Below are 72,089 nucleotides of genomic sequence, written 5' to 3' on the forward strand. Positions count from 1 at the left end.
ACGCTCGACGTGGTCAACGCAGTTAATGAATATATGACTGAGTTGCATAATGTCGAAAGCAGGTCATACTATAGTTCAGACGCAGTATGCAAAGCCGATGGTGATAATGGTATACTTAGAGATGTACACACACCGGAATTTCTAAACAGCATTCGGGTGTCAGGTCTACCAAATCATACACTGAATTTGAAAATTAGCTCACCAGTAATGTTAATGAGAAATATTGACCATTCTCTTGGGTTGTGCAATGGAACTCGGTTGATAATCACAAAGTTAGCAGACCATGTTATTGAAGGCGAGCTTCTCACTGGTCCCAACAAAGGTACAAAAGTGCTAATCTCCCGAATGTCAATGTCACCCTCGCATCCAAGATTGCCGTTCAAGTTTCAACGAAGGCAATTCCATTGATGCTTTCATATGCGATGACCATAAACAAAAGTCAAGGCCAAACGTTGACTCATGTAGGTTTAATACTAAAGAAACCGGTTGTTGTACACGGTCAGTTGTACGTAGCTGCATCTCGGGTTAATAATCCAGACAGTCTCAAAATATTGATTGTAAAAGACTCAAGTTCAACTACTACATCAACCACTAATGTTGTATATCATGAAGTTTTCAATAATTTGTAATTTTGTAATGTATTCTTTTTATATTACCAACACCTTGCAACTATTTGTAACATACCATTTTCATACGTTTTTTGTTGTATTCCCAAATATATCACACAAATTTTAACATAAAATACACACAATTAAAAAATTTTAAATAACATCCCGTGCAACGCACGGGTCAAATACTAGTGTGTATATATATATATATATATATATATATATATATATATATATATATATATATATATATAGTTAGTTAGAAGATGGAATATCCATAGGGAAGGTCAATTAAGAACGTGCACCGTAACCACATTTGAATCTATCATATTGAATCAAGATTTATACTGTTGCCAGTACGTACAGTGGTTGATCTCAATTCGAGCAGCTTATATTACACACCAACATACATGTTATTCTGGAATTGAAAGACCAGGCCGGGGCCATCTTTAATATGTGCTTCTTTCAAGTTAAAGACGGAAAATTGGAAAAGATTTTCACGTATCTCAGCGATTCCAACTCCATATATGCCATCCCAGCCGTCATAACGTTACTGTGTGTACTCACTTCCAGTGCCAGAAGAAGTGATCGAACCTGGCCTGATCTGATGACAGGGAAATTAAATTAAGGAGCCTAGATCAGAGTATATGACTTGATATTCATCAATTTTATTATTAATATAATCATATATAATCACGGAATTAATTAATATTATATATATTCCTATTCCTTATCTGATTAGGATTAGGATTAGGAGTATTTGCATCGAACCCTATATATTTAATAGCCCAGCAGCGCCCCTACATCTTTAACAATTCATCCCTGCAACATCATATCGAATCTATATATATATATAAATTCCCTACATACCTGCGCCATTAAATTTCTCTATCTATAATATATACATATGGCTTCTCATATATATACAAACTCTGCCAACTTTCCAGATATACAAAATCAAAGCACCTTGCCTTATTCTGGCATTCAATTTAACAGTAACGGGCAAGCAGCAAATGCGGTGGGTGATGTTCTGAAATCATTGCCACCTGCATTGGCAGCGTTCATCTCAAATTTGTCACCTGTTGAGGGCCCATCTCCAGATGCTGATTTTGTCATATCTCTGTGCCTGCAAACCAACATTCCTTCACTTACAGGGACTGTGTCTCATCCACCACACTCAGGATCGGATTCAAGCAAATTCAAAACAAGACACAGACTAGCTCGAAAGAGAAAAAATATGGATGATGACACGACGACTAGAGGCAGCCTCCACCTAGAGATCTTTTCAAGATTTGACAACTACTTAAGTTGAGGGTTTCCAGTTCACACACACAGGATCGGTATCATATGGGACTGCAATTTCTGGCAGGAGTGGCAGCACCAGTTGATAGCAATTACCAAGTCATACATCTTCCACTCTACATTAAATGGACATTTTCATGTATTATTACTTAGGCTCCCTTTAATTTGTATCATTACCATTTACTTTTCTTCTTGTGTTATGTTGCCCCCTATTCTGGGTTCTGAGACAGTAGGAAAAGCATTCTAATATTGTTTTCTATCTTCCTATTCATACAATAATTGTATATTAAAATTCCTATTCTAATATTTCAAAATAGTGTAATACAATTCCTAATAGAATATATTATTTCCTACTTTTCGTACTATAATTATACATTAGAATTCCTATTCTAATATTGTAAAATAGTGTAATACAATTCCTAATAGAATATATTCTTTCCTACTTTTATATTTGTACTATAATATTGTAAAAATATGGTAATACCATTTTTGAAGTACTTATGATTCTTTACAAGGTCTTTTCGTACTATAATTATACATTAGAATTCCTATTCTAATATTGTAAAATAGTGTAATACAATTCCTAATAGAATATATTTTTTCCTACTTTTATATTCGTACTATAATATTGTAAAAATATGGTAATACCATTTTTGAAGTACTTATGATTCTTTACAAGGTAGTATCTGTTCTATACTAGAGCCGCCACCACCGGGGTTCAAACCTTTGACCATCCATTTAGATAGGTAACCACGATGCTATCGCACTATATGGTAGTTGGCAATACAATTATAGATTAAAATTAGAGTGAATTACATTTTTAGTCCTACTGTTATAGGGGCGTTTCCAATTTTAGTTCACCTTAATTTTTTTTGCCACTTTACAACCACTGTTATTGAATGTGTTCCACTTTTAGTCCACCGTTAATATTTCCGTCAAGAGGCCGTGTAATCTAGGGGTATTTTGACCTTTCTTTTCATCCAAGACTATGTTTGACTAAAGAAATGAGAACATTAAACCTAAAACCTAAGAAACCTCGCCGGCCCATGTTGGAACGAACGAAACGATGTAGCTTTGGCTTCCCATTCTCGTTGTTCGAAGAGCCATCTTCGAATATCGGAGGAGGAGGACGAAGCGCCTGGATTAAAAGAGAAGAGACAAACATAAAAAGACTAAAATACCCTTTGATTATACGGCCTCTTGATGGAAATATTAACGGTGGACTAAAAGTGAAAGACATTCAATAACAGTGGTTGTAAAGTGGCAAAAAAAATTAAAGTGGACTGAAATTGGAAACGCCCCTATAACAGTAGGACCAAAAATGGAATCCGTGAACCGACTAGTGCTCACTGCGCACAAGGAACCCCCTCACTTTGAGAGGTTGCTCCCACACTGCCGCTGGTGAGACTTGGGAGGTTGTAAATCACTTTGAGAGGTTGCTCCCAACATAAACCGACTGCGCACAAGGAACCCCCCTCACTTTGAGGGGTTGCTCTCACACTGCCGCTGGTGAGACTTAATCCCTGGTCATTCTTTCAAAGTTTCACCTCTATGACCAGTTGAGCTGCCCATGCGGGTGCTTTCCCACTTTTCTATTCGCACTATAATGTATACTAAAATTTCTATTTGTAATACAATAGGACAATATTAAAACACTATTATAATACTTCGTGACAAATAAATATGGCCCATATTTGTAATACAATAGACAATATTAAAACACTATTATAATACTCCTGCGTGACAAATAAATATGGCAGTACAAATACTAGAAATAGGAACATATGTCAGTCAGAAAGAGATGATTGAGTAGTAAAATAGTTAAACATAATATTCAAATATAATATTAGCAATACAACAATATTAAAATTCATATTTCTATTCAACAATATTATATTATTCCTTTTCCCGTTAAAAATTATATTCTCCATAATTAATTTTATAATTCTCCGTTAATTCTCTGTTAAATTTACTAAATTTCAAACTCCCATTAAAACTCAACTAACTGACTAAATTATTAAGATTTAAATAAAAAAATTCTTAAAACATGCATGTTTAATTTTCACTTAAAATCAAACTCAATCTCCCAACTCCATGTTGTACTCAAACACTCCTAAATCACCTATAAATATAGCTCAAACCCAGCACTCCATCACCAAGACTAAAACAGAAGATTGAGGATGAGAAATTTGGTGCTTGGCTTTTCAATTTGGAGCATCCCATTCTATTAACTTTAGTTTCTATAGGTGAAGTAAGGATTACAAGTTCCTTTTTTATGATTATGCAGTTTATGTTTTTTTAATGTTGCAGTATAAGATGCTATATTCATGTTTTAGTTTCCTTTTATATTTATTTATTAAATGTTTTCTATTATAGTTGTTTCTCTTGAATTTTCACATATTGCATAAAGTATTCCAGACAGGCATTGGTGATCATCATTCTCAATTTTATTGGGTAATAACAAATTAACAATTTCAATTTTTTTAAAAAATCTTATTTTAATATGTAGTTTCTATTGGGTACTAAGTACATTGCCTAACCACGTAAATCTTACATTCTCTACCTTTCTGTCATTATTATTATTTCTTATTCTTGTTAATCTCAATACAAATTGTACATTTGTACGCAAGACAATATAATTTATATGAAAGTGATAAATAGTCTTATGATAGAGGTAATCAAATTTAAAAAAAAAAAACAATACGTTACACATACATTAGAGAGTAAACATTTAAAATTTAGTCTCTAATTCGCATTAGGTAGGATTATATTTTTATATTTTTCTAAGAAACAATTATCATGTTTCTAGTATTTAATTATAAAAATGTTCCTTCAACTTTTGCGATTTTATAATTATGTTCGAGGCCTACCTTTTTATTTGACATTAATTTGTCCTATAAATATTAATTTTTTACTTTTCATTTGCTCCTTCTCCCAAAAGGTTGAATTCACAACCACAAATGTTATTCTTTCATTTTCTATTAAGATAGCTATGTAATTTTGGTTCATAGAATATGTTGAAAATGAAATAACATTCATGTGATATATAATAGATCTATTGTAAGGAAAATAAGTATTCTTAGGATTATCTTGATATTATTATGCTATTCCTTTAGGACAAGTTTTTGTGTGCCCCATCTGAGAGAGAAAAACGAAGGAATAGTAAGGCACATACGTGTTTTGCGCATTTACTGGGTGAGTAAATCTAGTTTTTTTTTCTTGAATTTTTTTTTAAATCTAACAAAACAATGAAGGTATCCGATACCATCATCACTAGCCGATATAACAAAATCACCAAAATAATGGACCAAATTAATTAACTAATTTTTCAATTACAAAAATTTTCTTCATCATACACAAATCAAAGATCAAAGAAGAATGAGTGAAAGTGAGGTGACAAGATCCCAGACGAAAAATTTTTGCAAAGAGCGAAAAGCAATCTTGAAGAGAGCAAACAAGTTATCCACTCTTTGCGCCACAAATGATGTTATCATATGTTTCTCCATTTGCGGTCAAATGTTTATACATGTTTTTGTGGGTCCCATTAGATTGAGAAAAACAAATGAAAAGTAAGACACATGCGCGTTTCGCGCATCTACTGGACGAGTAAATATAATTTTTTTTCTTGTATTTTGTTAAATCAAATCGAACAACTAATGCATCTGATACCATCATCAGTAGCTAACATACCAAAATCACCAAAACAATGGACAAAATTAATTAATTAATTTCCCAATTACAAAAATTTTCTTGATCATACACAAATCAAAGATAAAAAAAAATGATTGAAATTGAAGAGACAAGATCCCTAATGGCCGCCAATTTATGCAAGGAGCGAAATGCAATCGTGGAGAGAGCAAACGAGATTTCACTCTTTGTGTCGCAAATATTGTTATCATATGTTTCTATTTTTTCCAGTCAAATATTAGTACACGTTTTTTGTGGTGCTTGTTAGAGATAGAATAATGAAGGAAAAGTAAGACATGTGCGCAATTCGCGCATCTACGGGGCTAGTTAATACAGTTTTTTCGTGAATTTATTTTAAATCTAACAAAACAATAAATGCATCTGATACCATCATCACTAGCCGACATACAAAAATCACCAAATTAATTAACTTATTTCCCAATTACAAAAATTTTCTTGATCATATACAAATCAAAGATCAAAGAAGAATGAGTGAAAGTAAGGAGGCAAGATCCCAGATCTCCAATTTTTGCAAGGAGCGAAATGCAATCATGAAGAGAATAAACGAGATATCCACTCTGCCTGCAAATCTTTTTATCATATGTTTCTCCATTTGTAGTTAAATGCTTGTACACCTTTTTGTAGGCCCTATCAGAGAGTGAAAAACGAAGGAAAAGTAAGACACGTGCGCATTTCGTGCATCTACTCGAAGAGTAAATCTAGTTTTCTTTTTCTTGAATTTTTTTAAATCTAACAAAATAATGAATGCTTCCAATACCATCATCACTAGCCAACTTACCAAAATCACCAAATTAATTAACTAATTTCCCAATTACAAAAAATTCTTGATCATACACAAATCAAAGATCAAAGAAGAAGGACTGGTGAGGAGACAAGATCTTAGATGGCCAATTTTTGCAAGGAGCGAAATGCAATCGTGAAGAGAGAAAATGAGATATCCACTCTTTGCGTGGCAAATTTTTTATCATATGTTTATCCAATTGCGATCAAATATTTGTACACGTTTTTGTGGGCCCCATTAGAGAGAGGAAAATGAAGGAAAAGTACGACAGGTTCGCGTTTCACGCATCTACTATATTGGGCGAGTACGTAAATCCAATTTTTTTCTTGAACTTCTTTTTAAATCTAACAAAACAATGAATGCATCCGATATCATCATCACTAGACGACATACCAAATTCACCAAAATAATGGACCAAATTAATTAACTAATTTTGCAATTACAAAAATATTCTTGATTATACACAAATCAAAGATCAAAGAAAAATGAGTGAAAGTGATGAGACAAGATCCCAGATGACAATTTTTGCAAGGAGCGAAATGCAATCGTGAAGAGAGCAAACGAGATATTCACTTTTTGCATCACAAATATTGTTATCATATGTTTCTCCATTTGCAGTCAAATATTTGTACATATTTTTGTGGGGCCCGTTAGCGAGAGAAAAACGAAAGAAAAGTAAGACATGTGCGCGTTTCGCCATCTACTGGACGAGTAAATCTAATTTTTTTCTTGAACTTTTTAGAATCTAACAAAACAGTTAATGCATCTGATACCATCATCACTAGCCAACATACAAAAATCACCTAAATAATGGACCATACATGCACAATAAGCGCCTACTTGATTTTTTTTTTTTTTAAAGGAATAAGGTTCAAATTGGCCACTGAACGTAACCTGAAAATGCAATTAGGCCACTGAACGAAAAAAAAGTGCAATTAGGCCACTGAACATTCCAAAACCGTGCAATTAGGCCACTAAACACTCCAAATGTATGCAATTTTACCGGATAACAGGTTACTATCAATTTTAGCAGGTTACCTGCTTACGTGGCAGTTGAGTTTGACATTTTAAAATAATTTTTAATTAATTTTAATAATAAATTTTTAAAAAATTGAAAAAAATAAATAAATAAAAATAAATAAAAGGACAAGGTGGTCGTCGTCGTTTTTTTTTTTTGTAATATTTTTTTTAAAAAAAAAATTATTATTAAAAATTAATTAAAAATTATTAAAAATACAAATTCAAATGTCACGTAAGCAGGTAACCTGCTAAAATTGATGTTAACTTGCTATCAGGTGAAATTGCATACATTTGAAGTGTTCAGTGGCCTAATTGCATTTTTTTCTCGTTCAGTGGCCTAATTGCATTTTCTTGTTACGTTCAGTGGCCAATTTGAACATTATTCCTTAAAAAAAATAAAAAGCTCAATAAGTTACACATTAGAGAGTAAACATTTAAAATCTAGTCTCCAATTCACAACAAGTTGAATTATATAAATTTTCTAACAAACAATTATCATGTTTCTAGTATTTAATTATAAAAATGTTCCATCAACTTTTGCGATTTTATAATTATGTTCCCGGCCTTTTTATTTGACATTACTAGTATTTTTGCCCGTGCGATGCACGGGACGGATTTGTTATAATATATTAAAAATATTTGGATTGATATATAATTATTTAAATTAGAACATCAAATATTATATAGTGCAATTAAAGATATGGTTTGGATTATTTATGTGTTTTGATGTTATCATTGTTTGAATTTGAGCAAATAATTGCTCAAATTAATAGCTAATGTGTAGATGTACGCATGCGGGGTGCTGTAACTTTGAAGATTTTATTTATTATTGTTTAGTATTTTTTTTTATAAATTAGGCAAATGTGTTCGTTCTCTAGCAACTCAGTTATAGGAATGAATTGCTATCTTAATTCATTTGTATGGAATATATTTTTTTTTTTTGTCTAGATATATAACAATTTGGTCATTTAGAAAAACATAATATCAACGATTGTATTTACACATTATTGAATCCTCTTCGTAGTCGACATTGGTAGTAGGAACTCAATCCTGTCCATCATCGTATAGAGCTAACACCATCAGTCCATCAGGATTGGTGACTCGGGTGAAAATATATAATGGTAGAGTATTAGTCAATTAGCAATCCTTTTATATTTTAAGTCAATTAGTAATATCAAATTCATTTCAGCAAATTATTCTTTTATATTTTTAGTCAATTATAATATCATATGCAGTGATACTTTTACCTAATTTTCGTTCCATTTTTAATTAATGATATATAATATTATTATTGAAATATTTCCGTTTTATTTTTAATTTATCTTTAATATAATTTAAAATATGCATTTACTATTTATGATGTAGAATTATTATTGAAATATTTTCGTCAAATTTTAGTTTTCGTTCTATTTTTAATTAAAATGCAATGATCTAACCATTTATTTTGTTCATATTAATCAATTATGGATCATTTTTTATGTGCAGTCAATTATTAGTATTCATTTCTTTTTATATTTCCAGTCAATTTGTAATGTCATATTCATTTTCAGCCAATTATTCTTTTTTTTTCAATCAATTAGTCAATTAGCCAATTAGAATATCAGATGCAGTGATATTTTTACCCAATTTTCGTTTCATTTTTAATTGATGATGTAGAATATTATTATTGAAATATTTCTTTTTTATTTTTAATTTTCGTTGCATTTTTAATTTACCTTTACTATTGTTTAAAATATGTCTTTACTATTGATGATGTAGAATATTATTATTTAAATATTTCCTTTTTCATTTTTAATTTACTTTTACTTGATGATATAGAATATTATTATTAAAATATTTTCGTTCCATTTTTAATTTCCATTTCATTGTTTAAAATTTTGAAAGATTTATGACATAATTGTGATTTGATGTATTATACTGTATAATATTATTGTGAAAAATTAAAATGCAATGATCTGACCATTTCTTTTTTCATTTTAGTCAATTATGGATCATTTTTTATTTTCAGTCAATTATTAATATTCATTTCCTTTCAAATTAACCTAACTTCAATTTCTTTTTTTCATTTTTAATTTTCAGTGAATTATTAATATTCATTTCTTTTTTCAATTTACCTAATTTTCATTCCATTTTTAATTGATGATGTAAAATATTATTGTGAAATATTTATATTCCTTTTTTCACTCTTTTTTTTTTAATTTACCTTTGCTATTTACTATTGTTTGGGTAGAAAATCAAGTAAATAGGATTTTGTTTTTAATTATAGTATAGATTTGACTGTGAGGTTGTAGCATATATATATATATATATATATGGGTGACCACATGTGGTCATGTTGTTAGGTGTGGTCATATGGTCAATTATAGGCCATTAGATTAGATAGATCCAATGAATCATATTAATCAAGATTTTTTCAGTATTTTCGCGCACATTCTCTTACCCAGTGAACTGCAAGGGTAAACTCGTCATAAAACACGGAATAAGGAAAATCACATTGTTGTGTGTTTTATTACACTATTGGTGCATGTTATCAACACTGTTAGTGTATTCTGGAACTCGACCGCTATAAATGGCCACTGTAATTACCATAACATGGGAATACACCATTGGTGTGTTTCACTGTGGTGTGTTTTATTACACTATTGGTGTATGTTGTCAACACTGTTGGTGTATTCTGGAACCCGCCTGCTATAAAATGGCCACTGTAATTACCATAGCACCCCCACTTACCAAAACGCGCAAAAATTCTCAGAATTAGCACTGCCGTTAGATTAAACTGATTCAACGACACAGATACGACCACACGACCACACCTAATGACATGACCACATATGAGCGTTTTTCTATATATATATATATATATATATATATATATATATATATATATATATATATATATATATATATATATATATATATATATATAAATTGGTTATATTATAAATTATTTAATTGGTTATATAGGGTATTATGTTAGTACGTGAGATCATTGAATATGGAAACAATATTACCAAGATTTTAGTTAATTTCTATTTTACATAATAAGTTATACTAAATTTTTTTTTTTTGAATGCTACTAGCTCTATTACATTGTAGTATCTGTTCATATACTTTCTCAACCTACTGAAACACAAAGAGCTAATAACGCCTCCACTGAGGCTCGAACTTACAATCTTCCAAATGGAAGTCCAACCCGGGTACCATTGGACCACATAGTCCTGGTTAAGTTATACTAAATTAGTTGGTGATAAACATCCAAAAATTCTACACGGTAATACCATACATAATATTACCAATTATGCTATTATGTTACTACCTATTTAATTAATGTCTTTTGTACACGGTATTATAAATACCTAAAAAAATACAGAGAATTTGCAAACAATAATGTTACCCAAAATATTATTATATTATAGATATAAAATATAACTAATATGTCTTTTCTATATGGTATTATGTTATTACGTTAATACATGAATATTGAAACAATATTACCAAGATTTTAGTTAATATTCATTTTACATTTGCTTACAAAATAAGCTTTATTAAATTAGTTGGTTAAAATACAGCTACGCATGAAAGATGAATTCAATCTAAAAATGGCAATTTATAGTTCTATATGTGCACATGCAAACATGTTGAAAGCTCAAAAGAATCATCCATAAGTGTAAAAAATGATTTATTATAGATAAGTACAATTTCAACTAATATATACTTTACCAATAATATTAATTCCTATTTTCTACTATATTATAATTCCATTTACTATTATATGTGAAAGCATTTATTTTCTAAGTTATACGAAAGAAACTGTGATTACAGAGAGGAAAATTGTAGTGATGGGCTCTTAATTGTTTTCACCACTTCAAGGATGATGAGTTTTGTTCATATGAAGATAAGATAGTACTGATGTAGGTTGATTATTTATAATATATTTGGAAGTAAAATTTGAGCTCGAAGATCATATAGGGCACTCTTTGATCCTGAATCAATAAATAATTAGTTACATACACATTTAGCAGTACCAATGTTATTACTAATACTTTATATATATATATATATATATATATATATATATATATCTACAGTATTGAACCTTTAATGTGAGATAAGAAAGAAATAATCAATTAAATGATGCCTTTATTTGGATGCACTGGGACTATTACAATGCTACATCACTTTGCAAACATGTACAACTTTGACTTTATTTTATACTTTAGATTATACTTTGCTTATCCTTTAGATTTTAATGTATTATTTTAAGCTAATTTATTTATTAACATTACAAAAGTACATTTTAAAGTGTGACAATTTATACTAATAAATCATTTTAAAAGTGGCAAAAGGTTATTAGAAAATTTGATGCCACTGCATCAATTTTAAAAAAAAAAAATGTTTTATTGCTACTTTTTACCTCAATCATCTTATAAATATCAATAATGTTTCTTAGAGGGGTCTAATCAATACATAAACTGAAAACAAAAAAAAAAAAAAATGACAATCATAAACAAAATATGTACAAAAATAAATGATAAGAACATTATGATAATGATTAAGACATAATAAATTTACGTTTCCAGAAAATCACAAAATTCTGGAAATCCTGATTGAAAATGAGCTGTGTATCAAGAGTTACATATCTTGACATAATCGGTTAATCAAAAAGAACATTCATTACTTGTCCTTATTCAAACACTTTCAAATATAAAGAAAAACTAAAACACTTGTGTTTAGATTAACTCTTCGTATCATTCTTAACTCTACACAATTGCATAAGAACAACCATAGAATTTGCAAGTCCATAATTTAAAAAAAAAAAACAAAAAAAAAACAAAAAACAAAAAAAAAAAAAAAAAAAACAAACAAAACAAAAAGGTTTCAACTCTTGGTATATATTGATCTCACACTGTAGCCTTCAATTGATTGTCCCTATAAACAAATAAAGTACTTAATAAAAAATACATATACAAAATACTATAAAAATAACAAAATTAGATAATTTACTTTGTATCCACGTACAATTAGAAAATCAAGTTATGAAGGCTTCCCTGCAATGATCTTATCCAATGGGAAGTATATCTCAACGACAACCTTACCAATAATGTCAAACATGTTAATAAAAAAAAATCCAGATGCAAATTAAAATTGTAAATGAAACTTACCAACGAACTGTTTATCATCTACAGACTTCACAGATGAAAATGATTTCAATAAATAAATTTGTCTAGGAAAGTTGTCATTTTTTTATTATTTAACCAAAGTAGCATAGTTGAATTACAACATAAAATAATAAGTGCATTTTTTGTAAATATAGAAATTACTTATCACCATAAAATTTTTAATGGCATAAACTTTTCATTATTTGAAAAGCTTACAGTACTTACCAACATGTTCCCTTGGTATATGAGCATGAAGTTTCCTACAATGAAGTAAAAAAGAAAAGTGTTATTTTACAATTTATTTTTGCAGTATAGGAAGCAACTTTGTAATGCATATTTTTCCCAATTTCATATACAACACGAGTTCTAGAAAAAAGCAAAATCGAAAAAAAATTGATCATGAAATATGCACTCTCTAGATTTTATGGAATCACTCCCCTTTCTCTATTTGACTTCATATAGGTGCAAATCAGTCAACATCTAATAGCTCTAAAAGTCTTCAATGGAGAAATATCCTGGGCAAGGATAAACATTGGAGTCGTAGAAAAAAGCAAAATTGAAAAAAAAATACCTCTTGATCGTGAAACATGCACTCTCTAGATTTTATGGAATCACTCTCATTTTTCTATGGAACTTCATATAGGTGCGCACCAATTACAGTCTAATAGCTCTGCAAGTCTTCAATGGAGAAATATCCTGGGCAAGTATAAACATTAGAGTTGGAAACAATTGTATGTTAGTATACATATCTATATCTCTATATATAATTACTCAACATAAATAAATGAATAAATGAATATAAGAAATAAATATTACCAATTAATAGATTTACCAATTAGGTTAATACGTGAATATGGAAACAATATTATCAATGGAAAAATGTAATTTATGCCCCTCACAAATATGTCAATTATCATGTTACCCCTGAATTATTAGTGGTGTAAATGTTGCCCCTTAATTTTCATAACGTGACATATATTGCCCCTCACCTGAATTATTAGTGATGTAAATGTGGTTACACGTCGTCTTTCTTGTTCGAAGACCGCGTTTTTTCCCTCAATTTTTGTTTCTTCGATTGTTCTGCTTCCGTTGACAATAATTTTTCTCCTTCTTCATATTAGGGAAGGGGCAATATATGTCACGTTTTAAAAATTGAGGGACAACATTTACACCACTGATAATTCACGGGTGACATTGATAATTGACATATTTGTGAGGGGTATAAATTACAATTTTCCCTATTATCAATTAATAAATTTTAATTAATTTCTATTTTACATTTGGTTACCAAATAAGTTTTACTACAAAAGTTTGGGCGGGAAAATGAAATAGGGAATTTTACTTTTATATATATATAGAAAATATATAGATTTAGTCCTCTAAATATTAATTTTTTTTCTTTTCTAACAAGCGTCAAATATATTAGTAGAATTCTACCATGTTTCTAGTATTTAATTATAAAAAGAATTTTTCGCATTTTTAGTCTCACGACTATAGTGGCACTCATGGACGGAGCTACCATGTTTCTACGCAATGGGCGTCTTAAGCTAAATTCGGATGCAACTCTGGACGTACCCAATAATTCAATGGGCTTGGGATGGGTGTTGCGAGATCATAATGGCACGTTCTTGACTGTGAAGAATATGCGGTTGACCGGCACCTACACTGTTAACGATGCCGAGGCAATCAGTTTACGAGAAGCTCTAAGTTGGATTAAGGATACTGGTATGGGCAACATCGATGTGGAAATGGACTCCCAAACTGTTTTTTATTCCCTTACCTCTCCTCCTTTTAATTCTACGTTTGGACTATTAGTTGAGGATATTAAAGAATTGGCATCTGTGATAGACGATGTTCAATTCCGTTTTGCTAGACGATCTGCGAATTGTGCCACCCACATTGTTGCTAGGGAGGTCCTTTCTGAGTCAGGTTGTGTGGAGTGGTCCTACGTTTCTTGAAAACTGTCTTTCCCATGATTTAATACTTAATTTTTTACCTTAAAAAAAAAAAAGATAATAGACAATGTAGTGAATATAATCAATTGATGAATTTGAATGTAAATAATATTTACATTGGAGAAATATAAAGACAATATAACTAATAAAATTATTTCTCTTAATTAATTTATTGATAATGAATAATTTTTTTAATAAAAACATTGTAGGGACAATGTAGCGAATATAATCAATTGATGAATTTGAATGTAAAGAATTTTTATATTGGAGAAAAATAAATATAATATAACTAATGAAATTATTTTTCTTATTTAATTTATTGATAATGAATAATTTTTTTTTTTTTGAATAAAGACATGGTAGACACATAATTCTAAATTAAAAAAATGCATATGTATTATTTTTTGTTGTGGCTACTAAATTATTATTTTAATTTAATAAGAGTAAAATAGCGTACTAATTATGCCAACTTTGATTGGGGTGCGGTTCGAACCTAAGACCTTTCTTATTGAAATCAATGACTAAGTTAGCGGTGAACTAAAATTAACAGAAAAGATAATATTTAAAGGAAAAGTTAACGGATAATCCTATTCATTAAGGATAAACTAGAAAAATCTTAATGAAAAATTAAAATCTGATCAATATGAGCCATTTATTTGATGATAGCCATTTTTTCTACACATTATAACAGGGCGTTTGTTTGGAGTAAGGAATTAGGGTGGAAAGAAATTGCAATTCGGTGGGAAAATAATAAGGCGGGAATAAAGTAGGAATTCAAATTACATTGTTTGGTAGGAATGAATAGAATTATTGGGTAGGGAATGAAAGAAGTGATATAAAGACTAAAATGTCCTTGTGTAATAATAATAGTAGTAATAATTAAGGGTTTTTTTGTCATTTCATCCCTTTTTCCTTTTCTCACAACCACCGAATTGCAATTCATAGGGGAGTGACCATGAATTGCAATTCAGCAAAATGAAGGAATTGCAATTCTCTCCAATCAAATGTCGTAATTGTGGCTTCAACTGAATTGCAATTCAACTACAATCAAATTACACTCAACCAAACAGGCCATAAATGTAACTCTCTTGGGCGATTATTAATATATAATAGAGTTAATTCCAGTAATGGTCCTCCGACTATATTGGTTATCCAAAATTAGTCATTGACTTTTAATTTGGACACTTTAGGTCCCTTGACTTTCAATTTCTTTCCAATTGAGGTCCTTTCGTCAGAATACAGTTAATTGAATTTTAAATGAAGGGATAAACTCATCATTTCACCTGCCTATGTATTATTCTTAGTATTTCTTATTCCAAAAAAGGCTGAACCCCAACCTTAAGGGCCCCCCACACCCCGGCCCGACAAAGCATTTGGGAGGATGTAAATCATGGTGACTCAACCGAACATGAACCATAGAGGCTAGAACGGTGCTCACTGCGCACAAGGAGCCCCCTCACTTTGAGAGGTTGCTCCCACACTGCCGCTGGTGAGACTCGATCCCTGGTCATTATTCTTAGTATTTCTTCATTATATATGCGGTATATATGAAGATAATCTTAGTCGAAACCCTAAAATGTTCCTCGTCGTTCCCATTTGCTGACTACTCGTGTGTGCGTTCCTCTATTATTGAGATGTTTACAAGGTATAACAGCGAAATACGAAGAATAATACATAGGCATGTGAAAGGACGAGTTTACCCCTTCATTTAAAGTCTAATGAACCGTATTCTAACGAAAGGATCTCAATTGGAAATAAATTGAAAGTCTAATCCTCATCGCCGACGCCTCCACCTCCTGCCTCGCCGGACGCCTGCTGCCGGCTGCCCTGCTCTGCTGCAATCGATAGTCGTCCTCCACCTCCAGTCTCGCCTGACGCTGTTGCCGGCTGCCCTGCTCCGCCGCTAATCCTCATCGCCGGACGCCTGCTGCAGTCGAACTCTAAGGTATCCAGCCCCACCCTTCTCCGGATATTAATAATATAATATGGATGAAAGCTGTTCCTTTTTTTTCTTTCTAGGTTTGTCCGATATGGTTGCTAGGCAGTTTACCATCTTGGTTGCGCTATCTGATTCACTACTGAAAATATTCTGGAATTGTTTCAATACAATCATAACTTCCAATTTCCATCCAAATTTTGTGTCTGTGATTGATTTTCCAGTTTCCACCAGTGAACTCATACTATGAAAGTTCTGCTTCTGTTAGTTTTACCTACGAAATTTATGATTTTGATCTTAGAAGAGACTGGAACAGGTGGCAAGTATATGATTAATTCTTCTATTTTACAACAGAGTACAGGTGACACATAATGTATTGTTTTTTTGAAAGCTCTTCATAAAGTGTACTCATGTTACAAATGGATAAGTTATCAGTACTTACATAAAGAGTATGAGGAATTGAGCATTTAAATTTACTTGATCCTGCTACAATTCAGTCTTTAAAGTACTGCTTTAAAGTTTTAGATGTCCAATGAGATTTGGCCACTTGAATAAATGGACTATATGTCTATGTCATATGAAATGCATTTGTGGATGCATTTGGCAGAATGTCTTGGATGGTTATAATGGAACACTCATGGCATACGGGCAAACTGGGACAGGGAAAACTTGCACTCTGGGACGGTTGGGAGAAGAAGATACCGCTGACCATGGGATAATGGTGAGTGCAATGGAAGATATTCTTGCTGAAATATCACTGGAGACTGAAACAGTTTCTGTATCTTACTTGCAGGTTGTTTCCCCCACAGAAAGATCAAATACTTTTAATCTATAATAAGTTTGTATTTCATAATTTAAAATGCTTTTGGAAAATGTCTTACTGTGACTAGGTGTAACTAGGAAATGTTGGGAATTGGGGTTCCTAAACCGAACCAATTCCAAACCGAATACCGAAACGTCCACCCCTAAGAAATAGATGGTCATTTGTATTGTGTAATAGTCTGTCAACATCCAAGAAGGGAGCCAACTAAGGCCAAGGTGATATTTTCCCTAGCTGAAAACAGTCTAAACTAACTAGGAGTATTATTTTCTTCGTTCTTGTGAATCAATTATTTACTAGCAAATTGCATTTACTTTTACTTGTGGCCCTTCCAATAACCCTTTTCTTTATTGTATATTTGTAAGGATCTGTAATGATGTAATTTTTATGTCAGGTTCTGCCATTTTTTTTAAAATCTATGTACTTATGTCTGAAATGTCTATAGTTACATTTTCTTATTAAATTAATATGCTTTCTAGTTTACTGGTGCTTTTTTCTTTTTTCGTTTGCCTTTTTCTTTTTCGTTTGGAACTGATTCATAAATAATTTGAAAATAGCAATTTACTTGTAGATGAAAAATTGTTTTAAAGCATTGTTTCTTTCCTATTAGGATTGGTGGTGTATATCCCCTGACTCATGCCTCACCAAGTTGGTCTTCTTGGCAAACTCCTGTCTTCACTGTTTAGAGAATGCCGACGATCAATGACCACCAGCAAGAGAGTGCAAGACCGGAGCAAGAAGAAGCGAGTGCATGACCTTGAAATTGTTGTAGAGAAGCACAAAATCCTCTCCAAAATCCTCTTCATACTTGAAACTCTGAAGCAAGAGTCCGAGCAAATCATCCCTGTACGTTCCCTTGATCAGTACCGGAGGCAAATTAACCTCCCAAAACCTCACAAGTTCTCAGTTTTCCTTCGGAAATGTCCCAAGCTTTTTGAGCTTTATAAGGACCAGAGGGGAATTTTATGGTGCGGAATGACTAAAGAAGCTGAAAATCTGCTGCATGAAGAGGAAGAACTCATAGAAAAGAATAGTGATAAGGCTGCAGAGTTTGTGACTCGGATGCTAATGATGTCAATTGGTAAGCGTATTAGTCTGGATAAGATTGTGCATTTCAGGAGGGATATAGGGTTGCCACTGGATTTTAGGAGCCATTGGGTGCACAAATATCCCGAATATTTTCGAGTTGTGAGGCCTTTTGTGCCTTATGATGAGGGTGAGTATTTGGAACTTGTGAATTGGAAGTCTAGTTGGGCAATTACTGAGTTGGAAAAGAAGGTGCTGGGTGTTAGCAAGGCCCCCGAAGATTATGTTCCAGGTTTTCTTTCTCTGTCTTTCCCAATGAAGTTCCCACCTAACTATAAGAAGCTGTCCAAGTACAGAGGTCAGATTGAGAACTTCCAGAACAGGGAGTATTTGTCCCCTTATGCAGATGCTAGTGGATTAAAGGCTGGGTCACAGGAGTTTGATAAGAGGGCAGTGGCTGTGATGCATGAATTGCTTAGTTTTATGATTGAGAAGAGGCTTGTGACAGATCATTTGACACATTTTAGGAGGGAGTTTGTGATGCCTCAGAAGCTTATGAGACTATTGCTCAAGCATTTTGGCATCTTTTATGTTTCAGAGAGAGGGAGGAGATTTAATGTGTTCCTGAACGAGCCTTATGAAGGTTCAGAGTTGGTTGAGAAACATCCTCTGGTTGTTTGGAAAGAAAAGGTTCTTAGCCTTGTTGGCTACAGAAAGAAGAAAGATAAAGAAGAGACCTTGGAGGATTTACAAGAAAGTGACACGGACTTATTTGAGATTGATTCGGAAGATTATAGTGTTCAATTAGCACATGAGAATGAGGAGGAGGAGATGAGTGGTTTGGAGAGTGATTCAATTGAAAGTGACTCTGAAATGGAGATTGAAGAGATTTACAATGCATATAAAGTATCCGAATGAAGCCGTTCTAGCTCAACTGGCCTAGGTGAGCCTCCTTTGCCTCGTTCTAGCTCAACTGGCCTAGGTGAGCCTCCTTTGCCTAAAATCTAGAGTTCAGTCTCGGTCTCAGCTCCTCTTTGCAAAATGGTTTCTAATTGTTTTCTTCTCAAGTTCTCATTTTTCCATGCCAAGTGATATTAATGTAATTTCATTGAGTGGTTGGTTTAGCATGATTTTCCATGGAATATATTTAGTATGAGATGTCAATGTATTGCAGAAATATAGATCCTTATTAGAACAATAAATGTGAAATGATAGATTGTTGTGGTGGTGGTTAGTGAGGAGGGGGAGAGGGATTGTTCTTGGTGAGGACAATGGTGTGAGAATTTATTAGAAGTTTTTAATGGAGAAGAGAGTAAGCATGTTTTTTTAATTACCCAAGTGAATTGCCCTCTTTTGCAGAGTGTTCTAGAAACCAAAAAGTTATTCACCATGTGAAGAACCGAGGGAATTTCTTACCTCTCAATAGTTATATTTCCTGGCCTTCTCATTTCAGGTATAGGCATTTTTGCGGCAAATTATACCGTGCACCAGGGTGCACATTGCATTGTGCGCCCTAAAAGTTTATGTGTATTATGTTAAGAGTTTATGTGTATTATGTATTATGTTAGATTATGTGTATTATGTTAGGAGTTTATGTGTATTCTACTATACAATTATATACATACGAAACAGGGGATTTTTATGGCACAAAATGCATTATGCGCCCTGGTGCACAATATAACAATTGCATTTTTGCAGGGATTCTTTATTGCGGTCTGCTATATCTACAGTTGGCAATCTACCTGCAGTCTTCTAATGCTTTAAAATTCTTAGGCCAGTAATTGGTAATGAATTCTACTATCAACTTGTTCATGGCACTTATGGTTTTCATGACCGTCTCTTTCCCCAGAGTTGACGCGCTGATTCTCATATCTGGGGTTGGATGCTTCTGCAGGTGATGGATCATGAAAGTTACCAGAAATTCAACACATTATGCAGTCAACTGGATTATGATTTCGGAACTATAAGTTATCATCCATCGCTCAGAAAGTGCATGTAGATGTCAACAGCCTCAGTAACACATCAAGGTTTAGGTAATCGAGTGATCATTTGTTCCTTCGTTCTTGTTTGCACTAACATATTATGATACCCAGTGAAAATTTTGACGTTTTGGACAATGAAATGCTGGTAGTTATGTAGCTAAAAGATTACCAGCTCAGACTTGTGAAATGGGCATACGAATGACTGAATGAGTGTAGTGTTTTTTTTTTTGTTTCAATATTTCTGTGTATTTTTTAGAGTTGAAAGGATACTGCCCAGAAAAATGTATTAACCAATAGTTTTTATGTTCATGTAATTTATTAGTAGTATTTACAAGGTTGATTTTATTTTCAAACTTGAAAGAAATGGCTTTAGGCATTAAGAGAATTATTTATTTTGTACAATAAATAAACTTTTGTTTATTTTAATTTGTTCATCTTTGTAAGAATACAATCATTTTTTGGGTTTGTATTTATAGAATAAGTCCTATGTGTGTTTAAATTGGTTAAAAGTATCATATTTAAGCAATAAATCTAATTAATTTAAACTAGTTATTTTGTGTTACATGTGAGTTAATTGCTTTTCTTTTTTTTGGAGCATTTTAAACGTTTCAATCTTTCTATGATATAACCTTCTTAAAGATAAATTTAATCCATCATAATTAGATATTGTAGTATTTTACCATATCATTTAAATGTATCATGTGAGAAATAATTTTATTAAAAGATTTGCTAAATATTTGATATGATGTATTATTATATTGTCATTAATTATTAATAGTATATCATATTAATATTTAAAAAAAAAAATAAAAAGTCAAACTTCAGTCTCTCACTTATATTACATCAATGTTTGATTAGACTTATATAAAAAACCTGTGATTGTTACTGTAAACTCAAAAAATAAAATTTATGAAAAATGTCAAATAAATGCTTAATTTTTTATATTTTTTTAAAAAGTCAATTAGACGCTTAAATTTTTATAAGTTGCAAATAAATCCTCAAACAAGTTATTTTAGAACATTCAATTCCACTAACTTGTTGGTGACCTGTAATTGCAGGTTAATTATGGTTCCAGCAATTCAAGATCATTTAACATGTAATCAATTAAAATTAATAGTTAATTTTATCAAACACTTCTCTACAGTAACTAATAATACATGCTAGTTAAACTAGTTAATATAATCAATTAATAATGGACTATTAACCTAATTCACTATAAGCTCATTGCCAACAAGGTCACAGTCAAATTTGAGGATAACAATTAAGTACTTTTGCCTTTAGAACATTGGTGTCATTTAAGATTTCCTTCCACGAACATTCAGAAATTTGGGTTTGGGTTTGGGTTAGACTCCTTATACACATAAGTGTATAGTTGAATCTCAAAACTAGATTGGCTCTATGTGTTTCCTCATGACTTATGGGTGCAGTAGGTACAAATTATATAATTAACTAGGATCCACCTTGTATTATGAACTATACTTCAAAACGATATGCACATTATGTACTGCAGGTACATAATGACCATGTTTCGCAAAGGGTTGTTTGGTAAGTCAGTATTTTGGAACAACATTTTATTCCAAAATACTGAAATTCAAAATACTGTTTTGAACCGTGTTTAAGATTAACGTTTTGAGAAAGAAACTTCTTTCCCTAACAGGGCGTTTGGTTGGGGGAGGGGGGGAGAGGGAGGAATTACGTGGGAAAGGAATTGTAATTCCATGAGAGATTAATTACTGGGAATAAAATGAGAAGTTAAATTTCAGTGTTTGGTTTACAGGAATAGAATTACTGGGAATTTCAATTCCAATGTTTGATATACATCCGAATTGAAAGGGAATAAGTAGTATAAAGTCCAAAATGTCCATTGTTGTTGTGGTATTAATTTTAGGTTAAAAAAAGGGAGGTGTAATTTTGTCTCATCACTAGCTTTTTTTCTTCCTCAAATCTTAGGAATTAAAATCTCTGATGAGACATGAGATTTTAATTCCATGAAAATGGAGAAATTGCAATTCATTCCAACCAAACTAAGAAATTTTATGGCCTTTGGAATTAGGTGGGAATTAAGTGAGAAGATTTAAATTCCCTCCAACTAAACACCCTGTAAAATGCACTTCTCTCCAAATCTTTCAATGTGAGAGCCAACGACTCCCCTTTGTCTTTATTTTTATTTTTGTTATTGTTATTATTATTACTATTTATTTGTCATATTTTTATTTTATTATTACATTACATAATAATAATAATAATAATAATAATATTATTATTATTATTATTATTATTATTATTATTATAATAGGTGATTTTAACTTTAAGATTTCATTTCTTAATTTCTTAGAAGCTGACATGGCAAACTGCAATCATGTCTCTGTCCTTATTGGGTAGTGATGCCGATTACATTTCTTAATTCCTTTTTTTCTCTTCCTTCCTATCTTCTCTTCCCTAATCACTCTTACATTCTCCCTCAATTCTTCCCAATTAGTGTGGATGCTCTTATTACGTGGGAGCTTCACCGTTGTTAGCCGTGGACCCGATCGCGGCCAATTATATCTCTAACTTCGATTCTTAAGCTTAAGCACACTTGACTGGAAGGCCAATTTTGCAGTGAGAGGAAACTCGAGAAATAGAGCGAAAATGAGATTCGGCTATGTGGTTTCAGTTCTTCTACTTCTCGCGGTTTTAACATTAGGTAATCAAATGCTTTTCTTTTTTCCTTTATATGAAATTGTTGCTAGTTTCCTGAGTGGATTTTGTTGGATTTGATCTTTTATGCTAATGTTTCGCTCTTTGAGCTGACAACCGAATATTTAGAAATGGAGTAATTCGTAATTCCTTTCAGTTTTGAATTTTCTGTGTTTCCAGTTGCAGCGAAGAAATCTGGTGATGTTACGGAATTACAGATCGGTGTGAAGGTAAATCTTTGGGATTTCAATTTCTGTTCATGTATATATAATTCCTTCATTTCTAATGTGAGAAGTGTCTAGTTTTTTTTTTTTTTTTTTTTTTTTTTTTTTTTTTTTGAATCGCTTAAGCCGAAGCATTGATGAGTTTATGATTTCACAAGAAATATATGATATTCATATGCAAAGAGCATTGCTGCTTGGAAATGATTAGTCTTTGATTTCATATATCTCATCTTATTAGATAGAATATTAGGTGATATTGTATGAATCCTGGATTGTGATTAGGGTGATTAGGTATGATTTATGACTTCGGATTGTGAATAATATATTGTCCACTCAGAATTTCTTATTGATTATTGAATTAAATAAGCTAAAAACACTTGATATTAGGCTCTCTATTTCTCGGAAGTTTGGCACTAATCATCTAATTAGTTACTCACTTACTGTGTATCACATATATTCTGGTCTCTTAATTGCCATTAGAGATAATCAAGAAAGAAGTATGTGCCCAAATTAGAGTTCACATTGTTTGACACAAGGTCAAGCCCCCTGCTTTCGCTGACATAACTTATCTAATTTTTCAGATATGTTTTTCAATTTCTCCCCTTAATCTCTATTGATTGATTTTTATATTTTGACTTTCTTCATGTTTAGAACCCACTCCTTATTGTTCTTCTCTTCTTTTGGCTCAACTGTTGCAGTATAAGCCAAAGACTTGTGAACTCCAGGCTCATAAAGGTGACAGAGTTAAAGTACACTACCGGGTGAGTACAACTATTACTACTAGTACTTCTATTCTGGATATTTACACATAATAAAGAAAAAAAAATCAAATTATAAAATTGAAATTTATCTGTGTGACAGACTGACAGTGAGTAAGTTTTATATATTAGCATGGTGGAACCTGCACTTAAATGAGATATTTGATTTACTCCTGCAAAAATGGTTACTCAGTTTGTATTTTGAGCTGGCGTGCTGTGTTTAGTTATACTGCCACTAATAAAGATCCGTCTTGTATCTGAGAAAATGAGCATTATTTGTATTTAGTAGCCTGCTCAGTTTTGGAGCTTACTGCTGGTCTTTGCAGGGAAAACTTACTGATGGAACTGAATTTGATGCCAGCTATGAAAGGGGTGACCCCATTGAATTTGAGCTTGGTAGTGGTCAAGTGATTAAAGGTAATATTAAATATTTTAGAGGAAAGTGAGAGACCCTTACTACTAGAGTAATTTTTTTTGAAAATCTCATTAGGACTCCCCATGCTCAAGGGTTAACAAAAAGAATACCTAATGATATCAGTCATGGAAGGTTTAAGTAATCCAAATAATCCTAGCACCATTGAAAAATGTTAATGTTGTTAAATTGGTCAATTTAATCTCAGAAGACTTTGTCAGTTCAACACTGTTAAGTTTGCTTATGTGTCACTAATGTGGTTGATTGACTAGGCTGCCATGTCATTTAGCAAACAAAATAAATAAATAAATCAATCAAGAAGCCACCTCTAAACCACCAAGGTAGAGGCGGGGCCAAAACCTTTTTCCTCCTCTACTCATCAGTTTTCTCAAACTCAGTTGCCTGCCACCCCCCACCTAGCCCCCAAAATTTTAATTTGTAAACTTAATATTAAATTATTAGAACTGATTTAATAAAATTAAATTATTCGAAATCAAGATCTTAATTCAAAAATTTAAAGTAATTGTATAAATATATATATATATATATATATATATATATATATATATATATATATAACCTAAAATTATTCAAATCTTGTCCTCAATTAAACCTACTTATGATTGACGAAATAGATATCTTATACAATAATTCAATTTGTACTTTTTATATAATTTCAAATATAAAATAAAAGCATAAAAATATTTATTAAAAAGTTTTGTTTTGTTTTGTTTTTTTTTTTATTAAAAAGTTTTGTTAACTAAACTCAATTCATATATAAATAAATTAGAAACAATTAAATTTGATTCATTTATCAATGAATTAATTAATTAGATCTTACTTTTTAAACATTGAATCCTTAATATTGTAAGATTATACCGCTTTGAGTTTCATCACAATGTCGAATTATATTTGTATTGCCAAATTGTGTAATATGTATTAGTGACTGCCCAACTTTTTATTAGAAAATTGTATACCATACATGGCAAGAGTTAGTCCGGGCCCCCTAAAATTCTGGTTCCACCCTTGGTCAGTTGGTCCCTTGTCAAGAGAATATGATGAGCACCTGCGTAGTTTGTTTTTCAATTCATCTACTGCACTGCAAAGTTAAAAAACATCAGCTTACTAAGCTTCTAATGTGAATTTTGACTTGATGTGGTTTTTTTTTTTTTTTCTTTAAATAATGTAGTCTAGTAAAGTAAATTGTTATCCTTGATTATCACTGTTTTACTACTACGTGGATTAAATTCATAAATTTAATGGTATAGGGATTAAAATGATAATTTTGATTAGCATAGCCGCATAGGGATTAATTGCATACTTAAACCAATATGGAAAAACCACTATTTGTCTATTTCCCAAACCCTTCGTGTTCTTCTTTGGATCATTTGATTTTAATATTTCTTCATACTTATGTCAAATACTCTAATATATGTTTTATACTTTTATTACTAGTCCATGCTGTTAAAACTTGTGTTAAATATGTGATTGAACTTGAGTGGACTTTTTCTTCACTGTATTTGTCCTTCAGACAAGACACTTCTATATGTGCAAAGGGTTCCATTTCAATGGCACCAAGATATTTTCTTTTTATTTATATGTTCTTTTTCCTTACTGGCTTTATTGGTCAACAGGATGGGATCAAGGACTACTAGGAATGTGTGTGGGAGAGAAGAGAAAATTGAAAATACCTTCTAAACTTGGTTATGGAGATAGTGGGTCCCCACCTAAGATCCCAGGTAATAATACTACCATCATTTTCTTGGTATCCCAAATTCTTGTTTAGAAGCATAATACATTTGACCCAGGCATGCAGAGAGAGAGAGAGAGAGTGAAGAAGCATGAAGCCATCATACTTTCTTCTGTTTCTAGTATTAAATCTTTAGTAACAATGTGATATTAACTTCGGTTGCATCATCACCATTCTTTATTAAGTACAAACTAATGTCCTTTCTTGACTGAGAGTAAAATCCAACAGTTTTAATATCTGAATTGGCATATGATACAAGAATCATACCATTTGTCTCAGAATTCTTTCCCTGCTTGGAAATAAATTGTTGTTGGAAATGATAAGCAAGTTTAGCAGCATATTAAAGTGGTTTTAGGATTCTTTCCCCTTTTTTTTTTCTCGTATTGCAGTTCAACTAAAATTTTATGTGTGAATACTCAGGTGGTGCAACACTTATCTTTGACACTGAGCTTGTAGCCGTGAATGGAAAGACATCAGCAGGAGACAAAGCTGATAAGAGTGAGCTATAATCTTACGGCGAAACACGTGAAGTTTTTATTTTGTGGTAGCTTTGATTTTTGGGTCATCGGAACATTATTAGCCAGTCCCTGAGTGGTTTTATTTGTGTTGTGTACTAAAATATTCTGATCTGCATTTTGCAACAACACATCAGTAATAACACTAATCAAATGGTCTCGAAAGTTGCCTGGATGTCCTTGTTCACTCTTTCTCTTCAGGAATCAACCTTGTTAAATTCGGGAGTCTTGAATGCAAGAAATACTTATTTGTGGAGGTAAAAATAGGTCAAGCAGAGCCGAGCTTTAAAAAATTAGGCATGGACCTGTTACGAAAATCTAAGGCCTAGGCTGAGCTTAAGTCTGTCAGTCGTTATATCGTGGACTGCGGTGTCGATTATGCACCACGTGTCAAAACGGCGTCGTTTCTGCAGTTATAACGGAGTAACACTATAGTGTATCTAAACCGACACGGTCTCACGTATTATTTTTATATTATCAAATGAAACTGCAGTAGTTGTTGTGAAATAAAACTACAATATATATAAAATGAAACTGAATAACATTTTACATATTTGGGTGTATATTGTACAATGAAGCTGTAATTATATTGAAATGATCATGTAGTTGTGTTTTAATGAAACTATAGTGTATATAAAATAAAATTAAATAACATTTTCACATATTTGTGTATAAATATTGAATGAAACTGTAGTTATATCGAAATGAAACTGTAGTTGTGTTGAACTGAAACCGCCAGTGTATACAAAATGAAACTGAAGAACATGGTTATTTTTTGCGAAGATTCTGTTTCTTTTCATTAAATAAAACGACGTCGTTTTGATGCGCGATGCATAATCGATTATGCACCGCGGTGCATGATATAATTTGCGTAAGTCTGTACGTAGGTTTTTTGTTAAGCTCAAACCTGGGCTTACAATTGGCCTGGCCTAGCCTGAAGTTTTTTTAAAAGCTTGTTTAATATTTAGGTCATTAAAAAAGCATTAAAGTAAGTCATACTTTGAGTCTATTTAAAACGTACATGTTAAGACTTTAATAAGTATGTCTAAATGCTTTCAAAAAAAAAAAGTATATCTAAATAATTTAAAAAGTATACTAAATACAAAACTAATACATAATTACATAAGTATATCACCACAATGCAAACATAATAGCATTAAAATATAAAATAAAATAAAGTATTATTTTACATAAGTATCTAAACCATGACTTCGCAGGGTCGTTAACTTATTTAGAAATAAATTTAATTGTATTATTGTTTGTTATCCTATATAATCTCATAAATAATTAACAATCAACTCACATAATTAAGTTGCAACATTCTATTAAATATTATGACAGAACAGTTAATTAAAAAAAAATAATAAGAACACTTATGACAGTAAGAACAGTTAATAAAAAAAAAAAATTAAACAATAAGAACATTTAAGCAGGATTAGCAGCAATATTTATAGTTCGAATCATAATTTAGAATGAGATTTTGGAGGTGGAGGGTTAAGTTTTGGTAATTATATATACTGAAGTTATATTGTAAATATAAAAATATATTAGGTATATATATGGCTGAACCTAGTATATATAGGCTTGACCTGTTTAGTTTAATAGGCTTTGAAATTAACTCAAGTCTGGTCGTTTTACTAAACGAGCTAGGTCTAACTAGGTCTTAGTTAGGCTAAGACATAGGCCCTTACAAGGGGCCTGGCCTATTTCCACCCCGCAAATTATGCCGTGGAATCGTGCTCACCGAGAATGGTGAACACAGGTCAAAACGACGTCGTTTTTAGGCAAAAAAAAAAAAAAAAATCGCGGATGTGGAGTTAACGGCGCGTTACTGATCAAATTATGAATTTTCTGTTATGAGATTATGAATTTTATGAAAATTCATAATCGCATAACAGAAAATTCATAATCGCATAACAGAAAATTCATAATCGCATAACAGAAAATTCATAATCTCACAACTGAAAATCCATAATCTCATAACAGAAAATTCATAATCTCATAACAGAAAATTCATAATCTTATGGTTCCAAAGTGAATGTGTAGGCATGGTTCCAAAGTGAATGTGTAGGCATGGATTCATAATTTATGAATGTCCGTGATTTCGGAGGGGAATATGTAGGCATGGTTCCAAAGTGAATGTGCATGCATGAATTCATAATTTATGAATGTCCGAAATTATGAATGTAATGAAAATTCATAATCGCATAACAGAAAATTCATAATCGCATAACAGAAAATTCATAATCGCATAACAGAAAATTCATAATCTCATAACTGAAAATTCATAATCTCATAACAGAAAATTCATAATCTTATAACAGAAAATTCATAATCTCATGGTTCCAAAGTGAATGTGTAGGCATGGTTCCAAAGTGAATGTGTAGACAGTCACGTAATTAATTTAAAAAAAAAAAAAAAAAAAAAAAAAAAAAGAAGAAGAAAGAAAGATAACGGTGCACTAACACCGTTGGAACCGTGTTCACCATGAATGGTGAACACGGTTCCACGGCATAACGTCTGATTTCCACCCTACTTACCTGATTCCTACTCAATTTTAATTCAATTAATTATTTGAGTTAAGTTCTGTGTCAGACACAATAATTGCAAGAATGATAAACAAAAATAAATGCAAGAAACCAGAAAACACAAGATATGTTTACGTAATTTGGAAAAAGCTTTTCCTATGTCGGGGCCACTTAAAAAAGTGAAATCCAACTCCACTATGTGATCACAGATTACAACCAGAACATGTCTTTACTTTTCACAGCGTGTAACATTCACTTCATGCAAAGACAATTTTCGGAATTAAATCACTATATAAATACTCAGGGAATTAATCAGAATAATACTGTAAGAAAAATAGATAGAGAATGGCGTGATATATGAAGATGGCGTGAGAGATAACTTCCAGAGCAACTTTCAGAGCTTATCTGCTTTCACTTAAATAGTGCACCATCAGGACTCTTGAATGTTGAAGTAGTTGAACTAGGAATTCCTTGAATCAAGGGGAGTCTCTTAATTTAAAATTCTTGCCTTGAAGATTCTAATCACCAACAAACTCTGTTATCAACGTATACTTTAATCTATTTCCCAAATCATAGATCATCTGATACAACACAAAGAAGCATACCACCATAATAAAAGCTTATAATAGCTTATAATTAATCTAACCAAACTAGTCAATAAATTATGGGGTGAATCAACGATTTGGTCACTCACTTATTCGTGACTTGTCAATGTTGCCCCTGAATCACGTATTCATCGATTTAGTCCCCGAAAATAATTGTTTTTTGTCAAATCAGTCCCTATGGTCGTATTCCGTCAAGTCTCAGGTGAGAGCTCCGATTTGCCCTGGGCATTTTGGTCTTTTCACGCCTTCTTCTTCATTCCATCGTCGCCGACGTCAGCTTCACCTCCGATGATGAGTTGTTGACCCCAAACGTCACTCTCTGGCGAGTCATCCAGTCGTGGTGCCGGTTTGCTGCTTCGCCGGGAGGGATCAACTGCCAGGGACCCACCACTGCCGTCTCTGCCTCGCCGGGAAAAGGGGAGGTCGCCGCCGCCATCTCTTGAGCAAGGGTCGCCTGAAAAACGAAGCTAAGCTTGCCACGCCGCCGCCGATCTATTTGCTTCGCTGGAAAAGAAAGAGGGGCGGAGGTCGCTGCTCCGATCTGCTGCTTCCGCCTCTTCGTGATTCCACCAGAGAGAGGGAGGGGAGATGTAGGTCCATGGACCTTGTCTCGCCGTCGGATGTTGTTGAAGCCGTATATGAGTTAGCCGAGAGAAGAAGGGAGAGACGAGAGGTAGATAGGGATTTGTTTGGTTGTTGCTCAGCTTTTACCGAGAGAGAAGAGAGACGGAGCTAGCCGCCGCCTGTCGCCGCGATCTGCCGGGGGATCGCCGGCACTCGCCGTCGGAGGAGAGGAACGAGAGAGAGAGCTAAGATGGAGAGATACGGCAGAAAAGGGTTGTTTGCTGAGATTCTCAAATTGCATGCTAAGGAATGGAAGAATTCTCCTTGTTTACCATTGGATTTGATTCATAACACCATAGGTGTTAATTAGGCAAGCCATCGGAGGTGCAGCTGACGTCGGCGGAAGAGATGGAGCTCCCTCCGGCGAGCTTGAGCTTCTCCGGCGAAGTTTGGTCAGAGTTAATGAAGAAGAAGGCGTGAAAAGACCAAAATGCCCAGGGCAAATCGGAGCTCTCGCCTGAGACTTGATGGAATACGGCCATAGGGACTGATTTGACGAAAAACAATTATTTTCGGGGACTAAATCGATGAATACGTGATTCAGGGGCAACATTGACAAATCGCGAATAAGTGAGGGACCAAATCGTTGATTCACCCTAAATTATGTGTATCATTAACTTGGAGGGTATGGTTGAGTGGAAGGGTAGGCACTCATCCATTCTTATAACTAAATGTCAAGTGTTCAATCATTGGCTTCCCCTTTGGGAATGGAGTGCTTATATATGACGATGAAAACTTTAAGTATAAGTTAGTGAGTCGCAATTCATTTCAAAAAAATTATGTGTATCATTTATACACTTACAAACTTGATGAGCCCTATAAAACAAGAAGATACTCAAGAGTCAAGAGGTTAGACATCATCACAAGACTTTCCGTTTGGTGCATTTGAATAATCTTGCTTAAAAGTTGTTTCAAAAAATAAAAAATCAAATTGGATTTTGTAAATAATGCATTTACCTCGAGTGATTTTTTTTTTCAGAAAGTAAAAGATCGAGTGGTTTTGCTAATTTTGGATCTTTTTTAATTCTTTGTTGAATTACTTCATATTAAGGAGTATAGGTTTTTCTACCTTTCTATTTTTTTATTTTTTATTTTATAAAAGAACAAAATATAACGTTTATTTTAAATGCATATACAAGAATAAAGAAAAGGGCTATATCTAATTTAGAGCTTAAAAAAAAAAAAAAACAATTTTGAGCTTATAATTATAAAGAAAAGGGCTATAAGAAAAGGGCAACAGAGATAGGAGTTCTTAAGTTCACACTCAGACAGTGGTGGACACCAGAACTGAACCCTATATATAATGATTTTTGTAGCAAACTTAGTGTGACTCAAATAAAATAAAATAAAAAGATTAGAAAAAGAGTATATCGGATTATCATAATAAAGAATTTTTATAAAGTTGGGGGATAAGGGTCAAATAAGCCTTCAAATCATACTGAAATGTGCAATTAAACCCTTGAATTTAAAAGCTCCAATTAGCTCATAGAACTCACAAAAATCAAGCAATTAACCCATTTTTACGTATTTTTACAAGTTATTTACATGTTAATACCACGTTATATTATTATCATTATTATTATTATTACTAGTATTTTCACCCGTGCGATGCACGAAATGGACTTGTTGTAATATATTAAGAATATTTGAATCGATATATAATTATTTAAATTAGAACATCAAATATTATATAGTGCAATTAAAGATATGGTTTGGATCGTTTATGTATTTTGATGTTATCATTGCTTGAATTTATGCAAATAATTGTTCAAATTAATAGCTAATTTCTAGATGTACGCATGCGGTGCTATAAATTATTATTATTATTATTATTATTATTATTATTATTATTATTATTATTATTATTATTATTATTATTATTATCAAAACAAATTTTTCCGTTTCAACCACCATTACTGTGTTACTGTCGCCGTTGCTCCATTTGCTTGTCGCTGTCGCTGCCTTTTGGAAGAAGGCAATCCGTTGATGCTTTCTTCCAAAGGCAGTCGATGCCTTGATGCCTTCTTTCATACTAGAAAAATTCAATCATCAAGTAGTTGACCGATAACCTAAAGACAACTTGTAAAATAGTGCTAATTGTACTTTTTTTGTAAGTTTGAGATTATGATTGGAGCTTTTTGAAGTTGAAGGAGTTAATTGCACAAATCAATATATTTTAAGAGCTTATTTGACCCTTATCCCGTTCGTTAAAAGTTCTGGGCATTTCCCACTCGACAAAGCCCTAACCTAATTTAAAGATGTCAGTAATTAATTATTTAGTAATTTTTTTTTTTTGAAAGTCAATCTTGCGATTGTATTAATGAATCAAAGCCGCAATAGCGTCAGGAGGGATAGAATCCCAGTACATAGCTTGATCATGTGTAAATGCTAAGGAAGCTAAAGTATGCGCATGTAAATTAACATGTCTGGAAACATAACTTAAAGAAATACGATTAAATAAAGACATAAGTGTTCTGCATTGATCAACTGTGACCCCAACATATGAATGAATTGGTGTGTCGTGGTGCCGCATAGTTGTAGACAATATCATGCAATCCGTGAGTAAACTTACTGATGTGTTGTTCCGCTCAAGCAGCCAAGACAGTGCCTCCTTATACGCCTGCGCCTCCGCCATAAATGGTGAGAAACAAACAGGTAATTTGCCATTTTTTGCTGCCACAAAAGAGCTATCCGGCGCTACTAGTAGTATACCATACGTAGCCTCGCCCGTGCCGTGACGGAAGCCCACATCCACGTAGCACCGTGGACCGTCGCCACCCGGCTCGGTGGGTGGTGGTGCCAACGCCGTAACTGGCTGAGTGTGACCAAACTGGGCAGCGCCGTATGCTTGTAGCGCTGCGGCTGCTACTTTGCCAACTTCGGTAGGCCGCATCATAGACCCCTTCCAAACAGCTGAGTTTCGGGTCCTCCAAATATAGTATAATACCGCTACCATCAATCGGGTTTGCTCCTCCGTCAAGACCGCCAAAGCCCCTTTTAGCCGTGTTGTAAAAGATTCTGCAATAATGTTAGTGATAGGCAATTGTGTTATATTCCAAACAAGTGTAGAATATTCACAGAGCACTAAAGCATGTAACACATCTTCATGATCTAAAGCACACATTGGGCATATGGGATCCACCTCCACCCTTTTAATAATCAAGTTAGTGGTTGTAGATAAAATATCACATATGGCTCTCCACAAAAAAGTCTTCCACTTCGGAGGGACTTTTAATTTCCACATTGAAATCCATTTATCAAACACCGCCGGATTACTCTCATAGTCCCCAACAATACGCCTATATGCATTCTTCACAGCATATGTTCCCTTTGGGTCACCCATCCAATACCATGAGTCCTCATAATCAGGACTAACAGGAATCATATTTATCCGGTCTACATCCTCAGGAATAAACAGGTCAGATAACATGTGTGGATGTGTTTGTAAATCAATCAAACCTGCGACCCGTGCCTCTCTCAACTCTTCTGACATCTCTGTTTGGATTAAAGGGCTTGGACTATTTAGTAGTCACGGATGTCCCCATATTAAAGTTGTCTGTCCCTAATTAATGATTTTCTAATTTGTTTATTTCCCTAAATAAATCCCAAAAATTAGGGGTTGCAGAAAAAAAAAAAAACGACTGAGCGTAAGGCTACTTAAGACTTATGTCAGTTGGAACTTGGGAGGGAATTCCATCTAGCCGTCCATTCATCATGGACGGCCAAGATTTATCTCAGTTAAATATACTCTTTACCAAGAAAGAAAGAGAGAAACCACTCAACTGTTAAGACTAAGGAGGAGAAGCAAGAAGAGGAAAAATATATATATCAAAACATCAACTGCTTCTTCCTCTAATTCCTAGAGAGAAAGACAAGATCTTGGAGGAGATTGGAATTTTTCTTCTTTTTTAGTCTCAATTTTCCCTGAGAAAGAACATTGCTTTCTTCCCAGGAGAAAAGAAAAAAAAAAAAAAATTCTTAAAAATCCAATCTTTTTCTCATAATTCTCTTGGTGTTTTCTGCTCTCCCTCGTTATATGTCTGATATAATCATCTTTTCTCCGTGTATTTAATCCATTTTCATGGGAATTACAATACCCACCAATGTTTTTATTTTTTCTTTCTTGAAGTGCAGACATTTTCTGGGGAGTATTTGAAGTCATCTCCGCAGATCTATTGGTAGGACTCAGTGAACTTTTTGTTTTTGTATTTTGGTGCATTTCCTGTGAAAATCTGTTGTATAAATTCACGGCCTTTATGGTTTTCTGTTTGAAGGGTATATAGAATACAGAAATATTCTTCAGAGACAGAAGAGGGGCATGGATAAGTTACAGTGGGGGAGTAGGAAAAGACTGAGATGTATGAAGGTGAAGGAATCGGTTTCAAATGGGAAATCTGATGGGGGTGGGGGTGTGGTGAAGAGGAAAATCACATCTAGAGTTGTTGATAATAGCAAAGAGGCTAATGTTGCTGCTGCTGCTTCATCTCCTTGTCGTATCAACAGGTAACAACAAGAAACTGAGAATATTTTTACTTTTGAATTTTGATAAATGCATTATTTTTAGTGATGATATTGTTTCTATTCTTGTTTAGGTTATTGAGAAAGTTTGTGGGATAAACTGTGAATGAATGAACACTCATTCTTGTGTTTTTAATGGTGCTGTATAGGATAAAGTTTGGATCTTGATTAGGTTTTCCAGTACAGATGGAGATTTGTGTACTCTCTGTTAATTCTTCTGTGATTTTTTCCTGAAAATTCTCTGAGATTTGATTTTGTAATCATTTACTAAAAATGTTGGAAAGCTGCTAATAAAGGGTTTTTCTTAAAATGGAGTTTTGAGTAGATACAAAGTTACTATGTTATTGAATTGAATTAAGAGTATTGAGTTTTTACAATGGGTTCAGTCTGGCCAATACATACATATGCTGTCATCTCTTCTGGAAAATGATTCTTTTCTATTTTGAATTGTATAGTATTTATCTGGTTGGTTGGATAGGAGGTATAGTAATAGCTGTTGGTAGATTCCATATTTTCCAAAACGGATTTATTATTGTCTACCGGGTTGAATATGTGCTAAAAGTTTTCTGGGTATAACTTATGATGTTATAGGGATCTGGGGACGAATAGATCTAATGGAAACAACGAGAATAAAAAGACAACAGCATTGTCGCCAGAGAAAGAAGATAGGTATTACACGACGAGAGGATCGGTAGGATTGGATGAGCATAGCAAGTTATTTATGGACTCGAGGGAGGAGAAGAAGAAGGTGGTTTGGCCAAAACTGCTCGTCACACTATCCAGTAAAGAAAAAGAAGAAGATTTCATGGCCATGAAAGGTTGTAAACTTCCTCAGAGGCCTAAGAAGAGGGCAAAGTTGATTCAAAGAACCATTCTTGTAAGTGTTCGTTTCTCGAACAGATCTAAAGAAGAAAACACAACTTTTTGCAATACGGGTTGTTCTGATATCTCTGTAATCTCTCTCACTCATTCCAAATCAAATTCCAACCTTTCTTTTCTCGCAGTTGGTGACTCCAGGTACATGGTTGTCAGATTTGTGCCAAGAGAGGTATGAAGTGAGGGAGAAGAAGACTTCCAAGAAGGTATTTAGCCATTGTTCATACCTTAAAAAAAAATTGGTTGTTTTGAGCTATCTACCATGTTAACAAAGACTGTTTTTTTTTTTTTGGATTTTGTTTGTGTTACAGAAGCCAAGAGGGTTAAAGGCAATGGGAAGCATGGAAAGCGACTCGGAATGAGATTTGGGAGAAGAAAAGATAAGAGGAGAGGGTGGAGATGGAGATTGATTTGATATTTTCCCTTTTGGTAACTTGTAGTAGTGATAGATAGTGTTGAGGGGGTAGAAATTTGGGCTGTGCTGTTCTAATCTCATTCCCATTTTGATGTTAATACAGTTTCCAGATTGTGTTTATTTGTGCATTTGCTTCCCTTGATTTCATGCTATGTTAAAAATTCACTGCATTATTTTATGGCTTCTGCCTTTACATTTCTTGACATAGGATCCTCTGGGCCACATTTAACTACAAAGAAAAAAGGAAACAGAAATTGTGACTAGAGTTGGCCCAATGGAAGACCCATGTCTCTTGGGCCTGAAACTATTTACCACTCCAATCCTGGAGGAGTTAGCACAACCTTGGAAGAGTCAGCCTAGCCACGTTGAGGACCTGTCGGGGTAGATGAAGCACTGGGGTCAAGGTGTCGGATAAGAGCGTCAATCGGCCAACTTGGTGGAGTTGAGTGGCTCAATTAATCCGTCGGAGGGGCCGAGCGGTTAAAGAGATTGGCCAGATTAAGGGGTAGAGGGGTTGGAGAAACCAGTCGCTTAGAAGGGAGGAAAGATGTTTGGGTGAGATAGCCAACCGGCTAGAAGAACAAAAGGAATGCAGCAACCATCCGTACTGGTCTGATAATGTGAAGAGTGATTTGAGTACCCGACGAGAGAGCTGTAATGAGGCAATCAGTGTGGAGTTAAGGGCAATGATGAGATCGACCATTGAGACATTTCGTCGCAAAGGAGATGAAGAGAACATCTCAAGATTAAAGGCATTTATGGCATTTATAACTTCATTCATTTCATTAATGATAGGCCGAGTGTTTTAGTCTTCCTAGCTTGTATAAAAGGCTTAAGAAGGCACGGTAAAAAGGGTTAAACAAATTATATACACATGATAGCTTTGAGAGTAACAGCCTTATTTCCGACAATGATAATAGTATATTATGTACCTATAGTTAACATATTATGTGTTTGTAGTTATGTTTTTAATTTATCTACACGTATATAATTTGTTAATTGAATGTTAAATTCAAGCACATAATTTTTAAAGAGTTAATACCCAAAATCGTCTTCGACTATAGTGGTTTTTCTCAATTTCATCCTAAACGACTTTGGTGACCTAATATCGTCCCAGACTTTTGTGTTTCGCTCAATTTAGTCCTCCATTTATTATTCCGTCAAATTGGTGTTAAATTAAGGGACAATTCAGTAATGTCAATATTGATCTCTCTTTACTTTCAACTTGTGAAGTGCGAAATTCCTCTTTCTTGTACGAATTACACGCAGAATTACTCTCGTACCTGCAAATCAAATTTTATATTCGCAGTTTTAGGAGTAATTCTGGGAGTAATTCGTAAAAAAAAGGGATTTCACAGTTCACATGTCTATGAGTAAAGAGATGCCAATATTAAAATTACTGAATTGTCTATTTATTTAACACCAAATGGACAGAATAACAAATGAGGGACTAAATTGAGCAAAAACACAAAATTCTGGGACTAAATTGAGCGAAACACAAAAGTCTGGGACGATATTAGGTCACCAAAGTTGTTTAGGACGAAATTGAGAAAAATCACTATAGTCGAGGACGATTTTAGGTATTAACTCAATTTTTAAATCAAGGACTTGGAGGGGTTCAAAATCCTTATTTCTAAACAATGATATTTTTTTGTCAAATTAAAAGGAAAATACTCCAAAAAAGATAGGGTTATGATTAGGGGTGGGAATAGGCCAGTCCCCTACATAGGGGCCTATGGCCTGGCCTATTTAGGGCCTGGCCTGACCTGGTCTGTTTAGTTAAAAGGCCAGGCCTAGGCCTATTTAAAAGCCTATTTAGTTAAATAGGCTCAGGCCTATATGTGAAAGCCTGGCCTATGAGCCTGCAGGCCTGGCCTATTTATATATATATAATATATATAAAATATATATTTAATTATTTTATATTATACTTTATAACTAATATTTTTTAATATTTATAATATAACCCAGTATATATATATATATATATATATATATATATATATGTATATATATATATATATATATATAACATTAACCAAGTGTCCAAGTCATAACTGATAACCCTAGACTCCCTAATCGTCAATCCGTCATCCTCATCAGTCATCTCCAAATCCCAATCGTCAATCCGTAATTCCCAATCGTCAATCGAGACCACGACGGATAGGACTGACCTGAAGTACTGGCGACGCGGAGACTACGACTGCCAACTACAACTCTGCTTGGCGGCGACCGTTGAGACGGCGAGGCGGTGACTCAGTGAGGTTAGTGCGAGTTATACTATACACTGTAGTGCTGTTATACTATTTTACTGTTATACTACGAGTTATACTTCTTACTGTTATACTATACATTTATACTACGAATGAAGTACTGCCTGCTTACGTTTATAATAATTGGATGAATTTCACTTTGAATCTAAATTTGATATGGCAATTTAACTCTAATATTTTCTAGAATGAAGTACTGCCTGTCAACGTTAGTGTGTATCCATTTGAAATGGAAGTTGGAAGTTGAAGTCTTAATCAGTAAATGAAACTTCAATGTTGCCTCTGTGATAAACTATAGTTTATACTGTCCTCATTTCCTCTGTGATAATTTTGTGTTGTTTATATATATATATATATATATATATATATATATATATATATATAAAAGCAGTAACATATATAAAAGCAATGTTGTTTATAAACGCAGTAATAGACGCAGTAATAGGTAAGAATCTACTTATTACTTTAATATTTTATATTATATTATTTTATATTACTACTTCTTACTTTAATATTTATGATTTATGAATTATGAACACTTGAACTTGTAATAGACTTTATTATTTATTCTCAATTTTTTTTTCATTGTGTAGGGAGATTCCGGACAAGAGGAGATTATGTTGAAGCCATGACTTGTTTCATTTTATGTTTGAATACTATTGTCGTTATTATGTTTAATGTTTGTATGTTTGTATTGTGGACTTACGATTTCTGTTGTTGTTAAATTTGTAGTAGACTTTTGTATTATGGACTTGAAGTTATAAAACTTGTATGGTTTTTGTATTATGAACTCCTACTTATTAAACTTATGTTGGAAAGTTTATTATAAAATATGACTTTGGTTTTGTTATTTATTAATTATTATGATTATTGGTTGATTGTAATTTATTAAAAAGCTTTAAAATGTAGGCTTTAAATAGGCTCAAAGCCTATTTAAAACCTACTTTGAAGCCTTTTTAAAAGCCTATTTAGTAAATATGCTTTTAAAAAGGCTTCAGACCAGGTCAGGCCTACTGCAGGCTCAGGCTTGAGCCTAAAAAAAAGCCTACATACAGGCCCAGGCCCAGGCCTAGGCTTTAACTTTTCCTAACAGGCCCAAGCCTAATTTTCAAAAGCCTGGCTCGGCCTGGCCTATTTCCACCCCTAGTTATGATGTACCTCAACCTTTGGAAGAATGAAATTTCTCTATTTCTCTATTAGTCTATTTTTGCTTTCCACGGTATCTAGGGGAATTTATTTAAAGTCATACTTGTATAAGATTGTTTCATGAATTTTTATCGGTTCAATATTAAAATGTAATACTTATATTAAATTTTTTATGTAAAATATTACATTTTGCATCAAAAGTATTACACTTTCCCTTCCTTATAAGTAATGTTGAGTAGGGATGTCAATTCAACCCCGTCCCTGAAATATATATTATATTATATAATTATATATAATATAATATGCTATGGAGTAATATTTTTTTTTTAGTATTACTGACTCTGTTACAGTGCAGTATCTGTTTATAACTACTTTACACATGACCTCCCATATGAGAGAATCACGTCATGCCATTAGACCACAAAGTCTTTGGCATAATATGTTAATATATTTTTTTTTTTGAAAGGCTAATATTTAAATGAACTAATATTTAATTTTGACTTTTGATTTTTTTTTTTTCAAATCATTATGTATGGATATGTAATATTTTGGTTAAGGACTTAAGTTTTGAATAATTTAAATATTTAAATATTGTTTAGTGTTTTAAGTATTTTGTACTAATATTTTTAGACAATTGAAGGTCAGGCTAATTGGATATTTAAATATATAAATTTATAAATTAATTATATAATTTAAACAAAATATTATTTTATAGAATATATATATATATATATATATATATATATATATATATATATATATATATATATATTCCCCGCAAAAATGAGAATCGGGGCTAAATCCCCATCCCATTAGGGAACGGGGCGGGGGATGAATTCAAGGGCAGGGATAGAACCCCATTTCCCACCTCGTTGCCCTCCCTAAATTGTTGACAAGTGTAAAAGTATTACTTGATACTTTTTTTTTCTTATCTAGGGAGGGTTGTGTGAACATAAGGTCAAACTTAGAAAACTAATGCTATGCTAGTTTCTTTTTAAGCTTTTAAGAAACTTGTCCACTTTGCCATTCACTTGCATGTAGGAACTCCCAAACCAAAAAAAAAAAAAAAGGCTATATAAGAAGGGTGGTCAAAACTAAGCTCTAGAAAAAAATAAGTTCACATTATTATTTACTACTAACTTAACCTAGTAATAATATATAAAACTAACACAGAAGATGGTAGAGAAGGCATTAGACATTCAGACTGCTTGCTGCATTGAATGAGTTATACAGAGATGATGACAATTCTTTTTTCACTTTTTAGCTTCATGGGCAATTAGGGTTTCTACCAGGGCCTCCAAAATAGAAGTAATGACCCCAATCCCCATTACTCCCTGTTTGGACATCATAGCAGTTGGACTGCTCTGTATATGTCCCTAAGCCTTTAGGGGACTTGAGATTATTGGAGCTATCAACAACTTGAATGTTCCGGAAGTAACCCGCCTTCCCAAACCCTTCTTCCGGGAAATGCCCGCTCCCCATTTGGGTAGACGTGTGCTGGCCATCCGCCTCCGTGTTCACCACCTCCCCGCCCCACTCGATCATCGAAGCACTGTCTCCTAAATACGAGAACAAGAACGATGGCCAGTAGCCCAAAACGTAGTCGTTCCCAAATTGCATCCACCAGTTCCCTCCTTTTGGATCCTACAAGAAAGACCAAAAAGTATTCAAAAAAGTAGTAATTTTGGCAATGGGAAAGTGCCCAAAAGTTGTAATCATAAACTGTTTCAGCTAAATAAGTGATATACTGTGGAGTGGAGAACAAGGCCCTCGAGGTTTTCGGCCACAAGTGGAACAGTATGTGCAATAGTAATCATAATGTACAATACAAAGAGACAGTGTTTAATTCATTCATTCATTCCTAAATTTCTCGACAATATACAAGTAATACAGAGCGAGTAACGATTTTATTCGTGACAGTTACTCGATTATATGCTCAGCTACTTTGCCTGCACAATAATGTTCAATAATTATTCAAGTGAACCATATAAACTTCACTCAGTCCAAGAGGTGGTGGGTGGTGCCCACCACTTGATAGAATTCTGAAGGGGAAAAATTCTTGGAATTTACCTTCCAGATAAGAATATTGATATCGTACTGGGAGTTTCGATAGCCAGAAACAGGAGAGATGCTTGCACCCATTGCAATTTCACTGTTAGTCTGAATAAAGCCAGAACAAAGGAGGTTGTAGCAACCCGTGGCCTGATATGCATCACTCTACAGATTTTTTCGGGAAACATCAGTGAAATTCATTAAGATAACAAAGACTGTAAATTTACAGTAAATAAATCAGTAAACTTACTGTCCAGTAAGTAAACAGCCTTGTGTTATTGTCCCCATAGAGGTCCGGGCTCACCTATGATACATATGTCGTTCCATTAGACTCGGAATGGAGCAAAGTATTCTAGCTGGTCTCGGGAAAATATACCTGCCATCCAGCTTCAATGCTGTTAAGGTCTTCGCCAAAAGAACCAGCTAGTATCCAGAGCTGAGACAAGCTGAACTCGTTTGGCTGCTGAACTTGTGGCTCCCAAACGTTAATAGTGGCCTTTGCTCCGTAATACCTCTCGCCCTCAACATAAGCAATTGCGTGCTAGTCATCAACAAAAGTAGTCAGAACCAAATTCACAAATGCAAGGCAAATCAAGAAACGTTATTGATAGTGAGTAACCCCAACCAAGCTGGCTAAAGATACAAACTTGTAACCACAAGTTCACGAGTTCCAATCCCAACTTTCTTGGTTTGAGCCAGTCAGCTATGGGTAACCTAGGCTGATAACGAGTTCGAATCCCAGCCTTCTTGGTTTAGCCGATCAGCTATGGGCAACCTAAGCTGGTTTACCTTCTTGTGGTCCTTTACTGGCTAGGGTCACAAAAGTTAACGAATTACCTGATGACCACTTTGGTTAATGAGGTCAGGATCACTCCCCATGGGCTTAGGGATGCTTCTACTCTTCTTCTTCCCATACCTTCTCACCGAACTCGCCCTCAACACGTCGTCTTCCTTTGTCCTCCTTACAGGAATGGTATCCTCAGGGCACCTTCCATTCATGTGCCACAACTGAGCAATAGAGCCTGTTCTTTCTTTAGGTCCCATTGACTCCTTATTCACATCATATAGCCCCTCTGGGTGGTAACTTGGCCTCATCTGAACATTAACACAAGTAAAATGATCAGAACAACATATTAAAATAACTGGAAAAAGTAGGAAAAGGAAAATGAACCTGGATTTTGTGGTCTTTTAGGAATGGGTGATCAAAAGCTGGCTGCTTGGAGATGTGTACACAGTCAATGATATCTCCATCCGGACTCTGTTTATAGTTTATCAAATTCAACCATTTTCTTGAGACTCAAACCATAAACTTCTATTTAAACACTGTAAACTTCTCCTACTTTATTGAAGAAAAATTATTCTCATAAAAGAAAGAAGCAAACGAGGGAAGAGACAGCTGAAAATGAAATAAGTCCAAAAAACAGAGAAAAATCATTCCATTTTAAAACCTTGTCTCATTATCCATAATATCACAAAAACAAGAACATGAACAATAATAGCTCAAACAAAAAATGAAAGGAAACTGATCTTTACCATCAAGCCAGAAAAAAACCCAGATAGCAAGAAGTCAGTAGATTCAAGAAATCACTCAAAAATCTTTGGGCTACCCAGGATAAAACACTTTATACCCATCAAATTTGAAGTGCAAAATCAAGAAAAGCACAGAAAGGGGGAGGGGGAGGGGGGGTGGGGATGTACCTCAATCGTTTTCACGGGAGTTTTGTTTAGCCTTTTCAAGTGCTTCTGCACCTCAAGCTTTTGCATGGCGGCCGACAACCTAGCAGCGCAAGATAGCGACACCAGACAGCCGCAGAAGTAGAGAAAGAACAGAGCTACTGCTACCACCCTCCTCCTCCTCCCCTTCCGGCAATGGCTACTGCTAAAATACGCCACACTCGCCATTCCCACAAACAAGTTCCACTAGGAAAACAAGAGGCCCAGGCCCAGTGCACACTCTCGGAGTCGCTTGGAGCTGCTTATCAGTTGTTCGCCATGGCTACAAGGAAGCAGGCTCTTATCCTGCGCATCCCAACGCTGCTTATCCTACGCACCCACTCAGAATTAACAATGTCCCCCAAGCGTTTCGGACAGTGGGAGTGTGATGGTTTTCTCTCTCTCTCTCTCTCTTTCTTTCTCTCTCTTCTGCACCTCGAGAAATCCAATGAAAATCCAGAGAGGTGTCCGTCTCTCTTCTGTCGTTATAATATACTCTCCCCTTTTTTTGAATTAAATATTTTGTTATGATTTTATTCTATTTTCTGAAAGACACGAGGGAGGGGTAAAAAGGAGACTCTGCAAAAGGGAAGACTGCGATTGGAAAGTGGGGATTGATGGCTGAGTGGTCGAGTGGAGGAGAGTGGAGCATTAAATTCTATATTTTCTTCTCTTTTTATATTTTTGATAAATCAAGTTTTCAAGCTTACCTTATTAGTTGGAGAAAGATTTCAAGTGACTCTTGCACCATTGAATTAAGCTCCACAAAGTTTTTTAAATATTTTGTATAGCCCATTTGTCGGATTATATATTGAACTTCATTAATTCATTCCCAAGATCATGAAAACATAAATCGAATATGATTTTTTCCTAGGGATCGGACCTGACCTGCCCCACAAACCCTAGGGACCTGACCTCCATGCAGGAGGCCGTGGATCGAACTCGTCGCAGATGAATCGATGGTTGGTGTAGGGGTGTGCAAACTTCGGATAATTTTCGGTTAATCGTTTTTTAACCGAATTTTTTTTGGTTCGGTTAATGGTTAAAGGAATTTTAAAACTTTGGTTAACGGTAAATTCGGTTCGAAAGGTCGGTTAACCGAATTAACCGAAATGTTAACCAAAGTTTTTAATATATGTATAAATAATAATATAAATACAAATACTAATTTGAAGTTATGGATGTTTGGAGTTTATAATTCATGTTTTTGTATATTTTGTTATGAATTTATTATGATATGTATTTTATTTTAATTGGATTTATTATTTTAGGTGTTATTTTTAGAATTTTAAATTTTAGCTTTAAAAAGTTCGATTAATCGGTTAACCGACCGATTAACCGAAAAAAAATCGGTTCGGTGAATTCGGTAGAGCAAACTTCGGTTCGGTTAACAGTTAAAGAAAAAAAACTTCAGTTAATTCAGTTCGGTTAATTGATTGAACACCCCTAGGTTGGTGATAGAGCACTCGAAGGGACAACCCGGCGATTCTTAGAAGCCAATTATGGATAGTAACCGTCGTCATTATGGATCGCATTTAATGAAGGGAAGTGTTGTGGTCAATACTGTCCGTGGAACTAGTGAGGCTGTCCGGGGGATTAAATGAGACTTTAAATGAGAATGTTGACATTGTGGAAGATGAAGGGGTGGTTTTTATTGATACAAAACGTATGCGTGTTGTGGGCTTGGATGAGGCAATTATTGGGCATATGTCAGATGAAAGCCAAAGCATGATGGATGTCTCAGCTGTTTCTACTTCTTTTGAGGCGGGTCTTGTGATGCAGGCCCGCCAAGCCCAATGAGTCTCATAGCCTGGAACTGTCGTGGGCTAGGTCCGCCTATGATAGTTTATGTTCTTTCGGACATGGTCCGTTTACATAGGGCTAAAGTTATTTTTCTTTGTGAGACTATGTGTGATCAAACAAAATTAACTAGTGTTCGAATAAAACTAGGCTACCAAAATGCTCTTGTTGTTGACGTTGTTGGTAGAAGCGGAGGTCTGGCTTTGTTATGGTCAGATGATATTGAGCTGCGGATTACCAGCTATTCCCAACGCCACATTGATGCCATCATTCGCCTTGCTGCTGGGCTACCTGAATGGCGTTATACCAGATTCTATGACTATCCTGAACGGGCTCGCCGACAGTATTCTTGGGATCTTTTGAGGTATCTCTCATCCTTATCTTCTCTTCTTTGGGTAGTAATGGAGGATTTTAACAATTTGTTGGACTCTTGTAACAAAACTGGGAGGGTTCCGCATCATGTTCATCTATTAATTAAACGGTTTTAGGGATGCAATTAGAAATAGCTACTTGTCTTATTTTCCTTTTTGCCGGCTGTCAATTCACTTGGGAACGAGGTAGGGGTACGGGTGATTGGGCCCAGGAGAAGCTTGACCCTTTTTTTTGCTTTGATGGGTGGGTTGATTTGTTCCAAGATGCACGGGCAGAATCCATCTCATGTGGGGGTAGTGATCATCTTCTTCTTTTATTAGTCCATGTTCGTCACTTCCAACCTAGACATACCCGTTGTAATCGTTTAAAAAATGAGTGATTGAGAGAGATGTAATGACGTGACATAGTGGAAGGGTCTAGGAGATCACGCTGACTTGGGGTTATTGGAAAAAATTACGGTTTGTGGTGATTCTATTAAGGATTGGGGTAAACGTCGTAGGAAGGAGATAAGGGGACTATTGGAGAATTGTCGTTGCATTATGGATAGAACGAAGGCCAAGGCTAGGGGTGACCGTAATTCCGATTCCGGTTTGGAACTACCAGTTTCAGTTCCGCAAATGGTGAAATCGAAACCGAAACGTTATATTAAGGTTCCGGTTCCGGTTCTAACCGAAATTAAAAAAAAAAAAAAAAAAAAAAAAAAAAAAAAAAAAAAAACTAATGTTAAAAGTTTGGGCCAATGGCCATGCTATTGGCCATTAGGCCAGCCAGCAGGCCACTGGCGTACCTACGCCAGTGGCTTGCTGGTCTAGACTTGGATCGTTATGCCATGAATGGTGAACACGGTCCCAATGGTAACAGTGCACCGTTATCTTTTTTTTTTTCCTTAATTAACCGCGCGACTTTTCTTCTTCATTTTCACATTTTGCGGTTTCACTTCTTCTTCGTGCAAGCTTCTTCAACATAATCTCATAAAAAGAAAATTCATAATTTCATAACTGCACATTCATAAATCCATGCCTGCACATTCATAATTGCATGGATTTATGAAAATGCAGTTATGAAATTATGAATTTTCTTTTATGAGATTATGAATTTTCTATTATGAGATTATGAATTTTCTGTTATGAGATTATGAATTTACAGTAAATTCATAATCTCATAACAGAAAATTCATAATTTAATAAATGTTTTTCTTTTATGCGATTATGAATTTTTTGTTATGAGATTATGAATTTATAGTACATTCATAATCTCATAAAAGAAAATTCATAATCTGACCAAACGCGCGCCGTTAACACCACATTAGCGATTTTTTTTTTCCGTAAAAACGGCACCGTTTGGATCCGTGTTCACCATTCATGGTGAACACATTTCCAGGGCATAATTTGCCTCTAGACTTTTGAAAAGTCAAAGCCTTGCGGCTTTGGCTTTTCAAATATCAACTTAATTTTTTTTTTTTTTTTTATGGTTTGGAACCGGAACCGTCCGGTTCCAATATTTTGAAAACCTTAACCGTAACCTTATTGGTTCCGGTTAGCACAGTAACGATTACGGTTCAAATCGAACCGTAGTCACCCATACCCAAGGCTGATGAGAGGAGTCTAAGGGAGTACCAAAATGCCCAACAAGTTTATCTTCAACTACTAAAAGACCAAAATAGCATTGGCAGCAACGGGTTAAACAGTTTTGGCTTAGGGATGAGGACATGAATACCCGGTACTTTCATACCTTGGCTCGTCAAAGGTAGCATAGAAACGTCATTCACCCGCTAAAAAATCAAGATAAGTATTCGATTGAGGGAAAGCAGGAGGTGGCAGGGTAGCAATTACCTATTTTAATGACCTTTTTACTTCTAATAAAGGGGATGAGAGCCCTATCTTATCTTCAGGGCCAGTCCTTGGCAAATTTTTCCAAGGCCAGCGCACAGGGCCCCATATTTAAGAAAAATGTAGTATATATATCGGCACTTCAGCAGGAAACAGTTACGGCTTCGAACAACGTAACTCAACAAACCTACCCTAAATCCCTATTGGCCTATTCCCTAATCTAGCGCTAGCAGCAGAAAGAGACACAAAGTGATAGAAGAGACTAGAGAGACAACAACAATTTCAATTTGCATAGGTAATTGAATTAATTTAATTATTTAAAGGAAAAATGGCACTTTTTCCTCCTAAGTTGTATACTTATAGCACTTTTTTCCCCTGAATTATTTATGTAAGCACATTAGCCCCCTCATTTATTCTAAAAGTAGCGATTTTCCCCTCTGATTTATTAAATTGATATTTCTACCCTTAAAGTAAACATTTTATTTATTTATTTTTTCCAACAAATTATTGCTTATACGTAGGGATGACCATGGCTCGGTTCGAACTGAACCGGACACTATAGCAATCGAATTGAAAGATTCCGGTTATGATTCAGGTCAGAACTCAATACTTGGATTTCAGTTTATTAAATTTATGAATCGAAAAAAAACTAGATCCTGAACCGTAAACCGACGGTTCCAGATCCAATTCACGATTTTGAATCGTCTTTATTTTAAACTTTTATTTCTTATTTTAAAATAATCTAAATTCAACAATAAATGTATTTTATTTTTTTCAGTTCGGAACATGAATCGGCCGTTCCGGTTCACGATTTTAATAAACTCTAAATATCGGGTTTCACTTCTAAATTATAATTGGAATATTTCGATTTGGTTGCTATAATGTCTGTTCGGTTTGAACCAAATCGTGGTCATAATTTGTTGGAGAAGAAAAATAAATGTAAGGGTAAATGTGTCCATTTAACATTTCAAGGGAAAAAACAGCCACTTGAATAATTCAGGGGGAAAAAGTGCTATAAGTATATAACTCAGGGGGAAAAATGCTATTTTCCCTTATTTAAATATATATTTTTTTGAATGCTACTAGCTCCTATTACATTGTAGTATCTGTTCATATACTTTCTCAACCTACTGAAACACAAAGAGCTAATAACGCCTCCACTGAGGCTTGAACTCACAACCTTCCTAATTTAAATATTTAATTTGACTTATTTGTGTTATTGTTATTAGGTTGTTGTTGTGGATTGGGTAAATTAAATTGCGTTATTCTCAAATTTCAATTTAGTGAATTGACGCATGTTGTTGTAGTGGATTAGGTAAATTAAATTGCGTTATTCTCAAATTTCAATTTAGTGAATTGATGCAAAGACGATAGACTTAGTTTGTGTGCTACTGATTCTTCAAAAATTTTTTTTTTAACTATCATACAAACTCTAAGTTCTTCAATTTTCTTGACAGGTAATTAAAATTATGTATTATTTCATAATTTTTGTTTATTTTTTATTTACCTTAATCATTCTGATTTCAGAATAATATATTCAAGAATTCGTTTCTTGATTAATTATTTATTGATAGAGTTTCTAAATAAATTTTTATTTTTTCCTTAGGGTTTTATGTCTTTTAGAAAATATTCATCTGGGTTTGAGAAACGTAAAAAGATAAAGGAGAATTGAGCAACTAACTCAATCTCAAAAGGGAGCTCTTGAAAAATTCATTACAAAAAAAACTCAAATAGATGAGCAAAAGATATGTTAAGGAAAAATTGTTAAATGCTAATCTTTATATAGAACATCAAAATGATTGTGAGATTGGAAAAAATTTAAATGATAGTGTGCACAACGATGATAAGTATCATGCACTGTAATAATGAAAATAATAAGAATGTTGATAGTTGTTTAGATAATGTTGGTCCCAGTGATAAACCAAATGATTCGCTTTTATTTGGCATATATGATCCAAGAAATTGGGATGCCATGATTCTAAATTTATGTATTTTTTATACAATATCTATGTTTTTTTTTTTGACATAACTTTTTGAACAACTATTATTTATATATAGAAATTACTTTAAAAAAATGGGGCCCAAGTTAAAATATTGCATAGGACCCCACTTTTTATTGGAACGGCCCTGCTTATCTTGTATTCAGGGTAGAGTGACTGCTAATCAAAATAGGGATCTTTTGAGGGAGGTGTCGGTTGAGGAGGTTCGGTCTTCTCTTTTTTTTTTTTTTTTTTTTTTTTGTACCCTTATAAGTCTCTAGGGACAGAGGGACAGATGGTCTAATCCCGGACTTTTATCAAGAATATTGGAAAACTATGAAGGAGGAGGTTGTTTTACTTTGCAATGATGTGGTTAGAAATGGGATCTTACCTAGAAGTCTAAACAATACCCACATAGCTCTTATTCTAAAAACTAAACATCTTGTTCATATGGGGGACCTTCGCCCTGTTGCTCTTTGTAATGTGCTCTACCAGATCCTGGCTAAAGTCCTAGCTACAGCTGAATGGTGTCATGTGGCGTTTAATTTCTAAGTCTCAAAGTGCTTTTGTGCCTGGTCGCTCTATTGTTGATAATGTTATGTTAGCATATGAGATTTTTCATTTCTTGCATTGTCGTAGTGAAAATTCTAAAGACAAATTTGTTGCCCTCAAACTTGATATGAGTAAAGCTTTTGATAGAGTTGAATGGGGATATGTGGAGGCTGTTATGTTGCAAATGGGGTTTATTGAACAATTGGTTAGGATTATGAAAGCTTGTTTCTCTATTGTCGATTACCATGTTTTGTTAGAAGGGGAGGCTTGGGGTCCTGTCATTCCTAGTCGGGGTCTTCGTCAAGGAGATCCTTTATCACCCTATTTGTTCCTTCTTGTTGTTGAGGGTTTGAGTGACATGCTTTGTGTGCAAGACGAGAAAGGGGTATTACGGGGGTTCGTATTGCTAGACATGCCTCGAGGATAAATCATTTATGTTTTGCTATGACCTTCTCATTTTCTTTAGAGCTACTTATAGGGAAGCTGGTAATGTCAATGAAATTTTAAGAGTTTTTGGCATTGCCAGTGGGTAGATCGTGAATTTTGATAAATCTGTTATGAGTTTTGAGCCAAATGTGGGTTGGGAAGATAAGGATATTCTTTATGCAGAAATGGATGTCCGTCAAACTGTTTTGGGTAGTTCCTACTTGGGCTTACCGGGTTTAATTGGGCATATGAAGATGGATGTTTTGGGTTGGATAAAAGACAAAATCAAGTCTAGGATTGGTCAATGGGGCAATCGTTTTATGTCGAGGGCGGGGCGTGAGATTCTTCTTAAAACTGTTTTGCAGTCTATTCCTAATTATGCAATGTAGGTTTTTTATGTTGCCTAAGGGTCTTTGTGAGAAATTGGAAAGACTTATAAACTCTTATTGGCGGGGGTGTGATGCGAGGGAGGGTAGGAAATGCATTCGTTGGAAAGGGTGGGCGGATCATTGTAAACCAAAATCTTTGGGTGGAATGGGGTTCCGAAGAATGCATGAGATGAATTTAGCCTTATTAGGGAAGCAGGGGTGGGGTTTCTTGAATAGACCAAAGTTTTTGGTAACCCCGTGTTTTTAAAGCAAAATACTTCCATTCAACCTCTTTTCTTGATGCTAAACTAGGTAGTCATCCTTCTTATGTTTGGAGAAGTGTGTGGGAGGCTGCAAACATTCTAAGGGAGGGGTTTAGATGGAGACTAGATATAATAAGAGTTTGGAATGATCCTTGGCTACTTGACTCTACTTATCATTTTATTGAGACTCGTGCGTATGATCAACTTCAGCATATCACACCTCTCTCACTCATGAACTTAGAGCATACTTCTTGGGATGAGGATATATTGAATGATATATATATATTTTTTTGTGAACGTGATAAGCGTTTGTATCTTTTGGGGTGGGGAGGTCAATGGTTTTATTCGGTTAAGAGTGCTTACAAATTCTTGATGGGTGAGTGTGTTATTGCTAGGTGGAAAGGTCGGACTGCCATGTGGAGTTTATTGATCTCGCCAAAAATCAAATGTTTCTTTTGGAATTTATGTTCCTTTACCTTGCCTACGAAAGACTTGTTAAGAACCTGCTGCGTGCCGTGTGATGGTTTGTGTGCTTTGTGTGGCAGGATGGAGGAAACATCTTTACATGTCTTTGCTGAATGTGACTTTGCGAAAAGGGTTTGGAATACTTATGGTATACTTATGTGTCTTAGGCTCTTTGGCTGGTGATGATTTAATAACTTGGTTAAAGGGAAAATTTGATACTCTTTCCCGACTTGAACTTAGTCATTTTATCATTTGGGGCATATAGGAGGCACGAATTCAGATGATTTGGAAAATGATTGCTACACTGCCGAAGGATACTATGAAACCGTTCTTAGCCTACCTCAGGGATTGGAAAAATGTTCGAACAACTTGCAGGAAGGAGAATTCAAGAGCCCAACATGTTCATGATGCGTGACATAAACTTGTTCATGGTAAATTGAAATTGAATGTGGATGCTTCTGTTAGGCATGGTTCTAATCACATTGGAGTTGTTGGATTCTTCAAGACCATCATGGCTAAGCTAAGCCTAAGCATGTGTTCCATCTCAACTAAAAGCCTAAGCTACGCCCCCTCACGTGGACCGGTAAACCGTTGTCGCTTATGAGTGGCGTTGAGATTCGGTGGATTCCAACCAACACATGGACCGGTAAACCGTTGTCGCTTATGAGTGGCGTTGAGATTCGAACCCATGACCTTTGGTCTGGCTCTGATACCAAATTAAAGCATGTGTTCCATCTCAACTAAAAGCCTAAGCTAATAGTTGGATACACATTAATGGATATATGCTCACACGGGAGCTTTGCACCCTAGAGAACCTGAGGCTCTAGCTGTTCGTGAAGAGTTAAGCTGGCTGAAGACTAATCATTGGGATGGTATTATTGTGAAAACGGATGCTGAAATTCTGATTACTAATCTTCATAAACCAAGTTTGTCTCCATTTGGTTTGTTTTTAGAGGATAATTAAAACTTTGCTTTCGGGTTTTCATGATGTTGTGTTTTGTCATGTGCGCAGAACTGCCAATTCAATTGCTCATCTTTTTGCTAGTTTTGCTTTTTCTCATTTTAATAGTGCGGCATGGATTGATTTGGGGCCTATTTTCATCTCATCTGCTGTAACCCGTGACTTGAGTGATTATTAATGCTTTTTTCCTTTTTTTTTTGTCAAAAAAAATATAATACTCCAACATTTTTTTAAAGACTTCAACATTACTATAATTAAACCAGTTTTTGTGAAAAATGAAAAAAAAAATAGAGCTCTTGTAATAATGTATATTGTCAGATGAAACTATACTAAAATTAAAATGATACTTTGGTATTCCTATAATGAAACTAGTGTGTGTGTGAAAAATGAAACTACAACACATGACAATATTATCAAATGAAACTGAATTGTAATTAAATGATACATACTTCATGGTCCATAATAAAATTTGTCGAGCTAAACACCTTGTGGTCTAATGGCATCACTATTACTTTCCATAAGGAAAGTCGTAAGTTTGAAATTCATCCTAGTAAAACTCCTATTTAAAATGCTCTTACTATACGTATGTTGCATTTCAATGTGAATCCCTTTAGCCTTGTCTTTTTGTGCGACTTATTGCGTGTACTAATGTCCTCCTTTCCAAATATATAAAATAAATTTAGCCCCAATCCCCTAAACTATTCGCCCTAACTTCCATATATATATATATATATATATATATATATATATATATATATATATATATGTATATATATATATATATATGTATATATATATATATATATATATATATATATATATATATATATATATATATGTATATATATATTCCTCTAATTTTTACAATTAATGTTTTCTTGTAATGTTGCTAACTTTGCGGTGAAGACGGTGGATGAAGGTGAAGGTTGCAACACCAATGAAATAGTGGTGGTTGTCTCCATTGTGTATTTCTGTGGAACTTGCGTGTACTAACTTCCTCCTTTCCAAATATATATACTAAATTTAGCCCCAATTGCCTAATTAAACTATTAACTTCCTACTTCCCAAATATATATATACTAAATTTACCCCAATCCCCTAAATTATATTCCCCTAATTTTTACAATTGATTTTTTCTTGTGATATTGCTGACTTTGCGGTGAAGACGGCGGATGAAGGCGGACGTTGCAATGCAGGGCGAAATAGTGATGGTTGTCTCGATTATGTATTTCCGTGCGACTTGCGTGTACTAACTTCCTCGAACCCCAAATATATATACTAAATTTCATTAGCCTCAATCCCCTAAACTATATTCCCCTAATTTTCACAATTGATTTTTTCTTGGGATGTTGCTGATTTTGCGGTGAAGACGATGGATGAAGGTGAAGGTTACAACGCACAGCGAAACAATGGTGGTTGTCTCCATTATGTATTTCCGTGCGACTTGCATGTACTAACTTCCTCCCCCCGCTGTAAAAAGAAAAAAAAAAAAAAAAAACTTCATCCTTCCCATATATATACACTAAATTTAGTCCTAACTGAGGTTGGTTTCTTTACACTTCGTTGTTGTAGTTTCTTCTACGATGCTGGCTAAGGCACATAATATGCTCCATCCCATTCGATTCCTATTAGTCTCTTATATGTTTGGATGGTCTTAATGTTTTATTAATATATACTCATGTGTGACTAGTTTGGTTGAATGTTGATAGGTAGGAATGTAGAATTGAATGTTTTATTTTTTCTGTAAATGTTTACTCTTAATTGAATATCTACCCATTGTTAATTTGTTTAGATTTTGATATTTAAATATTAGCGAAAAATAAATACCAAATACATAATTATGTGTACTAGAGAATGTGAGAATGTTCAAATCAAGTTATCAAATTGAACTGAAATCTAAACTGAATCAAATTCAAGCCGAAATTGAACTATTTCAAACTAAATGGAACTAAATATTCTTAATTCAAATGATTTTATTTTTCAAAATTAAAAAATTGAATCGGAACCGAACATGAAAAAATCAAACCAAAACTCAAAATGTCAGTCCCCGAATCCTTGTGGTGGAGATAGGATGGTGAGACTTGGGAAGAATATATTAAGCATTGAGGAAAAGATATTTGACTTTAGACTATTCAAATATTGTAACTCCAATAATATAATACTCCATTCCTTTCATTTTATCATTTTATATGTCTAGTTCAATTAATGGGGTTTAACTGAAATAATTTTTAATTCAATTTTTAAAAATATTAAATTTTGTATTGGTATATATATTTAGAAATTACATTAAAAGTACTATTAAATACAAAAAATTAAATATAAAAATAAATAAAAATATTAAAAAATATAAGCAAAGAAGAAAGAGTCAATTTGTCCAATGATAAAATAGGACATAAAATAATTATTTAGTATATGTGTCACTTTTTTTTTAATGTAAACTAAACAAAAATTAAATAAAAACTCATGTTAACCTCCTTTGTGCTTATTCACGATTTTTTTTTTTTAAATGGGAGTATCCAATTATGATTATACAAACATTTTATTTATTCTCATTGTAAATTTGTGCAAACATTAGTATGTGTTCACATAAATATATTCAATTCATGATTTTTGTCCGTGACACAGAACAACCATATTGTGAATGTAAGGAAAATACTTAGCTTGTTGTACACATACTTTGTATATGTGTCTGTAATATTTGGACGACGAGGGAAACTTTCAGTATCACCCAGTTGTGTGCACTACGTAAACTTTACTTTTATATAATAGTATGGCCGTAATATTCTTTATTACCGATGCTAGTCACAAGTGTTAATTTTAATTTTAATCATTTAATTATTATAAATCATAAATAAAAAAATTACTTCGCATTAATTTCAATTGCCATTTTTTTTAGATATTAATTAAAATTTAAAAATGTAAAATAATCAAAAGATTTATATATATAAAAAAAAATGAAAGTAATGGTTATCTAAAACTTTAGGGTGAGTCTCCTGTAAGGATCCATAAGGCGAGTTGAGTCAATATAGAAATTTAATACTTATGTTGGAAAATTTAATACTAATTAGTAATAAATCAATTGTAATTTATAACGGGAAGTGTAATATATTTTGAGAAAAGTGTAATACTTTTAAATTAAAATATAATATTTAGGGGTTAAACAATTACTTATGAAAAAATGTAATACTAATCTGAGATAAATAAATTGATTGTTAATTATGAGAGAAATTGTAATGTTTATGAGTACAAATGTGATACTTTTGATGAAAAAATATAATATTTTAAAATTAAAATGTAGTATTATAAGTTGAATAGTTACTTAAGAAAAAAATATTGTACGTACTCGTAATATTTATGAGATGAAGTATAATACTTATGAGAAATTGGGTCGTTATATCGTGCACCGCGGTGCATAATCGATTATGCAACGCGCGTCAGACACTACAGTGTGTCTAAACCGACACTGGCTCACGTATTATTTTTATATTATCAAATGAAACTACAGTTATATCAAAATGATATTGTAGTTGTGGTGAAATGAAACTGCAGTATATATAAAATGAAACTGAATAACATTTCACATATTTGAGTGTATATTGTAAAATGAAACTGTAATTATATTCAAATGATCATGTAGTTGTGTTTTAATGAAATTATAGTGTATATTAAATAACATTTTCACATATATGAGTGTATAAATATTGAATGAAATTGTAGTTATATCGAAATAAAACTGTAGTTGTGTTGAACTGAAACTGCAGTGTATACAAAATGAAACTGAAGAACAGAGTTATTTTTCGCGAAGATTCTGTTTCTTTTCATTAAATAAAACAACATCGTTTTGACAGTGTCGATTTAGATACACTATAGTGTCTAACGCGCGATGCATAATCGATTATGCACCGCGGTGCACGATATAATTTGCCTAAGAAATCTTACCCCATCCCGGCCCACGGATCTCATAGGAGATTTATTTCAAAACTTTAATTTATGCTCTTCTAGATTTCCACCTAATTCCTAAATGAACTTTAAAAACATAATAATAATAATAATAATAATAATAATAATAATAATAATAATAATAAGGGAATTTTGAAATGAAGCTTGAAAATTGGTTAGCGACCTGCTATCACATGTCACTAGAATTCCCGTGACACTTCGATACAAATTCTGGAAAAAAAAAAAAAGGGAGACCGATGACCGGCAAACGATCGTCGGTTGTGGAAAAGGAAGACGATTCCAGAGTGAGAAGGCGACCGGTCGCCGGTCTTTTTTTTTTTTTTTTTTTTTTTTTTTTTTTTTTTTTTGTCAGAATTTGCATCGGAGTGTTGCCGGAAACCTAGTGACATGTGATAGCAGGTCAGTAACTAATTTTTGGACTTCATTGCGCCAAAATTCACTAACTAATTTTTGGACTTCATTGCTACAATATTGACAGATTTAATTGTAACTTTAAAATATTTAGGGACATAATTGACTTTTTATGTAAAGTTTAAGTGTGTATTGAACCCTTTTTCATAATAATAATACTAAATAAATAAATGGTGATAACTGACTAGAAGAATGTAGAACTGTTTACCCATTAATTTTTGTATTATTGCATATTATGTATTAATTATTTCACATAATGAGATGTGATTCATCATCCATGTGAATGTGGGGATCCTTTTGCATGCAATAATGCATAGTGGATTACCTAAGAAAATGTTGATTGCTGCAATTAAACTTTAAAAAAATAAATAAAATAATTGTGATGATAATAAAATAATAAATAATTCCCACTTGCATATTCAGCCATGCAATCCTCTGGCACCATATGGAGACCAGTCTCATTCACGATAATGTTCCAACCAGACAAAGATTCTTCACCCTTGATTTCCCACCATAAGAAAAATCATAGTATCAAATCTACATCTTATATCTAATTAAACTAACCATTATTATAATATTTGAGAAAAAAAAATATTTTAAGGTTGTGCCTAAGAAATATTGCCCTCTAAAGATAAGGAATATCACTTGTTTAACCAAACTTTTAAAATTATAAGATTGTTTCTTGTATTATATTAGATCAAATTTTATGTTTAGTCATCAATTATTATGATATTGTCGCAACCTGCATATAGTATTACACTTTTAATTTCGTCTCATTGTTTCCTCAACTTTCATTCGTTTGCCACAATTAATCATCCATTTTAATTTTTATCATTCCAATATTTAATAAATATGACTAACAAGTAATTTCGTCATTATATTCAAATCTCTTGCCCCAAAATGTAATTTATTTAACTTTTATAAACTCTTTTTTAATAAAATGGTGAATTATATGCTAATCATCTTTATTAAATAGTGGAATGATAAAATTTAAACGAGAAACTAATTGTGACAAGCAAATGAAAATTGCGAATATAATACGACAAAATTAAAAGAATAGGGTTAAATATGACAATGTTATAATAATCTAGAACTAAAATTGAAATTTATTCATTTTATTATTATTATTATTATTTATTTTTAGTAGGTGATATCTTTACACTGTATTTTAAGAAAATCATTATTTTTAAATAAAAAGAAGGGAAAATGACACTTTTTCCCCCTATGTTATATACTTATAGCACTTTTTCCCCCTCAATTATTTATGTAAGCACATTAGCCCCCTCAATTATTTTAAAAGTGGTGGTTTTCCCCCCTAATATATTAAATTGACATTTCTACCCTTAAAGTAAACATTTTATTTATTTTACTTCTCCAACAAATTATTGCGTATATGTAGCGATTACCACGGTTCGGTTCGAACTGAACCAGACACTATAACAATCGAATTAAAAATTTCAGTTATGATTCAGATCTAGAACCCAATATTTGGATTTCAATTTATTAAATTTAAGAATAAAAAAAAAAACTGGATCATGAACCGGCGGTTCTGGATCCCGTTCGCGATTTTGAACCGTCTTTATTTTAAAATTTTATTTTTTATTTTAAAATAGTTTAAATTCAACAATAAATGTATTTTATTTTTTCAGTTCGGAACATGAACCGGCCATTCCAGTTCGCGATTTTAATAAACTCTAAATATCGCGTTTTGATTATAAATTGTAATTGGAATATTTTGGTTTGGTTACTATAGTATCTGGTTTGAACCAAATTATAGTAATAATTTATTGGAGAATAAAAATAAATGAAATATTTATTTTAAGGGTAAATATGTCCATTTAACATTTCAGGGGGAAAAAGAGCCACTTAAATAATTAAGGGAGAAAAAATGCTATAAGTATATAACATAGGGGGAAAAAGTGCCATTTTCCCTAAAAAGAAACTCCCTTAATAAAAGGAATGAAAAAAAAAATCACAAATATAGGGAGGGGGAGAATCACCCCCAAACCTCCTAGCTAGATTAGAGACCTATGGTTTTTGCTAGTAAATGAACTATGTGGTTTTTGCTGGTTATTTTCCATTCCAACTTGTATTGCTCATTTGCTTTAATAAGAGTTGATCTTTTCTTTACAAAAAAAATAAAAAATAAAATAAAAAATAAACAGTAGACACTTATGTATATGCAGTTAACATATTATATGTATATAGTTATATCTTATTCTCTATCCATGTAATTCTCTCTTCTCTTTTAGAAATGATCCCACTTTCATTTTACTTTATAAAAAATATATTTTTATTAATAAAATAATAATAATAATAATAATACAAATAATATTGAAAATATAATAAAAAAGTACATGACTTGTGTCAGACTTGCAAACAAGAAATCAGTTGTTAGACTTGCAATACATAGGATTAAAAGAAATTTTTAAAAAAATGTCATATTAAATTTACAAGTGGTGTAATTGCATGGATGTAGATAGCTTAATAAGTATACAAATCATAATTATTTTCTAGTAGAAAAATATACATAGCTGTGATTGTTCTCTGAGCAGTGATTTGACAGAAGTCAAATTTGAATTTTTTAAACCGCAGTGTTCAGTCAAGATTGGCAAAGGCTCAAGTTCCAAAAAGTTCATGCTTAATTTTATTTTATTTATTTTTTAATTTTCGATTCTCCTTTATGTTTTCTGAACATGCTTAATTAATTATTCTTTGGTAAACTGCAATACAGCAGAACAAAAAGACAAACAATTTGACAAAAAAACAGGATTAGAAGAAGTTAAGAAATGTTAAGGATGTCTAATCTAACCTTTAATTTGCTCCTATTATCAACTTCTATAGCTTAGTAGTTTCTTCTCTCCTTAATACATACGAATTCAAGTACTATTTTAATGGGACAATGCTACTTTTAATGATGTATCAAATGTGGTACAGTTTCACTTAACTTAATTATTAATTATGCTAATAATTACTTTAATAATTACACGTAACATAATTATAATGGGTGTGTAATGTTTTGATTTTAATTTTTTTACTTGTAACTTTTACTTGAGTGTTAAAGGAGAAATTCATAGTCACAAGATCTTCATGCCCCGATTGTATAGAGACTATGGAGAAATTAAATCACGATGACTCAGTGACCCATAATATAGGAAGACCAAGCATGTGTCAATACCTAGAAGGTCAAGGACTCACCCACATAAGAATGTGAAACTCTCGCATTGCAATTGTCATGATTCAATTATGTGTCTTTGAGTGCAATCTTTAACATATTTGGGAACTAACTGACCTAGTCGTGAGGCCCATAAAGGTGTGAATCGAGTCAATATAATTTCGAGACTGAACACCAACGTCACACTTTTGCCTTTCTAATTGTAACTTTTACCATTACTATTATATGATGTTTTTGTTCATGACCTTGTGTTTTTCTCTTGGATTTCAAACAAAAATGTATTTCTTAAAAAAAAAAAAAACCCACCCTTTTTAATAATTTTTTAATACCTGTATTTATGTTACGATAAAAGATGTCAAATAATTGTTACAAAAAGTGATTATTTACTTAAAATTTAACAAATTAATAAGAGAGGTGATCGATGTAACTTGAGTCATATTATTTAAAAATATATATCATAAAACAAATCAACATGTTTGATGGTTGTAAATAATTATTTTTTTACTACCAAGTCCCAATATGTTTCCGAATGATCTAAAATTTTTACTCTTTTTGGGAATTGGGATGCAAATAACTCAAAATTTTGAAATTTTGTTTGCTTCTCTTTGGTATGAATAAAAAAAATAATGAAAATACCTATTTAGCAAAAGGACTGAAAATGTAATTTGCTTTTATTTTTCCGTTGTCAGTTAGGGGTACCTTCGTCAATTAAGACCCATTGGTACTGGTACGATGGTACGAAGAAACAAACTCTGCTATCGTTAATGCTGTTACGTCCGTCACCGTCACCGACGTGTCATAACGACTGCGGCTGAACGTTCACGTCCGTTAACGAAAATATTGAGGTCGTGGGGCCATAGTGAACTGAAGGAGAATCCTATGGTAATTGGTAATTGATAATGCGGTTACACACTGTACAAAGCAAATGTCATTGGAATTTGAATTTAATTAACATCGTATTGGTTACAGTGAAATTACTCTGTCATGTTCCATTGACAATGCTATTTTTTAAAAGATTTCAATGAGATAGACTCTTAAATCTTACTTTCTAAATTTTATTATTTAATTAGGCGCACTTTGATAAGCTACTTATGTTATGTGGATTTCAATACAAATATTTACATTGGCTCTGTTTGACAAATTTAGCTGAAAAACTATAAGCTAGGAGCTGAGAGCTGAAAAGGAGCTGAAAACTGAAAAGCTATAAGCTCGGAGCTGAAAACTGAAGAGCTGTTAAGCTAGTTGTTATGATTGAAAGTGTTTGGTAAAATTAGCTTTTTGATAAGCTGATAAATGTAAAAAGACTAAAAATGACATCTTCATAAAATTTAAACTAGTTTGTTTACCTATTAAAATTTAACATTTTGTCTTTTAAAAATTTATCATTTTTAAATAAAACTATTAGCATAATCATGATCTAGCATCTCATAATGAAGTAACAATATTGTTGCAAATCTCATAATAATAATAATAATAATAATAATAATAATAATAATAATAATAATAATAATAATAATAATAATAATAATAATTGCGGTGAAAGTTGCGGATAAAGGAGAAGAGAAAAGGATTTTAATTGGGAATGGTAAATTATGTCATTTCTTTAAGGGTAAAGATGGAAAAAAAGCTAGGAAGCTAGGAGCTTATTTTAAAACGCTACCTAAGGTAGCGTTTCAAAATAAGCTCTTATTTTAAGTTAGAAGCTTATTTTGGGAACATTACCAAACAGAGCTTATAGCTTATTAGTAGCTTAAAATAAGCTATAAGCTCCTAAATAAGCTCTGCCAAACAGAGCCATCAAGATTTTGTGTGGGAGTACAAATTGGGAGTAAAAATGAGAGTACAAGTTGAGAGTAATAAATAGGGGTACACATAGTATTTTCTTAAAAAAAAACACCAATTTTACAATCTTTCATCAAACATGTTACGTAAGGGGTGTTTGGTAAATAGTTGTTAGAATGATTAGATTAGTGTGTTTGACTGGTTAATAGTATTAAATGCAAAATGACTTTCTTAAAACGCTGATTAAAAAAGCTACGATTCTAAGAGCTTGTTTAGGAGCTTATAACTTATTTTAAACTACTAATAAACTATAAGCTTTGTTTGGTAATGTTCCTAAAATAAACTAGTAGCTTAAAATAATAAGCCAACAGCTTCCTAACTTCTTTCCATTTTTATCTTTATTATTTTAAATTTAAAATTATTTAAATTTTATGAAGATGTCATTTTTAGTCTTTTTATATTTATCAGCTTATCAAAAAGTTAATTTTACCAAGCATAATTAGCTTTTTAGTTTTCAACTTTTAGCTTTCAGTTTTTAGATACCTTTACAACTAGGTTTGCCAAACATAGCCTACTTTGAACAGTTTTTTGAATTTTAACATTTTGAAGCAATAAACTGATACAAAAAACTAATTAATTAAATACTCATATTGATTATTTAGCCAAGTTAAACAGTTAATAGTGATCAAATAAGCTAAAATTGAATGATATGTGAATTAGAAAATAAAATATATCTAATACACATTTTTAGATAATACAAGTTTTTCTCGTTATAAAAAAATATATATGATTTCTTCTGCTAATGTATTTTCGACATTTCAATTTATAAATAATGGTAAATATTTACCTTATAAAAATGTTATTCACTCTTATTAAACACACAATAAAAAGGATTATATTTATTATATTGACTAGATAATATAATTCATTTGATTAATGTAAAGGACAGATTTGGCAAATTATTGTGTGCAGCATGGTCCAAAACATCGTCATGAATATTATGTGTTAGAATAATGTACATTGTGTGTGTGAGTATATTTATTTATTTATTTATTTATAAAAAATCTACTAAATAGAAAATATCATATAAAAAATTAAACAACATATACATTCACCATGATAAATATCTTGAGAAGGCGGAAGAGTTTGAACATGAAAGATATGCAAATTTTAGATTTAATGGAGGGGTAAAATAGGAAATAACAACTTAGGTTATTCCTGAGAACTTAGGAATAGCCTAATACCTAAGAGGAGTCCGGAATCTCTATTCCCCTTGCAAGGGGAATAGGTCATTGCCAGTAACATTGTTCTTGGGAATAGAATGTATTACTAAACAAAGGAATATGCATATTACTAGAAATTCTATTCCATTCCAGACTTATTTTGCGGACCAAACGTGCCATTAAGGCAGTGTTATATAACACGATATATACTCCTTTTCACCCATACTTGTTCTCTCTTCCACAAAGGTTGCCAACCTCCATAGAGATTACTGATATTTTCAAATAGTTAAAAGCGTTAGCGTTATTCTTATAGCACTTCTTATATTTTTCCACAAAGCTAAGATGCGAATTTCGTGCTGATAAGGGTGAAAATTTATATCCTTACAATAAGAGGATGGCATGCGTTCTTATTTCGGGGACGTGCATTTGCTCTCCAAGGCCTATCGTTGCCAGCGTCGGCCCGTCGAGGCTGGTGTGCTCCACCTCCCAAACAATTCTACGACATATATATGTGTGTGTATGTGTGCGCGCATGAATTATGAATGCGTTATAGGTGTTCAAGTGTCTTTTTAATTTACATCATCAATGATTCAATTTATAATTGGTTTTCATTATTTTAAGAAGCGAAAATGCTGGGTTATGGATTTCAGTACGGGAGAAATTCCTCTTGCATGCTTTTGATAATCACGGTCAAAGGATGACAAGAATGAAAATTTAGCTCAAGAATCATCAATTAAACAGATCTACTTGGGTGGACTAGACGTTCAGTCATGAAAACATACAAGCACAATCGAATAAATATGAAATCAAATATCTTGACCACTACGAGAATTGTGAGGGTTATCTGGTTAGAGGTGGTAATCAATAAGCTCTTGGGACATAATCATCAATTTATTGGCAGAGTCATATATCACTAATGGAAATTAAGGAATTTTCGACCACCTAAAAGTGATCTTAAATCAAGTCGGAAGCCCTTGCTCCGACCACTTATGGTATCCGAAAAACCTTTGTCGCTATTTCCGACCACCGACAAGGTGGTTGGAAATAGCATCCAATTTTGTAAAGTGATCGAAAAAATCGGCTACTACAAAGATTGGAAAATTTTCCAACTCAGTTAAAAAAATTTAAAGTGTTGATTTTTTTTTTCGGCCACCTTTACTTTGTAGTCGGTATTTCCAACCACGAAGTAAAGGTGGTCAGAAATTCTGACCTATTTCCCTTCAACAAAAAATTGAAAAAATATCACCTTTTCGACAATTTTTTTAGGTGGTCGGAAAATCAAAGATTTCTAGCCGTGTATGATGTGTTTATTAAATCATACCATAATTTATTTATGATTGATAAAATAAAAGTGAATGAGCAAAATATGTCAAAGTCTTTCAAAATTTCATTCAAAATATCAATGTGTTATTAATTTGAAGATATTGTATATATTGCAAGCATGAATTAAAATCACATTGATTAAAATGATTTTGACATAGATATTGCTCAAGTTTTGTACTGAATGAATATGAGATGCATATATATATATATATATATATATATATATATATATATATATATATATATATATATATATATATATATATATATATATATATATATATATATATATATATATTATTGTCACATGATTGTAGAAATTTAAATCATGTATTAAAATTATTTGTATAATGATAATAAGCATATATATGATATATTTGATTGGAATATTGTGCTTATTAATAAGATATTTGAGCCTAGAGATGTGAAACTTATTCTTAGAATTCGTGTGGCTTCTTAGTTTGATGATAAGTGGTGCTGGAAGGGAGACATAAGGGGTCTTTATTCAGTTAAGCATGGTTATCGTTTGCTTACCGAAACTTATTTCTTATGGCCTGTTTTTATGGCGTTATTCATACGAAGGTGGCTTTGGCTGCAAAAGGTATGGAGGTGGATGTTTCTTGTTCTTTGTGTACACAACACCCAGAATCGCTAAGGCATATCCTTTGTGACTGTCTGCAGGCTGCTCCATTATGGCAAGATATCATTGGTTGTCCTCTCCCAAGCTTGGACAACGACTTCACTACATGACTAGCTGGGAGGTTGGCAAACGCTGATAAGGTGTCTGTTTTGAATTGTGTGGCGCTTTGTTGGTGCTTATGGCGAGAGAGGAATGATATTGTATGGAGATAAAAGGCTTGACAGCCCTTGGCTGTAAGAATGGAGGTGTTTAGAATGGCGAATGATTGGCAGCAGTTAGGTGTGGTGGCCCTTAGTGGAAGAACGACCTCTCCTCATTTGCATGATATGAATCTAGCTCCCGGAAGATATGATCCAAATTTTTGTAGATGCTGCTATTTTTTCGGACACTAATAAAGCATATTATGGTGTTGTTATGAAGGACGCAAGAGGAGTTTATTTGTCAGCGAAGTCTGGTCCAATTCGGTGTCTTAACGATGCACATACGGCGGAAGCAATGGCGATTAAAGAGGCTCTATCGTGGGCTAAGGACGGAGGCTTTGTGAAAATCAAGGTTTTTTCAGATTGTCAGACTGTGTGTAATTTGCTAAAGGGTTCATTGTCGAATCTCATGATTGTAGGATGCGTCATTAACGAGTGCCGCGACTTACAACGACACTTTGAGATAATGTCTTTTCAGTTTATTTCTAGATCTGTGAATAGAGCTGCCCATGCGTTAACTAGATCTGCTTGTTCTCATACTGGTTCGCATATTTGGCTTTTTACTGTTCCTACATGCATTGAACTTTTGGTTTAATGAAGTTATTCCTTTTATCCTAAAAAGGCTTTAATTGTAATTTATTGGTAGCTAGCATGGAAGAGTCATCGTTGTTGAATACTCTGGCTAGGAAGATGTTTTTTAAGTAAACTTCGGTTTCACCATTCGACATGGGAGTTTCTAAAAAGTAGGGTGTTGATCATGCAGGTTAGTTGAAGCGCCACTTGATCATCACCTGAAATGAGTTTGACTTTCACATGATGTTAAAATTCTAAGACTTGCAAATAGATATTGCTTAAGTGATTTAATAATAGCATTAATTTAAATTACCATGTTATAAATAACTGTGGGTTATTTGTCCTTTTGAGAATGAATATGAAGTTTTATTGATTTTCATTACATCAATGCTATATATGACTATACGAGTTATGCATCTCCTCAAGTGAAGGGAAAATTGTGAAGTTGAAATAACTTTGAATGTTAAAGTTATACATGTTGAATTTCACTTTGTTGAAATTTATGTAGATAAATCATTCTCTCTAATAAATGTTAGTTTGAATATAATATTTAAATATGAGATTTATTTTTCCCAAGAAATTATGTGAAATTTATGATTAAGTTGTTCAACTTGAAGCAACATGCAAACAACATTATCGTTGTGGCTTACTGGAAATGAGTATTTATACATATGATTTAAAATCTTAATTGAGTCGTCTTGAAGATTATCTAGGATTCCTATATAAAGGGAAACCTTAGTGGTTTGAGGTAACCAATTTGGTTGAAATGTATTCCACTATTGAGTGTGTATTAACCAAGTGCAGAGTTCCTATAAAGTTTGCTTGAGAAAAGTATTTGCATATTGCATTGTGGGGATAATTAACTCCCTTACATTTCTTTCCTAAAAGTTTTGCATTGTGGGGATAATTAACTCCCTTACATTTCTTTCCTAAAAGTCTCAGGGTGCTGAACCCTAACCAACCCTAAGGGCCCTCCACACCCGAATTATTCTTCGAACACACCCCGGCCCGACAGAGCATTTGGTAACCCAACTGAACATGAACCACAGAGGCTAGACCGATGCTCACTGCGCACAAGGAACCCCCCTAACTTTGAGAGGTTGCTCCCACACTGCCGCTGGTGAGACTCGATCCCTGGTCATTCTTCCAAAGTTTCACCTCTATGACCAGTTGAGCTACACATGCGGGCAGACTTTATGAATTATATTATAGTGTTTGGTTGATTTAAGGAATAGAAATGAAATATGTTTTAAAAGACATAAATACCCTTATAAAAATATGTGATGGTGGCGATGGTGGTGGTGGTGGTGGTGATGGTGGTGGTGGTGGTGGCGGTGGTGGTGATGGTGGTGGTGGCGGTGGTGGTGGTGGTGCTGGGTGGTAGTGGTGGTGGTGGCGGTGGCAGTGGTGGGGGCGACGGTGGTGGTGGTTACGGTGACGGTTGACGATGACGGTTGTGGAAGTGGTGGTGGGGGCGGCGACGGTTGTGGCGATGATGGTGGTGGTGGTGGTTTTGGTGGCGGTGGTGGTGGTGGTGGTGACGGCGGCGGCGATGGTGGTGATGGTGGTGGTGGCAGTGGCGGTGGTGGTAGTGGTGGTGCTGGGGTGGTAGTGGTGGTGGTGGCGGTGGCAGTGGTGGGGGCGACGGTGGTGGGGGCGACGGTGGTGGTGGTGACGGTGATGGTTGACGATGACGGTTGTGGCAGTGGCGGTGGGGGCGGCGACGGTTGTGGCGGTGGTGGTGGTGGTGGTGGTGGTGATGGCGGTGGTGCTGTTGGGTGGTGGTTCTGGTGGCGGTGGCGGTGGTGGCGGCAGCGGCGATGGTGGTGGCGGTGGTAGTGATGGTGGTGGTGGCGGTGGCAATGGTGGGGGCGGCGATGGTGGTGTTGGTGGTGGCGGCGACGACGACGGTGGTGAAATAGGATAAATTTATATATAGAATAATAAAATTAGGTTAAAGAAAGGGATAAAAAAGGAAATAGATTCTAACATCTATTTCTGAGCGTTCAGTAATATGCTAATACCAGGGGGGCCCTAGTAATAGCTATTACCTTATTTGAGGTAATAGGCTATTACCAGGAATATTATTCCTGGTAATAGAAATGGTTACCAAACAACGGAATAAGCCTATTACTGGGAATGCTATGTCATTTCCGGCCTATTCCGTGAACCAAACGGGCCATTAATGAATTCATAACCCTATGAGACGGGTGGTCCTATTGAGATAGACCTAATGAATTCATCGCTTAACACTTGCGCATAAACTGTTCTTAATGATTTTATACCCAATTTGGGTAGTCTATTTTGATGTATAGACATAATGAAATCACAATGGAGTATGTAAAATTTGAGAGGAATATTGCATATCCTCACAAGAAGTCTAAACCAAAAGATCATCCTAGAACACATCAAGGTAGACGGGGTTAAGACCAGTGAGGTAAGGAATTCATGATGACGGACACCACATCTGTGGTCAAAAGAAATCATGAAAAGACTTACACAAGATTTATGTCTTTAACTACTCTGTAGCCTTTAAAGGTGGTCTATATTGAGATAGACTTGACAGAGTTAAAAGTCTATATTGAGATAGACTTGACAGGGTTGAAAGTCTATATTGATATAAACACAACAGACTTGAATACTAAGGGTCTCTCAAAAGAAGTCAAAGAGTTTGACTTTCATAGAACCTGCAATTTAGAGTTGATGTATGCATTAGAGTTCAAAATTTATCTAACCGATGAGTTCAAGAGTTATATCACTCTCGGGGAGAAAATTATTCAGTGTCACTACGTGTCTGTTCAAGTTCTCAAACAACGACATTAAGATCATCTTGTTTGTATTGCTCAGACATTATCCTCTAGCCTTCTACTTTGAATATATGGGGATCATCATTTCTTTTGAATTGCTTAGACAAATTAAATCTTCTTGCCAACCCTCATAATTTGTGGGGGATTGTTGGAAAATTCTTTAGAGTTGGTCCAAATCAGTTTTATTTCCTATTTTATTGACTACACATCACTCTTTGTCCAAGCTTTAACATGATGTGTAGCTGCTAATTTTTCATTTCAAATGAGTGAATGTCATTCATTAAGAATGTGTGATACATAATTAATTTTGGACTTGCATGAGGAGTGAAGCGTGTATTTGTATATAAAGCAATATTCCTTCGCATCATCGTTTGAGCAATATAATGTCAAGTTCACCTACTCTATAGTTGGTGTACGCTAAGCATCATCAGTCTGTGTAGCCTGTAGGAAGCGTGTCGGAATTCTCGATTGCACCGTCACCGGAAAAATAATGCTTTTAAGGCAGTGTTATATAACACGACATAGACTCTATTTTACCCATACTTGTTCTCTTTTCCACAAAGGTTACCAGCATGCATTGACATTGCTTATATTTTCCAAGAAAGGATGGCTGCCACAATCACTCTCCTAATTAAATACATACTCAATTAATACATTAAATATTTATTTTTAATAATATATGTTTTTTCTTAAAAAAATAATTTCTTTTCGAGAGGGAACTCATCGCAACTCTAAATCATAATATATAATATGTATGTTGTCTCAATTTTGATGAGTCCATAATACTAGTTGCATTTTTTGCATTATGACATACTCGTAACTTTTTATTTTTTATTTTTGAAACACTTGATTATCTATAAGGTAGTATCAATTTTATACTTTCTTAATCTTTTTTAGTTTAAAGAATTAATGTCCCCACCACCAGAGTTCAATCTTTTGATCATCCATTTAGAATGGTAACAAAGGTCATATAATAGTTAAATATTTAATAAAAGTTAATAACTCAAGCATCTACTTGTAATGATGTGCTAATGAATGCATGAACTTAATTGTGTTTATAATCTCTTCATGTGCAAAGGAAAATGTTTCAATAATGCATGTTAGGTGTGACATCTTTTTTATTTGATTCTCTAAAGAATGGTTTCGATTCCGTGGAAGGGACCCCTCTGCTCCTTAGCTACTCAATACGGATTGCTTCTTTCTTCACATAATCACATGCACTACCTATAGATAGGCTCAGCCCTACCTTAAATTGCCACTTTGTCATTCCAATTTATATAGTACAATCTTATTTCTTTATATATATATATATATATATATATATATATATATATATATATATATATATATATATATATATATATATATATATATAGAATCCGGATCAGGTGAGGACCTAATTTTAGGTGAGGACGTGAGGACTAATCTTGTGCGTTTGTTTTATTATTTGGATGGTCCATATTTGAGTTCTTGAGATGACATGGATTGATCTTTTTTGTTAAAGTGGGATAATAGTGTCTTTTTCTATTTTTTAAAGTGTGAACGCATGTATAATCCTTGGCCAAATTGGTTTCCTATTTTCTTGGATCATCACCGTTGCAATTTGGAGCCGCGATTTCTTCATCATTGATTGAGTGTTCACCCATGCAAACTAATCAGTATTTTTTATTTTTTTTTTGCTTGTTCTTTTGAGTATAATATTGTCTATATTTGGATTGTCGTGTATATGTATTATGTATAAATGCCTGGGTAGTACGATTGTGCATTCGTGTGTGCTGATTGTGCAACCTAGTGTTGTAAGTTGTGCACTATAGGCTAGGGAGTTGTGCATTATTGCACATAGTTCAATGCATCGTAGAACATTGGATGTTCACTGTATGATTTTTTGGCGGGGTTTGAATGCACAACAATGAAGTTATTGATGCACAACACTCAGTATAGGAATGCACAACATTTTGTATAGGAATGCACATCTTTTAATAAGACTGATTTACCCTAAATTTATATATTTTAATATTTTAAAGGGATTTATTTTCTTAATCCGTGTGATTTGTTTCTTTTAATCTCAATCATACATCATTCTGATTTAATGCTCTAGATTAGTCCTCACGTCCTCACCTAAGATTAGGTCCTCACCTGATCCGGACCCTATATATATATATATATATATATATATATATATATATATATATATATATATATATATATATATATATATATATATATATATTTGTTTGTTTTCTAGGTTAGGTTGTAAATTATTATCTCATTTTATAAAACATATGTTGTTTTCCTATTATCATATTTATTTACAATTTACTACGGAGTAATATTTTTTTTTTATATATCTTTAGAATTCCAATTCATTCACAAGATACAGTATAATAATAATGTAATACTAAAAATATAATAACTTTACTTTAAAAAAAAAAAAAAATATATATATATATATATATATATATATATATATATAATAACATTTAACTTTATTTAAACAAATAAATTGAACCCTACAAGGTTGATGTTGTCAATTTTACAACATCTGCAATACTCTTCGGAAAAAAAAAAAATTAAAGTAACATGAAAATAGATATATCAATTTGCTTCTTCTTCTTAAAAAAAAAAAAAAAAAGATATGTCAATTTGCAAATTTTATATACGAATAACCTGGCAAAATACATTTGGTACAAATTTTGTTTACTAAAACGTATTATAATTAATAATTATTTGATTTCAATTTTGATTCTAGTTCTAGTGTTTAAACTAGATAAACACCCCTAATTTCACATAATTAGCAATCAATAATTTATTTTATATAATGGTGTGAACCCAGTTTGAATAAGACACGCATTATATATATATATTGCTTTTTTTTTTTTTTGGGGGGGGGGGGGGGGGGGGGGGTGGGGGGTCCTTAAATTCATTATCTGATTTATTGCAAATACAAATTTTAAGGAAAAAAAATACATGTTTTTTTTTGTTTTTTTTTATTTTTTATTTTTTACTATTTTGTCAATGAAAATTTAAAAGGGACCACGTGTACACTACTGAAGTAACAGAAGTACACTTTTGATTAATAAGATAGGTGAGATCGAAAAGCAGTGCAGAATTGTAAAAAAAAAAAAAAAAAAAAAAAAAAAAAAAATTGTTTTTGTTTTAATATATACAACCGACAATTATTTTGAAACATACTTAAAATTACATTTTTGAAATAAAAAGCAATATTTAGTAGACTGTGATAGAAACAAATATGTATATATAACAAGTTATATAGGATATGCATAGTAACTATTTATTATTTCCTTTTAGTCTTTTATCAGCTGTAATCATAATTTAAAAGGCGGTCTTTAATTTATCCAACCGTACATCAATTACATATTTTCTTGTAAATTAAAAATTATATAGGATAATAATAGCACGGGTGTCACCTCATTTATAGGACTGATGTATTATATGTGATAAAAACATATATATATATATATATATATATATATATATATATATATATATATATATATAAAAGATATTGTTAGCATGCATGGTCCCAGACCATTTTCCCTTTTATCTTTGAAGCTTTGAGAACAAATTAAATGAGGTG

The 72,089-nt window shown here is 33.3% G+C and overlaps 4 protein-coding genes across 8 annotated transcripts; 3 read left to right on the forward strand and 1 right to left on the reverse strand.

Annotated features, from left to right (window-relative positions):
- The first annotated feature begins 16,309 nt into the window (after nt 1–16,309).
- Nucleotides 16,310–20,723, forward strand: LOC109148865 (protein ROOT PRIMORDIUM DEFECTIVE 1-like). Of its 4 annotated transcripts, XR_002048898.1 has the most exons (5): nt 16,310–16,478; nt 17,900–19,258; nt 19,769–19,774; nt 20,002–20,142; nt 20,187–20,723. XR_002048898.1 is itself a non-coding variant. In XM_019296617.1 (3 exons), exon 2 carries the CDS (start codon nt 17,926–17,928, stop codon nt 19,231–19,233), a length of 1,308 nt encoding a protein of 435 aa, XP_019152162.1. In that variant the 5' UTR covers nt 16,310–16,478; nt 17,900–17,925; the 3' UTR covers nt 19,234–19,258; nt 20,210–20,723. The 4 variants fall into 4 exon arrangements, 3 of the variants coding, with proteins under 3 accessions (XP_019152162.1, XP_019152164.1, XP_019152163.1); XM_019296617.1 differs by lacking the exons at nt 19,769–19,774; nt 20,002–20,142 and having other exon boundaries at nt 20,210–20,723; XM_019296619.1 differs by lacking the exons at nt 19,769–19,774; nt 20,187–20,723 and having other exon boundaries at nt 20,014–20,142.
- A 2,082-nt stretch (nt 20,724–22,805) lies between these two features.
- On the forward strand, nt 22,806–26,810 carry LOC109148847 (peptidyl-prolyl cis-trans isomerase FKBP15-1-like). Its single transcript, XM_019296598.1, has 6 exons — nt 22,806–22,983; nt 23,157–23,206; nt 23,899–23,961; nt 24,285–24,375; nt 26,005–26,109; nt 26,541–26,810. Exons 1-6 carry the CDS (start codon nt 22,929–22,931, stop codon nt 26,627–26,629), a joined length of 453 nt encoding a protein of 150 aa, XP_019152143.1. The 5' UTR covers nt 22,806–22,928; the 3' UTR covers nt 26,630–26,810.
- Nucleotides 26,811–34,201: 7,391 nt separating this feature from the next.
- LOC109148846 lies at nt 34,202–36,404 on the forward strand. 2 transcript variants are annotated; one of them, XM_019296596.1, is made up of 5 exons: nt 34,202–34,570; nt 34,676–34,895; nt 35,502–35,787; nt 35,915–35,992; nt 36,098–36,404. In XM_019296596.1, exons 2-5 carry the CDS (start codon nt 34,711–34,713, stop codon nt 36,146–36,148), a joined length of 600 nt encoding a protein of 199 aa, XP_019152141.1. In that variant the 5' UTR covers nt 34,202–34,570; nt 34,676–34,710; the 3' UTR covers nt 36,149–36,404. The 2 variants fall into 2 exon arrangements, with proteins under 2 accessions (XP_019152141.1, XP_019152140.1); XM_019296595.1 differs by having other exon boundaries at nt 34,203–34,570; nt 34,667–34,895.
- Nucleotides 36,405–40,693: 4,289 nt separating this feature from the next.
- On the reverse strand, nt 40,694–43,875 carry LOC109148845. Its single transcript, XM_019296594.1, has 7 exons — nt 43,368–43,875; nt 42,841–42,927; nt 42,507–42,764; nt 42,046–42,210; nt 41,920–41,973; nt 41,688–41,834; nt 40,694–41,261 (listed from the first exon to the last, which is right to left on the reverse strand). Exons 1-7 carry the CDS (start codon nt 43,569–43,571, stop codon nt 40,884–40,886), a joined length of 1,293 nt encoding a protein of 430 aa, XP_019152139.1. The 5' UTR covers nt 43,572–43,875; the 3' UTR covers nt 40,694–40,883.
- Between the last annotated feature and the right edge of the window lie 28,214 nt (nt 43,876–72,089).

The sequence above is a fragment of the Ipomoea nil genome, unplaced genomic scaffold, assembly GCF_001879475.1.
Source record: "Ipomoea nil cultivar Tokyo-kokei standard unplaced genomic scaffold, Asagao_1.1 scaffold2144, whole genome shotgun sequence".
In the NCBI taxonomy this organism is placed as follows: Eukaryota; Viridiplantae; Streptophyta; class Magnoliopsida; order Solanales; family Convolvulaceae; genus Ipomoea; species Ipomoea nil.

Excerpts from the sequence above, each read along its gene's own strand:
- LOC109148865 (XM_019296617.1), top strand. The coding sequence starts at position 17,926 with ATGCCTCACCAAGTTGGTCTTCTTGGCAAACTCCTGTCTTCACTGTTT.
- LOC109148847 (XM_019296598.1), top strand. The coding sequence starts at position 22,929 with ATGAGATTCGGCTATGTGGTTTCAGTTCTTCTACTTCTCGCGGTTTTA. Across the intron at positions 23,962-24,284 it reads GAGTTAAAGTACACTACCGG|GGAAAACTTACTGATGGAAC; the intron begins GTGAGTACAACT and ends TGGTCTTTGCAG. Across the intron at positions 26,110-26,540 it reads GTCCCCACCTAAGATCCCAG|GTGGTGCAACACTTATCTTT; the intron begins GTAATAATACTA and ends GTGAATACTCAG.
- LOC109148846 (XM_019296596.1), top strand. The coding sequence starts at position 34,711 with ATGGATAAGTTACAGTGGGGGAGTAGGAAAAGACTGAGATGTATGAAG. Across the intron at positions 34,896-35,501 it reads TCTCCTTGTCGTATCAACAG|GGATCTGGGGACGAATAGAT; the intron begins GTAACAACAAGA and ends ATGATGTTATAG. Across the intron at positions 35,788-35,914 it reads TGATTCAAAGAACCATTCTT|TTGGTGACTCCAGGTACATG; the intron begins GTAAGTGTTCGT and ends CTTTTCTCGCAG.
- LOC109148845 (XM_019296594.1), bottom strand. The coding sequence starts at position 43,571 with ATGGCGAGTGTGGCGTATTTTAGCAGTAGCCATTGCCGGAAGGGGAGG. Across the intron at positions 41,835-41,919 it reads GGCTGTTTACTTACTGGACA|AGTGATGCATATCAGGCCAC; the intron begins GTAAGTTTACTG and ends AAAAATCTGTAG. Across the intron at positions 41,262-41,687 it reads TCAATATTCTTATCTGGAAG|GATCCAAAAGGAGGGAACTG; the intron begins GTAAATTCCAAG and ends TCTTTCTTGTAG.